The 72089-nt window shown below is 38.2% G+C and overlaps 2 protein-coding genes and 1 pseudogene across 2 annotated transcripts; 2 read left to right on the top strand and 1 right to left on the bottom strand.

Annotated features, from left to right (window-relative positions):
• Positions 1 to 6935: 6935 nt before the first annotated feature.
• LOC136230178 (subtilisin-like protease SBT5.3) lies at positions 6936 to 9851 on the bottom strand. The gene is made up of 7 exons (XM_066019153.1): positions 9730 to 9851; positions 9534 to 9661; positions 9348 to 9451; positions 9093 to 9251; positions 8916 to 9018; positions 7963 to 8832; positions 6936 to 7894 (listed from the first exon to the last, which is right to left on the bottom strand). The coding sequence occupies exons 1-7, from the start codon at positions 9814 to 9816 to the stop codon at positions 7030 to 7032; spliced, it is 2316 nt and encodes a 771-aa protein (XP_065875225.1). The 5' UTR covers positions 9817 to 9851; the 3' UTR covers positions 6936 to 7029.
• Positions 9852 to 26208: 16357 nt separating this feature from the next.
• Positions 26209 to 29763, top strand: LOC136228556 (glucan endo-1,3-beta-glucosidase 9). The gene is made up of 2 exons (XM_066016982.1): positions 26209 to 26708; positions 28465 to 29763. Exons 1-2 carry the CDS (start codon positions 26365 to 26367, stop codon positions 29570 to 29572), a joined length of 1452 nt encoding a protein of 483 aa, XP_065873054.1. The 5' UTR covers positions 26209 to 26364; the 3' UTR covers positions 29573 to 29763.
• LOC136229768 (probable carboxylesterase 2) lies at positions 29675 to 31806 on the top strand (annotated as a pseudogene).
• Positions 31807 to 72089: the final 40283 nt, after the last annotated feature.

Genomic DNA, 72089 nt, shown 5'->3' with positions numbered 1-72089 from the left:
GAGGCATCTGCCTCCATTTTGAAGAAATCTAGGTTAGCAGGATTTTATTGGCCCACAGCGGAACTTGATGCTCAAAAGTTAGTGGAGTCTTGCCATAATTGTCAGATTCATGCAAATGAGTCACACACAGCTAAACACCTTCAAAGGCCCATCATCGAAGGTTGACCCTTTGCAGTTTGGGGAATTGATATCGTTGGACCCTTTCCTCCTACCAAAAGACAGAGGAAGTATGTGGTAGTGGCAGTAGATCATTTCACCAAATGGGTAGAGGCTGAAGTTGTCTCCTCTATCAATGTTGAACGAATGGTGGAGTTCGTCAAGGATAACATCGTAGGAAGGTATGGAGTTCCCCACACAATTATCGCCTCCGTTTATTATCCTAAATCTAACGGTATGACCGAAGTTACAAATCGGACGATCGTTAAGGGAATAAAGAAAAGGCTGGGGGAGCATGACAAAAAGTGGGCGGATCAGTTAATGAGCGTCCTATGGGCGTATCGCACTACTCCCAGAACAGCCACAGGCAAAACACCATTCGCCCTTTCTCACGGTGTGGAAGCTGTAATCCCAGTCGAAATACAGGTCCCAAGTGACAGAGTTGCATTCTATTGTGAGGATGAAAATAATCAAAGGTTGAAAGAAAGTCTTGATCAAGTGGAAGAAAAGCGGGAAAAGGCATATGTACGCATGGCAGCCTACAAGCAGCGGATCGCGGCTTATCATGACAAAAATGCAAAGCTAGTCAATCTGAATGTGGGAGATCTCGTGCTCCAAAAAGCAGACAAAATCCAATCTACGGAGGGGAAAGGAAAGTTGGGGATCACCTGGACAAGTCTGTACCGAATAGTCACCAAGATTGGATTCGCCACATTTAAAATCCAAGATAAGGAGGGAAATACGATGCCGCGTACATGGAACATCCAGAACCTCCGCAAATATTTCACCGGAAAATAGAATGTAATCACGGTCTTGAGTACTCTTTTTCCTTTGATAAGTTTTTATCCCATGAGGTTTTTCTTATCAAAGGTTTTAACGAGGCTCACATATAAGACCCACCTGCTGTAATAAGGCACATCGCCATTCAATAAGAAGCAATTTTTGTCCTATCAATTCTTTTTTAAGTATTTGTTTTGTAGCAATATAAATATTCCAGATTAAAAAAGAAGGGGGGCTAACAAACGCCAATGCTATCACGACATAGCTACTTTCTTTACTTTCTCCTCAAAGGTAGGAGAACAATCTCATGGGCGGATCAATCCTTAAAGGATCACCATTAGAGATAGAGTTAAAATATTTCTCGGACGCGAGATCTTTACACTCTCTCACACCCTTTCCAAAGAAGGGTTCAAAGTCCTAAGGGCGGATCGATTCACCTCAAAAATAGGAAGCAAATCAATCACCTAAGGCAGCTTAACTTCCTCTAAAAATGAATAAAAGCTTCAAGCCTTCACAAAGGTTCACACCACGAGGTATGGCTGGCCACCTACTTCAAATCAATCCTAAAAGCCTATAAATTTACTTGCTAAAATATTATAAGGCATAAAGTAAAGTAAATGGTTATCATGAGGATTAAAAATTGTACTTAGTTTTACAACAAAAACTAAACGTCTGTAGGAGCATCCTCCTTAGCATCCTTTACACCAGATGCGCCCTCCAATGGGGTTTCCTTCTCTACAGAAACAACTCCTTCTTGAGGAATAGTACAATCAGTTATCAGCTCCTCACTCTAGTCACCCGCCTTCGCAAGCACTTTATCGGGGTCCTCTGGCTCAAGGTCAACAAGGGGTTTGCTTTCTTCGGCGGATCTGTTCATCACCTTGCGAATGTGATCGCGGATGTAGTCCTTGACTTCTGGAATTTTGTGATACTTAAGGACAACATCCACGTCAGGAACCACGAACTCCGGATCTGTAAAATCAATCTCGGGATGCGCCAGTTGGACATACGCCATGATCCACTCGCCATAGTAGTAAGCTCGCTCCCCTACCAAGATCTCTGTGTCCTCTAAAGCAGCTTCATGTTCTTTAGCATCCGCATCCATCTGCTTCTTCAATTTAAGGATCTCAGCATCCTTTAGGGAAATGGCGGACGCAGCATTCGCATTGGCAGCGGCGACCTCCTTCTCCAACCTTTCTATAGTTGCCTTATCCGCCACTCCTTGAAGGAGATCCTCTTCCATAGCACGCATACGGGTGTATACCTATCAAAGAAAAAGCCAATTCAAGCGAAAGAACAACAACAAAACTCTCCCCAAAAGAGATCACTCTTTCATCCTAAAATGCGAAAAAAGATAGAAGGAACTTACCGTAAGAAGCTCCGTTTTTCCCATCTGGACATGGGCTGATCCCGAGATCTTATTTTGGCTCTCCCGAACTTCCCCAAATTGGCCAAGAGCTTCGTCCAAGTCATTGATGACGGATTCATTTCTCAGAGATCCTTTGTCACCATACTTGGCAGACCAGTAACCTCCCAGGTCCGGCTTCACCAACTATGCAAACATTAAAAAGTAAAAAGTAAGATTCAAGTAAGAGAAGAGAAAATAATACGATCAACGTACCTCTTCAAGTCATGCCGTTAGTTTCATGGCACGCGTGGCATCCGCCATTAGCTTTCCTCCACTAGTGGATACAGATTTCTTCTTCTTTGGAAGAGGAGGATCAACCATATCGCCAGCAGGGCGCTTCTCCAAGCTCTTAGGAGGATTCGCTACCTGCCCTTCTTTCGAGCTTCATCCTCCTTCAGTTTCTTGCGTATCTCTACAAGAGCGTGACTGGCCTTAGACAAACCCCTGATAAAAGAACCATAAAATAATCAAGGTTCAAGGAAAAACAAAGTTACCTTCATCGAGTTTTGTAAACTTCACATAAGTGATCTTGTTCCCTTCCTGGCGGATTAAGGGAATATCATTCATCATGAAGTCCAAGGCGTCAGCGTATGTCCAGGCCTCCGCCTTGACACTTTTCATGATTTCCGCCACTTCCTCGTCACTGTTCGTTAGTATACGTATGTCTCCAGCCATATGCAAAGGTTTGGCGTTCCAAACCGACGGAAAGCCTAGAGACTCGCCCTCCATTATCTTTACATAGAAAAATTTCTCATCCCAGAGATGGACATTGGACATCTTGCCAGAGAAACTATCCCTAAGTTTAAAGCTAAATAACAATCCAGGGCCAGATCTAACCAGCCATTTGGATGCAGCTGGCTAACAGTGATGTCAAAGTAAGCTAAGATATCCGCCATCATCTTAGGAAGAGGAAGCCGGAACCCTCTTTCTACGTGACAACTGTACACAGACAAATATCCAGTTGGCGGACAGGCGGGTCGCTGATGAGCTTCCACCAATTTAGTCTCATATTCTTTTATCCAAGGAAAGCGATCCGCCAGATGCGCTAGATCCGTGGCGCTCATACGGGAGGAAGTGGATTCCGCACGAGGCGCCTTTTTCCTAGACGGGGCTGAAGAAGATGCCTCCATCCCCGAAAGTCGCCTAGAATCTATTGCCGGAGAAAAACAAGTAACGGCGACGGGAAAGTTCTGAATCCTACCTGAACGAGTTCGATTGCTATTACACGCCGAGTTACGCAACTCAGCTAAGTCGCAACTGACAGTACCTTCGGAAGAATCAGAATTTTCCGAAGAAGAAAAAGTCCAGCTAACTACGGTTTCGGAAGAAGTGGTCAAATTAAAAAGTTCGAATGTAGACTCGGAGGATGAAGAAGAACTCCTAAACATTCAGAGAAATAGAAAGAAAAGATTCACTTACATGGGAGTTAAGGCTTTGAGGATTCTGAACTCCGGGAAACTCTGGGCAAAAAACTCGAAGAAAGATGGAAGAGGAATGCAAATGGGGTAGAAAGAGAAAGAGAGGAAGGAAGAAGGCGTTTTCTCTTTCTTCGAGCGGCGCGCCTACGACACGTGTCACCCATCGATTGGCATCAAACAGAGTGACCATCAGTGCAAGTCATTATGACGGCACACGAAGAAGATCAAAAGCCCTAAAGGACTTTAAAGGAACTTTAGGGGGGCTTCTGATAACATTGGGATATTATCCAAAGGATCAAAGGAGATATTCGCCTAGATCGGCCGTGTATTGATCACCTGATACCGGAATGCCATGGCGTATCAAGTGAAGAGATCCGACAGGCGGATCAGCAAGACTCCGCCACGTGAGATCCACAGTCAAACCTATGTGGAGATCCGCCATAACCCCTCGGTCCGCCAGCTGAGCAGCGGAGCCGATTCCACAATAAAGGCCATTAATGAGCTATTAATAAGCTAACGGACATACCTAAAGGAAACCAGTAACCGCCATTAATAAAGCATTAATGGAGACTTTCTAGTTACTAAAGGTTACAACTTCACGACTATATATAGCTTGCATCTCAAGCTATCAAGGTACACATTCACACAATCCTAGAAACCCTACTTTGTCAATTCAGTTTACTCTTCCATACTTTATACTAACTTTGGCATCGGAGCTTCCCCCCGTCGAACCCAACGACGCCCCCATAGGGACGGAAGCTAATCGGAAATTCTCCACAAGTCATCAAAACTGAATTTCAACATTCTTGGTTCCTTGAACCTTGGAAGAGTGATGATCACCCAACAGAACTTCATGGTTTGGAGAGGAATTAATATAAGTCTTGAAGAGTTCTTTGTTGTTGCAAACATGAGTAGTTGCACCAGAATCATACCACCAAATCCAATCATTACTTATGGTAAGAGATGCCATATGCAATTCTTGGATCATATCAATCTGCAACTCAGAAACCATGGCAATAATTTCATTATTGTCAACAACATTTGCTTTGTCCTCACTCTCCTTATTCTGGTTTTTGCTATCCTTCTTCTTGGGGTTCTTACAGAATCTTTTGATGTGTCCTTTTTCACCATAATTATAACAAACAACATCAGACAAATTCTTCTTAAACTTTTTGTGTTGTTGGGGTTATTCTAATAATTTCCTTTCCTCTTTTTGCCTCTCTTCTGATTATTACTGACATAATTAACTTTAGACCTAGAAGCAACATCATGTTTCTTATCACGAATTCGAGTTTTTCTTCAATTCGTAAATGCTTTTGAACCTGTTCCAAATTAAAATCCTCAGAAGTGTGTAACAGTTTTTTCCTATAGTTATTCCAACTTGGATGTAGTTTGGCTATGATTTCCCCCACAAGTAATTTCTCTGGAATGTTTATAGTAAGATCCTTTAATTTAGAGGCCAAGATAAGAAATTCATGGACTTGAACAAGTACAGATGCAGAATCATTCGTAGTAAATTCAAAAAATTTCATAGTGATAAACTTATCCGCGCCTTGCTTTTCTGAATTATACTTTGTCTATAGAGAGATCCATATATCCTTTGCCTTTTACACATGAATGTACAAATCATAAAGACGACCAGAGAGATGGTTCAAAATATATCCTCTACATAGAGCCTCGTCTTCTTCTCGCTACATTCAGCCACGATTCCATCAGTATCTTTGTCACTCGGTGCTAGAATAGACTGCAAATCAATGTCTAGAATGTAAAAAAATTCAGAATGATCATAAAAAACTTCATAGTCTCCTTCCAACGAGTGAAATTCGTCCCATCAAACCGATCAAGTTTACCAGCATCACCAACATTCTTCGATGCGTTCTCCATAATATTTCCTTAAGATTGTTAGAAAACTTGGGATCACAAACATAAAATAGGGACATGATTAATCAGTGTTCTTAAGGAAATATTATCCCCCACTGTCAATTACTATTGGGTTTCTGACTAAGTTTCCTCTAGGATTTCCCTAACATGAAATTAATGATAGCAATTCAATTAATTTCCCTATGAACGTATATGAATAATTAAAACACAGTAATTAAAAAGATATGAAGGATTGAGGATATTTATAACCAAAAAGTTGGTTGCCAAAACAGTTATAAAACTGTTTATTCTTATCCAAAATACAGATGGCTCCAGACAATATAAAATACAGATTTCCTTCTTATTCTTTCTATTTGGAATTCCCACAACATCAATATTAATGACTAATATTCAACAGCAAGACTAGTAGTGTTACTAGAGGTGGTGAAATCAAGATCAGGAAATGAAGACCAAAGAGATCGCCAACGTTTCGATTGTTTTTTATAGGAGGATTAGGTCCGTAAGGTTACTAATTCTGTCCGATTCACACTTTTCTCCAAACAGAGTAACCAAAAACCCTAATTAGAGGGAAGGAGGGTTTGAATAAAAAAAAAACAATGACTTTCCCTACTCCTACTTCAACCACATCACATCTCCATCCCCCAAATTTGCATCAAACTTACCTACAAACTAGTTAAACTAGCCCGATAAAATTACACATACCTGTTTCTTTTTCACTTCTAATTCTTCTGTCTCCTACTGCTTTTCCACTTTATAATATAATATATTTTCACCATTTTTTTAGACATACTGAATTGATCATAAGTACAATTTTATTTATTATCAATATCAATTTTACCCATGTTAAAAGAAATTTTATACTAATTCTAGAATCTAAACGAGTTTGTTGATAAAATTGAAGTGGTTCCGTACGTATTTTTTAATGTTTATTTGTAATCATATTAGTAACACTTAAATATCTTAGATATATTGACAAAATAAAAATTGTGTTTAACTTATATGTATAATAGTTATAAACATTTTAATAGAGGTTTTTTTTTAGTTGTGCTAATAGCATATTAAATATGTTAGTTATAATTAATATTTAGAAGGTATGATGTGACCGTTAAGTAACAATAGAAGCAAAGTTTAGATAAATTTGTATGTTTTAGTGTCAAACCTAGTTATCACATGGAAGAATACTTAAAATTGCAGTAGAAGAACAAGTTTATATATTGTGAAGGAAACAATTGAAAAGCTTAAGTTGAGGTTTAGTGAAGAATAAATGAACCATGGACATCTTTCAGTTATCTCCGGACAAAAAGCTTTAATCTTATTGAAATGGTGAATATATAACAAGGTGAAGGAGTGTGATGGATCCATTTAGATTGAAAAAAAAAAGAGAAACTAAGCATGCTTGACAGTGATTATAGTTTTAACAATATGCTTGGTGTCGGACCATATTAATTCCCCAAAAACATAGTCCTTAGGTTGGCCAGGTGCTGCAGATTTCAAAGTAAGCTGAAAGGGCTTCTCTTCGCCGATGGTTGTAAAAACCAAGTCCTTAGGTTCAACGGATGCTGTAACTCCGGTGGGTAACTTGAGCTCAGAAGTGTATGTGGCAGGAGTCCCTACATTCTTTAGTTTTCTATTGACAATAATTTGGTCTTTCAGATTTGGAACTGTAATACTTGGGTAATTGAGATCAACGAGTGAGAAATTGGTTGGACATACAAAACTTTCATTTGCAAATGTTTTCATCTTAGTTGCGTTGAATCCTAATGTACATACTGCGAACAGGTAGTCATCCACTCCCATATCATATACTAGACCAGGATCTGCAGCCAAGATTGGTCTCACTTGTCCTGCACCATATGCAAACGGTGTCGTTTCTTGCCCACTTGTATCTCCTATTGTCTTCCCATCGTTGTTTAGTGAAGTTGCTGTGGTCATGATGGCAGATTTTATAGCAGCAGGGCTCCAATCACGGTGAAGGTATTTTATAAGAGCGGCAACGCCAGATATGTGAGGACAAGACATAGAAGTTCCAGACATTACCATATAAGGAGACTTTCTTTCATCAAAATCTAGTCCAGTTACTGAGGTTCCTTCTGAGTATGCAGCTAGTATATTCACACCAGGTGCTGTCACATCAGGCTTAAGAATTTCAGGCATGATTTCATTTGGTCCCCTGGATGAGAAAAATGCCATAGCTGGAGCTGGCTTAACTCCAGTTACATCCACAACAGGAGTGAGTGTTGCAGTGGGAGCTCTAAAAGAAAGAAAATGTTAGAATTGTTAAAAAGAAAGAAAATGTTAAAAAGATATACAACAACATACTTGGCTGATTTGATGTAGGCTGTAACAATGTCAGCATCAGCGTTGGTGATGCGAGAAGCAGGAAGCAGATGAGCTTCAGCTAAAAGTTCGGATGGGTTGAAGAGATTATTAGCAACAATCATACCAACAGCACCTGCTCGTAGTGCTTCTTTTCCCATTTTTAAAACCTCCCCATCCCCTTGTGAGCACACTACAATGGCACCCTTAACCTTGACTGGGTCAAGAGAATCTTCCACACAACTGACAGAGTCTTGAGTCATTGAAGGATCAGCTGGTACTGATGAACCATCAACCAAAGGAAATTGTTGTCCAGGTGGTAAGGATTTATCTGAAAAACTGACACCCTTGATTTCCTTTTTATCTCCGAGAATAACAGTTGATAAGAAGCTACGGTCCATTTTGCTAGCAGCAACAGTAATAAACCAAGGAGCAACGTTTTCAATAGAAGAAGGAGTTGGACCAGAATTACCAGCTGAGCCAACAACAACTATTCCTCTCTTAATGGCTTTAAAGGCTCCAATAGTGGTAGTATCAGTAGACATATCAGTGCCAGCATCAGCACCAAGTGATGCAGATATTATATCTACTCCATCATTAATAGCAGCATCAAATCCAGCCAAGATATCAGCGCTGTAGCACCCATCCATCCAGCATACTTTATAAGCAGCAAGACGAGCACGAGGTGCTCCTCCTTTCGCTGTTCCATTTCCGAAACCGAACGCATTCACTCCTGGAACAAAGTCCCCTCCCGCTATAGATAATGTGTGGGAACCATGCCCGTTATAGTCTCTAGCATTCATCATTGTTTCGTTCATCGTCACCCCTCCTGCTTCTGCCCCTTTGTAGAAGTACTTTGCACCTATCAGCTTCCTGATTCATTTTATTTTTATCAATTTCTTTCTACAACTTCTACTTACTACTATAACAACATAAAACAAAAGTATACCACCTACTTATTGCATTTAATATCTCCCTCACCGCTACAACTTCCTTTCCATGTTTTTGGCACAGGACCTAACCCTACATCATTAAAGCTTGCTGACTCCGGCCAAACACCTTACAAATGCAATGTTATTCAGAAAAAATAAGGGAATCTTAAACTCAACACATTGAGATCAAATCAAAGTTACCAGTATCAAGACTTCCGATAATGACATCTTCGCCAAATTTGGTACTTTGCCAAAAGGAACTAGATGCACCATTGTTTTCTAATCCAAGAAAATTCCATGATCGTGTTGTGTGTAGCTTATATTTTTTGTTTAAGAATATTGATTTAACACGTGCATTTTCTGCAACAAAATTAATAATAATAATAATAATAATAATAATAAGAATTGTTGCAAAATGATAAATAATAAGAATAAAATAAAAGATTGAATTGTTACTTCGAAGTTCTTCTACTTGATCAGTCTTAAGATATGCAGCAAATCCATTAATGCTTTTACTATATGAATAAATGAGTTGCTCCTGGGCATCAACCATGTTTTGGCTGGAAAAACCATAAAAAAATAATTCAATTTGATTACTACTATTTAGGGTAAACATTGATAGAATACATACAGTGTACCTACCTCTTGAATGCTGTTGCAAGCACATGTAAATTGTTCTGTTTAATGGCCACCGACTTTTGTTCATCAAAAATGGAATGACCACCGGCGGCAGGTGAATCATCGTCATCTTCCAAGTACACAACATAAGACTGCAATCAAATCAAATCAATTATATATATATATATATAGATCAAATTAATGTAAAATTAACATGTACCTCTTGTTGTTGTGCATACGATGGAAGATGAAGAAGAGATAAAAGAATTATAGAATAATAAACAAAAGAGGGAGTAGTGAAAAGCATCCTTTGTTTTACTTTTTCTACCTTAAACAACTTGTTTTGTGTTCTTACCCTCTTTTTATATATAGCTTTTGTTTTCCTATTTTTATTTTTAGTTCCACTTTGACTCCTTCATTTAAGCTATACGAATATTAGTTTATGGATGATCTTTCCTTAAATATTCCTTTGGCTCCTATAATTCAATATATTAACTCTATTTTATATTTCTATTGACTCATTATAGAATCCATTTGGCACTATACTATGCAATTCTGCTTCTTTATATTTAATGGAGACAATCACCCTATTTATACAACTTATATGAATGTTAAATTAATATATCTTTTGCTAACAAAAACTAGGAAACCGATATATTCATCTTGCATAGTGTGAGAATTAGTACTAATAAAATCAGGGTACAAAAATAACGTTTTTATAAAAAAAATTTATTAAGATGAAACGACAATAATCCAAACGTCAAAAATTCGCACCATAAATTCATAGCTCATGGGAGGGAGTGGCCAAAAAAAATATAAAAATATTACTTTTAGAGCATATTGATGTATAATGATTTCATCTAATGCTAGTTAAAAAATGTTTAGTACTAATAACTGGGTACTTAAAGCGAAAAAAAAAATCTTTTTTTTCATATGAAATTAGATGTTTTTATTAGACTAATTGTTAAGTGTAATAAAAAAAAAAAGTGTCATTTACAAGCAATTTTTGTTTTACATAATTGATTTTCCTACTTTATTTTTTATTTATACTAGCTGTCATTTATTAATTCGCCTATAGATGATACAGATTCGTGATGATATAGTTGAGTTTGGTCTTAAATCAAAGTTCTCACTACCTATACACTAGTTGTTGTTAATCTCAAGTATAGATTAGAAACTTTGCTTTAATCCCAAATATAGATTAGAAACCTTGTGATAAGAGCTCAACCTTCTCCCTCAGAAGCGAGACCAAACCTTTCTACTAGTAGTCATATCTATCAGGGGTAACGTATACTCAATCTAACATTAATTATCCTGTAATTACTTTATGTGATACCCAACCCTGCTCTCACACACCCAGAGTGCATCTGTAGCGGATCATGCTCGCACAGAATCAAAGCATCACACTCTATAATCCAGAATTACTAATTAATGTTTATTTGAGTCTGATGATCACTTAGACCTACTAATACCATTTGAGATGAAACATGAGACATTAGATAAATCCATCTATCTTGTTGTCTCAAGTGGAGTCCCCAATACTAAAAAACTCCTCACTGGATCCACGTAACTGTCTAGACATCTCCATATCTAAAGCCTCTGTTCACAACAGAAGACATTATTACATGCAAGTCTCAACAGTATTATGTTAATCCCATAAACACATCACTTGACTTGGGGTTGTTTTAAGTTTATTAGTTTATTATAAAGTTCCGCCTCACTTCATGCTTGTATGAACACTTTATGATTACTTAAATAACGGTCCGGCTTGTTGAAACACCTTTCCACAAGATTTTGATTTGACAAAATCATCCATGATTAAGAGGCAATTAAATTTAAATGCTTTGATTTAATTGTACTAATGTGTTTGTTCAATATTGAGTGCAAAAATATATATATATATAAAGTAAGACAGGTCAGAAGTCAGCATAAGCCAAAAGCTGAGTGGAACGGAACTCATCATGAAAGGATAGAAGCTGAGTAAAGTAGAACTCAGCATCAGAAGCTTCTTTCAAAGTTGCCAGAACGAAGCTGGCTAAATTAGAAGACTCCCTCAGAATTGAATAAACAAGAACGGAGCTGACTAAAAAGGAACTCAGCATAGAAGTTGAACATTCGAAGATAACGGATGAAGCTGAGTAACAGTCAGGACAGCATGAAAGATCCGTTCACTAAAGGACAAAGTCTGCCAATCTTCTGCACCAATAATTGAAGCCTCGAAAGCACACAGAAGACTAATTCCAAGAATCATGGGTCTGTGGATTATTGGTAAAAGACAACTGGCACAAAAAGACAAGTCTGATGCAAGAAGACAAAACCTGACGCCTGAAGAAAACAGAAGAAGGGAATGGCAGAACAGTCTGAAGCTGACTAGAAGCTGTCTCCTAAAAGAGCCGTTTTGGACACAACGGCTAAACTAATTCAAAATGATCCAATCTTCTGAAATTCATCTATAAAAGGACAATGAGAGTTCTTGGATCATTTGCTCAAGCATCAAAAGAAAAATACAAGAGAGAAAATTCTGAAAGCACTCAAATACAAAAAGATCTTACACCAATTTTTCTATTCTCTGTGTAAATGCTAGATTGATTGTTTTGTAATCATCTAAAGTGTTCTTTAGTTGAAAAAGAACAAGTGTGTGATCAATAGGAATATTGAGAGTGTTGAGCTGAGTACTTGGTTATAAGTATTCAGTAATAGAAAAATCTAAGTGTTGGGTTGTAGTACTTAGTAGGAGCTGAGTAGACGAATAGAGGACGTACTCTTGCATACTCACTGCCTTGTAAAGGGTTTGTGCTCTACCTTGAAAGAGCTCAGTATTGGATTGAAAATCCCAGGAGGTCGAACCAGGATAAGTCGTGCTGAGTAACTTCTAAACTCTCTCTCTCAATATATATATATATGTGTGTATGTGTTGCTTGTTGTATTTACTCAGCTTACAAATTGTTAAAACTGAAACTGAGTAAATCTGAGTGCTAAGTTGGAAACTGACCTTTCAAGTGTCAATTTCCAACTCTCAAGTCAAGCAGTCTTAGTCAGCATAGAACTAAAACTGTCTGACTAATCAAACACCCGTGCTAACCAACACGCTGAGTTATCAAACTCTTAAAATAACATTAAGTCAGCATAATTAAGAGCGAAAAAGTTACATTAGTTCCTAACCCCCCCCCCCCTTGGAACTAATTACTAGGGACCAACAAGTGGTATCAGAGCCTGAGCTCACTACTCAAAGATCTAACAATCTTGAGTTGATCCCAAAAAATGGGTGAGAATAACACTCGTTTCCTTCCTGGAAACCAAACAACACAGATAATCCCTGAGGGATTATCAATCACTAGACCTCCCCTATTCTTTGGATCTAATTATACATTCTGGAATAATAGGATGAAGAACTTTATTCAAGCCACAAACATTAGTGCATGGCTTGCAATAGTTCAAGGTCCACATGTACCTTATAAAACTGTTGATAATGAGAAAGTTATCAAGAGTGAAACTGAGTGGACAGAGGATGACCTCGGAAAATTACAAAATAATGCTTCGGCTATCAATATGCTTCACTGTGCTCTAGATGCTGCAGAATACAATAAGATTTCAGGTTGTGAGTCAGCACATGAGATCTGGAAAAAGCTAGAAGTAACTTATGAAGGCACCAGCAAGGTCAAGGAATCCAAAGTGAACCAACACATGCGATTGTATGAGCTGTTCGAGATGACTGGCAATGAGGACATCTCAGCAATGAATGCCAGGTTCACCAACATAATAAATGAGCTTAAAAGACTCGGTAAGAATTTCACTGAAGAAGAACAAGTGAAGAAGATCTTACGAAGTCTTCCCAAAAGCTGGCAAGCCAAGAAGACAGCTGTAGAGGAAGCTTAGGACCTGACCACATACAAATATGATGAGCTGATCGGTTCCTTGTTGACCCATGAAATCTCCATGAAAAACTTTGAAGCTAAAGAAAAATCTGAGGATAAGAAACAGAAATCACTAGTGATGAAAGCTGACTCCACAGAAGGTGAGTCAACTGATGATGAGGAAATGGCCATGTTCACTAGAAAAATGAAAAAGTTGTTCAGAAGAAATGAAAGAAATAGTAAGCGGCCATACAAGAGAGGAGACAGATATAAAGCTAAGTCCAGTGACACCAGATACAAAAAGGACAGCTCCAAGCCTGTCACATGTTATGAATGCCATCAAACTGGGCATATTAAGTCAAGATGTCCTAATCTGAAGAAAGATAAGAATGGAAGAAAAAAGGCAATGGTGGCCACGTGGAGTGACAGTGATGAGTCAACATCATCTGAAGCTGAGCAAAATGAAACAGCCAACATATGTTTCATGGCAGATGATGGAGCTGACCAATCTCAATCTGAGCAAGCCGACCTCTCTGGAGATTCTGAGCAGGAGGAAAACAACAATGAGGTAACATCCTTACTTTTGCTTAGAACGAAATGGTAAATGCCCTGAGTGACTTATATACACTAACTAAGAAGTGTAACAAAAGGATTAAGGCACTTAGCAGGCGCTGTGACGAGATTGAGGAGGTCAAGCTGAGTGACCTCCGATATCTCCTCCAGGACAACTCAGATTTACATACGAACATGCAAATCTTACATAAGTTTGTCACGGAGGTTCAAGCTGAGTCAAAGAAACTTAGAAAGGATGTCACAACTTTATAGAACCAAACAAAAGGTTCAACTAAGAATAAACCTCATGCTGAGTACTCAGGTACTGGTCAGCATAAACAGTTTACTCAATGCAGCTGTTGTGGGAAGAAAGAACACACAAAAGCTGTGTGCTGGCATAACAAACAGACTGTCCAATGTGACTTCTGTGGTAAGAAAGGTCATACTACCAAGATATGCTGGCATGCTCAGCACAACAATGCTGACCACACTCAATATCACCCTCAAAGGGTAACTATGTGTGGCTTTTGTGGTAAAAGTGGCCATAATACAAAAGTATGTCGTCACAAGTTGAAATATGACTTTGCACCTGTTTACACTAACAAGAAAGGACCCAAAAAGAATTGGGTACCAAAAGACGAATAGTGTAAAATGCAGGTCAGCTTGACATGCGTGGAGAAATCAAAACTCTGGTATATAGACAGCGCATGCTCAAGACACATGACAGGTGATGAAACTCAGTTCATCACACTAGAGCTTAAACGAGGAGGTAGTGTATGCTTTAGAGACAACAAGAAGGGCAAGATAGTTGGCTCAGGAACTATCGGAGGTAACCCTAAAATCGAGTCAGTCTCCTTAGTTAAAGGTCTCAAGTATAATCTTCTAAGCGTAGCTCAGCTTTGCAAGAGTGGAAGAAAGGTTATATTTGATGATACTAAGTGTCAAATACTCGAGGGAAAAACAAATGATTTGATTTTAACAGCCCCTCGTGTAGAGAATGTTTACATGTTGAGTTTGGAAAAGGAATTTTCAAAAAGTATATGCTTGGTGTCAAAAGAGGACAACTCCTGGCTATGGCATAGGAGACTTGGGCATGTCAGCATGGACCTCCTTACCAAACTAGCTAGAAAGCAATTAGTTGAGGGATTACCAAAATTGAAGTATGAAAAAGATCAACTTTGTAATGCTTGTCAGCAAGGTAAACAAATCAAAAAGTCATTTCATAGCAAAAAGGTTGTCTCAACCAAAAGACCATTGGAATTACTACATTTGGATCTTTTCGGACCTATCCAGCCACTCAGCATGGGAGGTAAGAAATTTTCCTTAGTTATTGTAGATGATTTCTCTAGGTATACTTGGGTCATCTTGCTAAGTAGCAAAGATGAGACATTTGAGATGTTTACCGCATTAGTCAAAAGGCTTGAAAATGACAAAGACCTAAGAGTAGCTCACATTAGAAGTGATAATGGTGGAGAATTAAAAAACCAATTGTTTGATGAATTCTGTGAAACTAATGGTATTGACCACAATTTCTCTGCCCATAGAACTCCTCAACAGAATGGAGTTGTTGAAAGGAAGAATAGGACAATAGTAGAAATTGCTAGGACAATGCTGAGTGAAAATAGGCTTCCAAAGTATTTTTGGGGAGAAGCTGTCAATACAGCATGTTATATATTGAATAGGGCATTGGTAAGACCTATATTAAAGAAAACCCCTTATGAACTTTGGAAAGGATGAAAGCCCAATATTGGATACTTTCGTGCCTTTGGGTGTAAATGTTTTATACTCAACACTAAGGATAATCTGGCAAAGTTTGATGCCAAAGCTGACGAAGCGATCTTTTTGGGATACTCAACAAACAGTAAAGCATATAGAATTTATAATAAAAGGACTCAGGTTGTAGAAGAGTCAGTCCATGTAGATTTCGATGAAACTGACCCTATAGGAAGAACAACTCAACACACAGAGGAAGAACCCAACTCAGCTCCTGCTGACCAAAATGGACATGCTGAGTCATTAGTACAAGAACTGACCAAAGGTAAAATCGAAACTGAAATTATCTTTGCTGACCAATCTGTCCATGCAGAGATTGTAGAAACACCTGTTCCAAACAACTCAACATTACCCAAGGAGATAAAAATTCCAAGAGGACATTCAGAAAAGTCCATCCTTGATGATGCAAACAACAAAGTAATGACTAGAGATCAGCTTAAGAAGTTCCTTAGCAACGTTGCTTTCGTATCAGTTCATGAACCAAAGAACTTTGCTGATGCTGAGCATGATGAGTATTGGATCAATGCTATGCAAGAAGAGCTTGACCAATTCACAAGAAATGAGGTATGAGATTTAGTACCTAAACCTAGGAATCAAAAATCCATAGGAACTAAGTGGGTTTTTAGAAACAAACTAGATGAGCATGGAAATGTAATTAGGAACAAAGCTCGACTTGTAGCCCAAGGCTATAGTCAGCAAGAGGGCATTGATTATGGTGAAACCTTTGCACCAGTTGCTAGGTTAGAAGCTATACGTATATTGTGTGCAATGCTAGTTTCATGAACTTTAAATTGTATCAAATGGATGTTAAAAGTGCATTTCTTAATGGATTTATAAACGAGGAGGTATATGTTAATCAACCTCCGGGCTTTGAAGATCCAAAATTTCCAAACCACGTTTATAAACTCAAGAAGGCCTCATATGGCCTGAAGCAAGCTCCAAGAGCTTGGTATGAAAGGTTGACCAACTTCCTGCTGACCAGGAATTATGTCAGAGGAAAAGCTGACACAACCTTGTTCATTAAGAAAAAGGGTAAACATACCCTACTTGCACAAATCTATGTAGATGACATAATATTTGGTGCTACTGACGAATCCTTGTGTCAAGAGTTTAGCAAACAGATGCAGACTGAGTTCGAAATGTCTATAATGGGAGAACTCAGCTTCTTCCTTGGACTTCAGATCAAGCAAGGTAAGAACGGCATCTTCATTAGTCAGTCCAAGTACACCAAGGAGATGTTAAAGAAATTTGATATGGAAGATTGTAAGCCCATATCAACCCCTATGGGTACTGATACTGTCCTATGCAAAGATGAGAAAAGTAAGTCAATAGATAGTAAACTTTATCGAGGTATGATAGGCTCCCTACTTTATCTCACTGCTAGTAGACCTGATATATAGTACTCAGTTTGTTATTGTGCAAGATATCAAGTTGACCCAAGGGAATCTCACTTAATTGCTGTAAAAAGAATTTTTAGATATTTGCAGAGCTCAGTTGATGCAGGTTTATGGTATCCAGCCTCAAATGACTTCACACTCATAGGATACACTGATGCTGACTATGGACGGGATAAGCTAGAACGTAAAAGTACTTCAGGAGGATGCCATTTCCTTGGAAGCTGTCTAGTATCTTGGTTCAGCAAGAAACAGTCATCAGTTGCTCTGTCTACAACTGAAGCTGAGTACGTTGGTGCTGGAAGCTGTGTAGCTCAAGTCCTATGGATAAAGCAACAGCTTGAGGATTATGGAGTAAGAACTGAGACAATAGAGATCAAATGTGACAACAAAAGTGCCATTGATCTATCCAAGAATCCTATTCAACACAGCAGGATGAAGCATGTCAGCATAAGGCATCACTTCATCAGAGATCACGTACTAAAGAGTGAGATCAAGCTGACTTATGTACCAACAAATGAACAGCTTGCAGATATCTTCACCAAGCCTTTGGCTCGTGAACAATTTAACATACTAAGGGAAGCCATCGGTATGTCTAATCCTCTTCAATAACTCTAAGTATTTGAATAAATATTGAGTGATTGTCATGCTGACTGATATTAATCTAGTAACTACTGCACATTGAGCTTAATAGTCTATGCTGAGTAGATACAAATGCTGAGTAAATAGACATATTGAGTAATCACCTTATGCTGAGTGAATGTACATGTTGTGTGATGAACGTATGTTGAGTTACTAAGAGATAGGAAATCCATCTACGTAGAATTAAATATCCAGTATCATAAACGATTCATATTCTGGCAAACTGAGTAAATGCCCACTTGCACCGATAAACAATGACACGTGTAACAAATCATACCTAGGAAAACGCAAGTAATGATGAATACCCGTGCGCCGAACCTGTCATAAATGGCAGAATCTTTGTCGATTAGAGTCCCAAGATGAAAACGGCTAGTTCATTAATGAGTAAAAACTCTATAAGTAGCGGAAGGATCCCCACTCATTTCTCTTTACGCTTACGATCCTCTGAAATCGAATTCTCCTCTCTCCTTAAATCTTAAAAACCTTCCTTGGTAACAATGGCTTCCGGCAAGAACGAAATCCCTAACCTCACCACTCAGCCTGGCCAAACCTCTGGCAAACCCACTCAAGCTGACCCCGCTGGTTCTTCGAGGCAAATCGAAAGGAATATGATCAAGGTCCATAAAAAGGTCAATAACTTGGAAGTATTGAAATGTAGATGGTTCTCTCCAGGTTTCGTCACTTCAGAGAAACCGTTCTGCGACTGGATCGAGAAGAACAAATGGACCGGTCTCTTCTCACTCGCCGGAAAAACGTACCCCAGGCTGGTCAAAGAATTTTACTCTAACATGCTTGTTGATGAGGATGATGCTGACTACTTGGAGACTACAGTCAAAGGTCAGAAAATCACCATAACCCCTGCCTATCTAGCTACTTTGCTTGATTTACCTGATGAAGGAATAGAATTTAGGACAACAAAAGAGAAAGTACCAAAGGAAAAACTTGACAAGATCAAGGGGTTCTGCAAACCCAAAGATCATAAAGGGGAAATACCCAGCACGTATATGGGGCAAGACCAGAAGATGGCTCACTACATGCTGACCAACTTCATCTTCCCCAAACTCAACTCAGCCTCATCTGCCTCCAATTTCGAACAGTGCTTCATATGGCACATGCTGACCTACACTCCACTCAACATGCCCGTCTTTCTGGTTGGGGCTCTTCAACGCAGTGGAAAGAAGCTCAGGCTGGGTTCTTTGATCACTAAGATTATTGAGGACAAACAGATTGAGACAATCAATGAAACTGACACTTTGGGAAGTGAGATCACAGCAGCTCTGTTGGTTGGACTGTTGTATAATCAACCGTTGAAGGGATATGAAGAAGTTGTTGATGATGAAGCTGAGCTAGACATTGAGCCTGAAAATGAGCCTGAGAAAGAAGTGGAGGTTCCTGCTGAGTCACCTAAGCAAAAGAAGACGAATAAGAGAAAGGCCATTGAAACATGCTCCAAAGACATCCATGTTGTCCCAAAGAAAGTGAGACTAGTGTCTCAAGAAAAGGTTAAAGCTGACAAAGCTAAGGAAAAAGCTGAGTCGGCAGAGAAGAGAAAAAGGCTAGAAGAGCCCGAGGATGAAGAAGAGGGTACTCCAGAATCCCCCTTGATGAAAAGGAAGAAGGTTAATTCCTTAAAAATAGTTGAAGCTGATCCCCTAGATTGGGTTGTATCGTCCAAAGGTCATGGAACTGACCTAGAAAAGGAAGCTGAGAAAGAAACTGAGCAACAAGCTGAGAAAACAAATGTTGAAAAAGAAAGGGAAGCTGAGAAAGAAACCCATATTGAGGAAAATGTCCATACTGAGCATGAAGAACATGCTGATATTGAGCAACCTCAGGGTGATATGGAGCAAAGAGCTGAGGAAGAAGAAAACGTTGCTGTTGAGGATCATGCTGAGTAGCATGAGCATCCAACCATGGTAGAGGAGACAGTTGATACTGATGAGGAAGACATTGATGCTGACCCTTCTCCTCCCAAGGAACAAAGGTTCAAGTGGCTTAAGAAGAAAGCCCATAAAACTCAGGTTATTGATCTTCTTGCAGATTCTCCTCTTCCAGAACAATTCACTGGCATGTCTGAGCTGCAGTTCGCATACTTTGCAAACGACCCTGAGTCTCCCTCAAAGGAAAAACAAGCCTCTGTTACTCAGGATGAGGAACAAGCCAAAACCCTTGAAGGTCCAAATCCAACTGTTCAAGAAGGAACAAATCCTGCCTCAACTTCACCCACTCAGGATGAGCAGGTCAACATGACTAACCAAAGTCCACCTCCAACTCCGCATGTTGACAACTCAGCTCCTGAAGGTAATCTGCACCAAAGCCCAGTCACCAATCAAGGTGATCAATCTGGCAAAGAGAAAACTCCTCCACCATCAAGCTCAATTCCAGCCTCTGAGACAAATGCTGGCCCATTCCAATACTTGAATGCTACTGAGTCAGGAAGACGCATCATTGCCTCTGCTCAGTCCTTGCTTCAAGATTTGAACACCTCTCAAGCTGATGCTACTAGATCGTCTCATGCTGAGTCCTCCCACCTATCTGGCATCACTCAGCTTCTCAATGAACTGAGAGGACTCAAGGATCTGGTAAGTATTATAACAACTGTTCAAACTCAGCAACCAAACCAAGATCAAATAGCAAAGCTGACTGAACTAGTTCTCTCCATGGTAAACCATCTGAACTCGATTGAAGGCAAAATCCAACAACCCTCAGAAGTCAATCCAGGGTACGCCACTTCTGCTGAACTTCAAGAATATTTTGCGAAGTTAACTGCAGACCTGACCAACTCAAGCGCACCTGGCAATGCTGAGTTTGCCACCTCTACTGAACTTCAAGAATGCTTTACCAAGCTTCATGCTGAGTTGACCAGTACGCGTGACTTAGTATCTTCCTCTTCTCAGTGTACAATTGACCAACTGAGTGAAGCAGTTAGCCTACTCAACATCAACAAAGCACAGATGGATGTTGATCCAGTCTCCAATAGTGAACTCTTGAGCTTTTCCCAAGCCATAATGAATGCAATGCGTATCAACAATGCCCAGCGCATATTTTATGACTCTGCCTTGCTCAAGATGTACCACCAATCCTTTGGTCAGCTTACCAGCTCGCTCACCTGGCTTAGCAAATCTCATGAATGCCTGCTCAGTATGATTAGCAGTTCTCTTCGAGTTCCTCGCCATGTCCATCATGACAGTGTTCCTATAATTGATGGCTTGCGAGAAAGTACTAAGAGGCTCCAGCGTTACTCAACTCACCTCTCCGCTCATGCTCGCACTGACACATTCATTTATAAACCCGATGATGGCAAAACGGGGGAGACAAGTCAAGGAGGAACTCAGCTTGCAGGAAATGCCTCAGGAAGTAAAGACAAAGGCAAAGGAATAGCTAAAGCTGACCACCAAGCTCAGAAGAAGAAGAACTAGATATAGTCTAGTAAATGTTTAGAACTTAGCATAGAAACCTTCATATATGTGTTTGCTTTATTTTCTTGTTTAATCTATAGCAAGTACTATTTTCTCAATATAGTCAATAAAATTGAACAAACAAATTAAGAAGTAAAACATACTCAGTATACATTAACACTAAAACACTTAGGTAATAAACTGAGTAACAACATACTTCTAATATTTTTGAAAGCTGACTTAAAATTCAAAAAGTTCAGATCTTGAAAAATCCAACATTAAACTAAGTCAGTATACACAAATGTCTTAAAGATAATTCAATTAAATCTTGGAAGGTTTGGAATTAAGTTAAGACAATATGTGCAACCCTTACGGGGGAGTCATTTCAAAAATATATCAATCATGGGGTAACTTATAACTGAGTTCCATAATTATGTATTTTGCCAACATCAAAATGGGGGAGTTTGTTGAAACACCTTTCCACGAGATTTTGATTTGACAAAATCATCCATGATTAAGAGGTAATTAAATTTAAATGCTTTGATTTAATTGTACTGATGTGTTTGTTCAATATTGAGTGCAAAAATATATATATAAAGTAAGACAGGTCAGAAGTCAGCATAAGCCAAAAGCTGAGTGGAACGAAACTCAGCATGAAAGGATAGAAGTTGAGTAAAGTAGAACTCAGCATCAGAAGCTTCTTTCAAAGTTGCCAGAACGAAGCTGACTAAATTAGAAGACTCCCTCAGAATTGAATAAACAAGAACGGAGCTGACTAAGAAGGAACTCAGCATAGAAGTTGAACATTCGAAGATAACGGATGAAGCTGAGTAACAGTCAGGACAGCATGAAAGATCCGTTCACTAAAGGACAAAGTCTGCCAATCTTCTGCACCAATAATTGAAGCCTCGAAAGCACACAGAAGACTAATTCCAAGAATCATGGGTCTGTGGATTATTGGTAAAAGACAACTGGCACAAAAAGACAAGTCTGATGCAAAAAGACAAAACCTGACGCCTGAAGAAAACAGAAGAAGGGAATGGCGGAACAGTCTGAAGCTGACCAGAAGCTGTCTCCTAAAAGAGCCGTTTTGGACACAACGGCTAAACTAATTCAAAATGATCCAACTTCTGAAATTCGTCTATAAAAGGACAATGAGAGTTCTTGGATCATTTGCTCAAGCATCAAAAGAAAAATATAAGAGAGAAAATTCTGAAAGCACTCAAATACAAAAAGATCTTACACCAATTTTTCTATTCTCTGTGTAAATGCTAGATTGATTGTTTTGTAATCATCTAAAGTGTTCTTTAGTTGAAAAAGAACAAGTGCGTGATCAATAGGAATATTGAGAGTGTTGAGCTGAGTACTTGGTTGTAAGTATTCAGTAGTAGAAAAATCTAAGTGCTGGGTTGTAGTACTTAGTAGGAGCTGAGTAGACGAATAGAGGGCGTACTCTTGCATACTCACTGCCTTGTAAAGAGTTTGTGCTCTACCTTGAAAGAGCTCAGTATTGGATTGAAAATCCCAGGAGGAACTGGGGACTGGACGTATGCAGAGAGGCCGGACCAGGATAAGTCGTGCTGAGTAACTTCTAAACTCTCTCTCTCAATATATATATATATATATATATGTGTGTGTGTGTGTGTGTGTGTGTGTATGTGTTGCTTGTTGTATTTACTCAGCTTATAAATTGTTAAAACTGAAACTGAGTAAATCTGAGTGCTAAGTTGGAAACTGACCTTTCAAGTGTCAATTCCCAACTCTCAAGTCAAGCAGTCTTAGTCAGCATAGAACTAAAACTGTCTGAATAATCAAACACCCGTGCTGACCAACACGTTGAGTTATCAAACTCTTAAAATAACATTAAGTCAGCATAATTAAGAGCGAAAAAGTTACCTTCCCTAGGCTAATTCGTGGGTAGTTTGTTGTTGTTCGTTTTTCTTTTCCTTTTCTACAAAAAAAAAAGAGCGAAAAAGTTACATTAGTTCCTAACCCCCCCTTGGAACTAATTACTAGGGACCAACACGGTTAACCTATGCCATAAGGCATAGGATAAGACATAACTAATATACTTTTTTTGTTCAAAAGATGTTTAGTTTTTCTAGGTAATCATATGCAATTAATAAAACATAATTAACTCACTCATTAGAATTTTAATAAAAAAACTCATGCATATATGGGTAATTAATTTATTAGTCCCTATATTTTGACAAAAACACACTATTTAGTCACTGTGTTTTAAAAAACACACTGCTTAGTCCATGTGTTTTAAAAAACACACAGTAAGGCCCCTAACCTTTTTCTCGATGACCTTAACGTTTTTCTTGGTGAACTGTTTAGTCCCTATCGTTTTCTAAACGGTAAAAAAATTTAACAAACAGACGAAAAGACTAAACAGTTCATCGAGAAAAAAGTTAGGAACCTTACCATGTGTTTTTGAAAATACGAGGACTAACTCACTCATTAGAACTTTAATAAAAAAAACTCATGCATATATGGCTAATTAATTTATTAGTCCCTATATTTTGATAAAAACATACTGTTTAGTCACTGTGTTTTAAAAAACACACTGTTTAGTCCATGTGTTTTAAAAAACACACAATAAGGTTCTTAATCTTTTTCTCGATGACCTTAACGTTTTTCTTGGTGAACTGCTTAGTCCCTACCGTTTTCTAAACGGTAAAAAAATTTAACAAACAGACGAAAAGACTAAACAGTTCATCGAGAAAAAGGTTAGGAACCTTACTGTGTGTTTTTGAAAATACGAGGACTAACTCACTCATTAGAACTTTAATAAAAAAAACTCATGCATATATGGCTAATTAATTTATTAGTCCCTATATTTTGACAAAAACACACGATTTAGTCACTGTGTTTTAAAAAACACGCAGTAAGGTTCCTAACCTTTTTCTTGATAACCTTAACGTTTTTCTTGGTGAACTGTTTAGTCCCTACCGTTTTCTAAACGGTAAAAAAATTTAACAAACAGACGGAAAGACTAAACAGTTCATCGAGAAAAATGTTAGAAATCTTACCGTGTGTTTTTGAAAATATGAGGACAAAACAGTATGTTTTTTAAAATATTAGGACTAATAAATTAATTACCCTACATATATTGATGGAATTTTGAAGGTTTACCGTAAAAAGAAAAGAAAAGTAATTAATACCTAGAAATAGCCTAATTAATACTCTAGATCTTACCTTTTTTTTCCAGCATAATTGATACATAAACATGTGCCTTACGGCACAGGTTAGATTAAGCGCTTAAATAAACTTCAGGATTTCTTTTATTTAACTTGATTAGTTATGATAAAAGATAGGGAAAAATACAAAAATAAATCTTGTGGTTACATCTGTTTTCGATCAACACCCACGTGGTTTAAAAGTTTGCAAAATGGTACCTTGAGGTTCATTCCGTTAGCAAACACATACCAAATTGACTAACGGTGTTAAAAGTTAAAAGGAAAAGAGTTAATTTGGTCCTTATATTTGTTTATTTTATAAATTAACCCCCTTATTATCTAATTATTACAAACAAACCTCAAAATAAAAAATAAAAATCAATTAAACCATTTTTTTCATCTCTTTAATTTTTTTTTTTTTTGTCTTTCTCTTCTCTCTTAATTTTTCTCTCTCTAAATCAATTGAACATGACAAAAATTAAGCCAAGATATTAAGTTTGAAGTCTAAATTAGTAGTACCAATAACTTATCCCATTCTATAATTCCGAAGTTCTTTATATAATTCTGAAGTTGTAGTAGGCATCTTCATCTTCAAACACTTATCTCTCTCGGATTCTCTGCAAACTTAAAGATGTTAACTAAAAAACATGTTGCAGTTCTTGTCTTCCCCTTCAGCAGCCATCACGACATGACACTTTTACTGAAAATGGCAACTTCTGCTCCCGACATTCTCTTTTCTTTCTTCAACACTAAAAAAATCCAATATTTCCTTGCTCGCATCTTCCGATTTTGAATTACCATCCAACATCAAAATCCACAATATTGAAGATGGTGGGTCGCCAATTCTCCGGCAGTCCTGTTGAGCCCTTTGATCTTTTCTTAAAACCCGCCGCTGAAAATCTAACGAGAGAAATGGAAGCAGTGGCTGCTGAAACCGGCATGAACTTTACTTTTATTATAACTGATGCTTTCTTATCACCGTTCGTCGGCTCCTTGGATTTTTGTGCTTTGAATCTTGAGCCATTTCTATTGAAGAAAATTTCAGTTCACTTGAAAATATATATAATCTACTTTGCCTTCCCTTGGTTATGGATCTTGTTATACCCGTCGTTGCACTTGAGATAAATACAAACCTAAAACGATGGAGAACATCAGCATTATCTAGTATAAGTTAACAAGAAGATGTATTTTATTACTCTGAAAGCAAAGATAATCTTGAAATAGCCAATAACATAGCAGCAACATGTTTACAAATATTGCTCTTTATACACATTATCTGAAGTTCATCAGAAAACGTATTTGTGAGATTTATTATACGGGTACTGATCTGTTTCTAGATGTTTGATTTTGTTATCATTAATTATAATTAAAATTAATAATAGAAGAATCGCGGCTGGAGGCGTGCTCAGAGACGTGGAGGTGCCTGGTTGTCTGAGTTCACCCATAACCTGGGTTTGGGCTCTTCCTTTTCAGCAGAGCTTTGGGGTATTTTTTCTGGAGTCAAGCTTGCCAGAAATCAGGGTATTAAAAGGCTTGCTGTGGATTCTGACAATAAAGAGGCTATTAGTATGATCTCTAATAATCATGCTATTTGTCTTAGTAGCCAGAACCCTATCAAAGCTATAAGACGTCTTGGCTCCTCCTTTGAGTCCTTAGAATTCAGCCACATCTACAGACAACAGAATCGGATTGCGGATCGTTTGGCGGCGGCTGGACACGAGGGGATGTTAGGTGTTACCACTCTATTTGATCTTCCTATCTCTCTTTTTTCTCTCTTTTTAGAGGATAAAGGTGGGGTTAGCTTTCCTAAGCTAATCCCAAGCTAGTTCTTTGATTAGTTTTTTTTTTTTTTTTTTTTTTTTTTTTGACTGTTTCTACCAAAAAAAAATATTTAAGTATAGAGAGGGAACGAGGGAGTAGTGCCATCCCCACCCGTTCATTAGGTTCTCACTTCCTCTCAGCAAATTCCATTCTTCACCGGAGTTGGGTTTCTTCGAACTCTTTGTCAGGAGTCACCGGAGTTGGCCTTCAAACATTATACTTGCACGGTCCAAAGCCAAATGCCGCAAAGTTTCCAAATATTTTTCATTTTCTTGTCCTCCGTGGGCGCCATAGTCTACACGGCTGCAGCTATCGGAGTGAATTGGGGAACCACCGCCTCTCACCCACTTCCGCCGGCTAAAGTTATGGAGCTCTTAAAATTGAACAATATGTCGAAGGTGAAGCTCTTTGATGCTGACCCACCGTTGTTACAGGCTCTTTCTGGGTCTAGCATTGGTGTTACTGTCGGAATCCCCAATTCTATGCTTAAAAGCTTGAATTCTTCCAAAAAAGCTGCAGAGATCTGGGTTCATGATAATGTCACCCGTTACTTCTCTGCTGGTAGCAGTAAAGTACGAATTGAGTAAGCTGTTTTTCTTATCACTCTACTTGCCTAATGGGTTTGCCTTTACCTTTCATGCTCTTAAAAATTCATATCCAATTTAGGCTTTTTTCTTTCCAAGTGGTCTTTGTGTTAAGATTCAAGTGTATGGGAAATGTGAGTTTTCAGGTTTCACTATACGATCCAAGAATGTCTTTTGAGTACGTTCTTGCTCATTTCATCTGGCTAAACTTATTTTTTATTCCTTTTGTTGGTCACTTTTTATCATGCAACTTGTGGCTAATCTGTCTAAGTATGATGACATTGACAATGAGATAACATTTCTTTTGCCTTTATCTATGAAATTGTTCTGGAAATAAGGAAGGACTACATGTGTACTTTTTCTTGAATGTAATCCTGTCATATGTAGTCAAGATGCATGCCACGGATGTGTGGGGATTAGAAAAATTGTTGTTCAATAATATGCCTTTGTAACACACACACACATATATATATATATATATTCTCTGATTTGCCTGTGCCTGTGCAATAATTGGTCTCTATCTTGTTGAACTTATTACATTACTCTGTTCTATTGTATGAGTTACTACTACTATTACGTGTTGATGAACCTATATTTCCTACATACATGCATGAGAAATTAGAGTGTTTGGCTTTATTCTGCAAAAACTTGAAACATCGTTTCTGTCAACTCTTTTCAGTTCTTCAAACAGTAAAATTTAATTCCGTTGTATAAAGCTATTCTTGAGCCTGACACTTCTTAAAAATATTTGTCTACTTTGTCCTAACTTCTCTTGAGTTTTCTCAATAACAAATTAAAGAGAAAAGTCAAGCTTTGTACATCTAATCCTTATGTTCGTATATAAAGTTGCATGTTCTTTTTAGACCTCCTTACAACTTGGGACATCTTTTTTTGTTTATCGAACAAATAATACTTTCAGAACTGCTACGTTTTCATCATCCAGTTATTGCAACATATGTTTTATTTTTTTGAAAAACATTATAGAAAAAACATCACTTGGATGGATGAAGCATCCACAAGTCAGCATTGTGGGTGCTAAATTTTAATTTTAAATAAGAAGGTCCTTCCTAGGTAGTGGCAAAACGGTAAATAGAACAAGTGCAGAAATGGCATAACTCGGCAGAACTTGCTGGTGTAGTCCATACGACGTGTTGCAAGAGTGACACGCCGCGTGTGACTTCATTTGGAAAGAAACAGAAACTCAGCGAAATCCCACACGCTGTGTGACATTCTTTGCCCTGTTTCCTGGCTGCTGCACTTCCTCACACGACACGACATGTTGGTGATCTCACACACCTTGTGAGCCCTGTTTCAGGGGTTCTTCACCTTCCTTCACTGATGCTCTCATCATTTCCTTTCCTCTTATATTACTATTTTATTTTTCTTTTGTACTTTTAAGTGAAGCATCATCCAATGTAATGTATTTTGGCATGCTAATTAAAAAGATGCTGGATTTATTGAATTGAATCCAAGAAGTGCGAGGATGCATATTCCGCGATTGTATCATTTTCTATAGGCAAAAGTTGGTGCATCCAAGAATGTTATCCAAAAATAAATATATCTTATATATATATTGAAAGCACGTACGTGCTATGTTCTATCTGAGCTATTACAATGTTGTGTTGACGAGTTTTCTCTAGCAATATGGCTTCTTTTACTTTTCATAACCGAAACTGTTTACATTAGCTTTTAGAATGGGCGTGAAAGACTGAATGTTGTTTCATTTCTATGTATTTGGAACTGAACAAATCACAGATATGTTGCTGTTGGAGATGATCCTTTTCAGCTAAGTAACAGTGAGCAGTTCCAGCCCTTAGTCATTGGGGCTGCAAACAACATCCAAACAGCTTTGACCAGAGCTAACTTGGCAAGCCAAGTGAAGGTCGTAGTACCATGTAGTTATGACTCGTATCAGTCACACTCTGGCTTGCCCTCCAAAGGACACTTCAGGCCTGATCTTAATAAAACCATGATTGAACTTCTCACATTACTCAGAAAGCATCAATCACCTTTCTTTGTTACCATCTCCCCTTTCAGTACCTTCCATCAGAACAAAAACATTTCCCTGGACTTTACTCTCTTCAAAGGATCCGCACGTCCCCATAATGACAGTCACAGAAGTTACAAAAACAGCTTTGACCTAACCTATGATATTCTGGTTAATGCATTATCAGCAATTGGATTTCCTGATATTAGTATCATTATTTCGAAGATTGGGTGGCCGACAGATGGTGCAGCCAATGCCACTTCATCGGTGGCAGAGACCTTCATGAAAGGCCTGATGGATCATCTTGGTAGCAAATCAGGAACCCCGCTGAGACCTCGGAATCCACCGACTGAGACATACATATATAGCCTTTTAGATGAGGATCAAAAGAGCATAGTTACGGGAAACTTTGAGAGACATTGGGGTTTGTTTACTTTTGATGGACAGGCCAAATACCGGGTTGATTTCGGGAAAGGATTAAAGAACCTAATAAATGCAGAAAACATTGAGTATCTTCCTCCCAAGTGGTGTGTTGTAAACAATAATAAAGAGTTGAGCAATGCAAGTGCAAGTGCTTTGGATGCATGTTCAGTTGCTGATTGCACAGCAATTTCACGCGGTGGATCATGTTTCAATCTCAGCTGGCCTGGGAATATATCTTATGCATTTAATAGCTATTATCAACAGCATGATCAAAGGCCAGAAAGCTGTGAATTTGGAGGCTTGGGTTTGATAACATCAGTGGATCCATCGGTTGGAAAGTGTAGATTTTCCGTTCAACTTCAAATTTCTCGTACAAATACCTTAACTGTGCCTCATTCTTCCCAATGGATGATTTTGTTAATGGTAACGGTGTCCTTTTACTTGTACTTGTGATCTTTTTTTATTTTCCTTTGCTTTTTCTGCTATTGCATTGCATGCTTGTTTCAACGGGTTCATCTTAAATGCAGGAGATGTCATTTTATCTTAGTAGTACATATGATATGGTTCATGTAATTTAAATAGCTAATAAAAAACAGTTATCAAAACGCAGTTAAACTAAATGAATGTTTAATACGTTAATGTAAGTGATTGTTTCTTTTACTCAAGTTAACAACACTGAAATCATATTATTTGGATTGAAGAAGCTTCAGTTTTTCTTTCTAAAACACCAATAAACATCTTAAAGCACTTTTGACCTTTATTTACAACCCAAACCATCTAAAACACCAACAACTCATTCTTTAAAGTTGTCTGTTCTCATCTAAAACATCTTTACTTAGTTCAAATCAAGAGTTTTTTTATATTTGACTTCATTTTCAAGTTCAAAAGTTGGGATTATCTTTTGGTAAATCCTGGACTCCAAGGAGTTTTATAATGTGGCTTATTTTCTTTAAATGTGGTTAGAATCGAATTATAAAAGGCTTGAAATATCACTTGAGATTAACCTAAAAAAACGTGGACGACTTACAATGATTTATGTATTTGTTTTCTTTGTATGCCTATATAAATGGTTGGTAATCATTGTTTTATGGATTTAATGATGTTTTTAACCTAGTTACTAAATATTGAACTAGAAAAATATATATTTTTAAGTAAGGAAAAGTACAAAAATAAACCTTGTGGTTTGGCCCATTTTCGAACTGCACCCCTGTGGTTTAAAAGTTTGCAAAATGATATATTGAGGTTCATTCCGTTAGCAAACACATACCAAATTGACTAACGGTGTTAAAAGTCAAAGGGAAAAGAGTTAATTTGGTCCTTATATTTATTTATTTTATAAATTAATCTCACTTATTATCTAATTATCATAAATAAACCCCAAAATAAAAATTAAAAATCAACTACACCATCTTCTCCATCTCTTTCCTTTCTTATTTTTATTCTTTTTTCTCTCTCTTCTTTGTTAACTTCTCTCTCTAAAATCAATTGAATTTCTCTCTCTAAAAAAGAAACAATCTCTCCAAATCAATATCAAAATAACTAAAAGGGTACTTACTTAACAATTATAATTATCCAATAATTACCATTTAAAGAACAGTACTTTGGTCCAAGCTGGAAAGAGTTCTCGGACTCATAAGAGGAAAAGAACACCAAGCAGACGGAGAAAAGAGGTTCAAATCCAGGAACGTGGGAGCCATTATACCCTCTGAAACGTTTCTACTTTTCTGATCAGGTGTATCACACATAAGCTCCCGATACAACGCGGAAAATGGAGTCTTAAACAATAATGGAGTCTTATAACTAGATTCAACAAATCAAAAGACACCATTATCACACCTCAAACCGGAGTCTCAGCCAGATTCTACCTCCCCAACTCAATCAAAACACATGAAAAAATCCCCCTTGTAATCTACCGTCACGGCGGAGGCTTTTTCTTATCCTCAACCGCCGATCCCTTCTACCACCACAGCCTAAACAAAATAGTTGCAGAAGCCAGAGTACTTCTAGTTTCAATTAATTACAGATTAGCCCCCAAGACACCACTTCCGGCTGCTTATGAAGACTTCTGGACTGCACTCAATTGGATTTTCCAACGCCAAGACTCCTGGCTGAATAATTACGCAGATTTTGATAAGGTTTTTCTCGCCAGAGATAGCTGTGGTGCAAACATGGCTCATCATTTTGGTGTAAGGCTTGGTAAAAATAATGATACTTTTGGGATCAAAATTGAAGGAATAGCTTACTTTTGGGGGAAGATCCAATAGGTGTGGAAGTAAGTGATGAAGTGAGAAAATCAATGGTGGATGATTGGTGGTTGTTTGTTTGTCCGTTAGAGAAATGGTTGGATGACCCGATGATTAATCCCTTTGTGGATGAAACGGTGGCGTTGTTGGAGCTTGAAGGATTGGGCTGTGAGAGAGTGATGGTGGTTGTTGCAGAGAAAGATATATTGAGAGATAGAGGAAGGTTTTATTATGAAAATTTGGTGAAGAGTGGATGAAGAGGGACTGCAGAGATTGTGGAAATACAAGGAGATCATATTTTTCATATATTTAATCCTAATTCTGACAAAGCTAAGTCATTGTATAAGACTCTTTGTCTTCTTTTTTTAACAAACGATAGTTTCAATTTTTTTTAGTTATTTTGATATTGATTTGGAGAGATGGTTTCTTTTTGTTAGAGAGAAATTCAATTGATTTTAGAGAGAAAAATTAACAAAGAGAAGAGAGAGAAGAGAGAGAAAGAGAACAAAAATAAGAAATGAAAGAGAGGAAGAAGATGGTGTATTTGATTTTTAATTTTTATTTTAGGGTTTATTTGTGATAATTAGATAATAAGTGAGGTTAATTTATAAAATAAATAAATATAAGGACCAAATTAACTCTTTTCCCTTTGACTTTTAACACCGTTAGTCAATTTGGTATGTGTTTGCTAACGGAATGAACCTCAATATACTATTTTACAAACTTTTAAACCACATGGGTGCAGTTCGAAAATAGGCCAAACCACAAGGTTTATTTTTGTACTTTTCCCTTTTAAGTATATAGAACCAAAAGGTTCAATTTTGGTTTTTTTAAGTGTAAATGGTGTTAGTCTGATATGATTAAATAATTATTAGAGGGGTCAATAAGATTTATTACCCTTTTAAAGAATATGCCTGATTAATAAACTTGCATTTATTATATGATGCAGAATTTAAAATTATTTTGCAAATTCATATATTAAGTGAATATATGACTATTGTGGATTTTGGTCTCTCCTGTTGGAGTGTGTCTAGTCTTTTCTATTGAGAAGAAGTCTTTCTAGGGTTTATCCCGTTATTTAACATCGCCAGCTAACCGGTGCAATTCGGCAATTTTGCGTCACTCAAAAATCCAAAACTTGAAACACCAATTCAAAACCTGAAACACCAATCAATAGCATAGTTCTACGATGGACAGAAACAAGGGCATACTCGATGCTTACGCAAGGCTGCGATTAGAGGAGGGGGAGGACGAAATCATCATCTCGACGGACGAAGTCCAAGGTTCGGAATCTCAACCTTCACTGTTTATCGTCGGACAATTCCTAATCGCAAAGACAATCCACCTAGACAGTATGAAGTGTACGTTAGCGTCAATCTGGAAACCGGTGAAGGGTGTCATGGTCACGGAGACGGATAGGGAAGGACGGTACTTATTTCAGTTCTACCACGAACTGGATGTGGTTCGAGTTCTGAATGACGGACCCTGGATATTCAACCAGAATGTTCTAATTATCAAAAGACTAGACCTAATGGAACAAGTAATGCAGGTGGAGCTAGACAGACTGATCATATGGGTACAGATAGCAGACTTACCGGTGGGATTCCAAACTGAGAAGATCTGCAAAATTCTAGGGGATTACCTAGGATCCTTCATAGAAGCAGATGAGAGGAACTTTACAGGGCTCAGACGCAGTTACTTGTGTATCAAGGTTGATATAGATGTTCGGGAACCCTTGAAGATGGGACAGAAGATGAAAATGAGCAGGGGTGAATGGTTTTGGGTCAGCTTCAGATACGAGAGGTTACCCAGTTTTTGTTTCTATTGCGGGATTATAGGCCATTCAGACAAGTTTTGCGCAAAATTCTTTTATAACCCGGCTGCACCAGCAGAAAGGCAGTATGGGAGTTTCCTTAGAGCTGCAATTCCTAAAAACAGTAGCATGGCAGGGCGAGAGTGGTTATGCGAGCCAGTAGGGGAAGGGAGCAACAGTAACAGTGAGGGTAAAACCAGTCAGAGTCCGAGAAATCAGCAGCCCAGGGGAGAGGCTAGCACAACGATTGGAAAAGTTGGATCAATAATAAGATCCTTCGGTTCCCATATCTCGGGGATAGCCATACAGCCAAACATCAGTAATATCATTCAGGGTATCACGCATGATCCAAAACGACCAAGAATGGAGGAGAGAGATATGGAGGTGGATGGCTCAGACAACTCAAAAAACGAAGATTCAGCGGGACCTGGAGGACAGGCCCGACAATACCAATGAGCCTGTTCAGCTGGAACTGTCGTGGGTTGGGCAACTCACGAACAGTTCAGGTTCTACTGGACCAAATTCAGGTCCACAACCCCATGGTAATATTCTTAATGGAAACAATGATTAGTGAGGAAAGAGTCCGGACAGTTAGTAGAAAGCTGGGATTTGGGAAAGCGTTCGTGGTGGAAAGTAGTGGTCATGGAGGAGGTCTGGCCCTTCTCTGGAAGAATCATATTGAGGTGGAAATTATCTCTTCTTCATTAAATTTTATCAATGCAATTATCTCTCTACCAAATGTAATGCCTTATCGAATTACTGGCTTCTATGGATTTCCGTAAAGAAATAGAAGGCGAGCATCCTGGGACTTGCTGCGATCCCTCAAGGAATATGATGGCTTAGCCTGGTGTTGTATAGGTGATTTCAATGATTTGATGCGATCTAGTGAGAAGAGAGGAGGTCATCCACATCCGAATGGCCTAATGGAGGGTTCAAAAAAGCAATTGAAGATTGTGAATTGTACAAAGTGGCGTTAGAGGGCTATCAGTTCACCTGGGAGGCAAGGGGCGGGACAGATAGCTGGGTAGAGGAGAAGCTCGATCGAGCTTTGGTAAATCAGAAATGGAAAAAACAGTTTGCGGATTCACGCCTTAAAAACTTGATCATCGTTGCCTCTGATCATACAGTGTTACTGTTAGAATTATAGGTCTGGGTCCGTAGGTCTGCGGGAAAGCGGGTTCGTTTTGAAAACGCATGGTTACAAGAAGAGCATTGCGAAACAATTATGGCTGCTGTTTGGGAAGCGGAAATAGATCAACTAGTAAGTACCAAATTAACAAGTTGTCGTATGGCGTTGCAAGGTTGGAGCACGAATCTAGATACCAATTTCAGGAAATCGTTAAACAACCTACGGGTGCAGCTTCAGCGCTACAAAGGTAGAAGAGATAGTTTCGGGGCAGAACAATTCATCAGAGCTTCTTGGGCTTACTCTAAAACGCTGAGACAATAAGAGGAATTCTGGAAACAAAGAGCGAAGCTATTTTGGCTTCGGGATGGCGATTCTAATACAAAGTACTTTCATGCGTATGCTACAGAGAGAAAATTCCATAATGCGATTAGTGAATTACAGAATGAGGAGGGGGAAAGTTGCACTTGGGGCGCAGGGTTAGATGAACTTCTAACCGACTATTACAGTAACATTTTCTCCAGTTCGGGTATCGAGGATGCACCGATTCTTAATTGTGTTCGTGCAAGGTATCGGAGCAGTACAAAAAAGTCCTTGCTAAATCGTTTACAGCAGTGATGTGAAGAGAACCTGCTTTAAAATGCATCTGGACAAGAGTCCGGGGCCTTACGGGTTCAACCCTGCATTTTATCAGAAGTTCTGGGGGACGATCGGGTCAGACATTAGCACAGTGTGCTTATCATATCTCAGTCAGTACAATCTCCCTCAACATATGAATGATACCCTTATTATCCTCATTCTGAAGAAGCAGAATGTGAAATTGGTTTCAGAGTTAAGACCGATAGCGCTCTGTAACGTTCTCATGAAAATTCTAACAAAGATGCTGGCTAATAGGATCAAACAAGTGCTTAAAGAGGTAATCTCAGTCAATCAGAGTGTGTTCCTTTCAGATAGACTAATTTTTGACAATATCCTTGTAGCTTATGAAATCATTCACAAGTTAAAAGGCTCAAGACATGGTCAGAAAGGATCAGCGGCACTAAAGCTCGACATGAGCAAAGCATACGATCGAGTTGAATGGGGATTCATAGAACATATGTTGCAGAAATTAGAATTCCCTACTAACTAGATACGTTGGATTATGATGTGTGTAACGACAGTATCATACAAAATCTATCAGGATGGTAGAGAATTGGGACCCATAATCCCGCAAAGGGGTCTCCGATAGGGGGATCCTCTATCACTATTTCTTTTCCTTATCTGTGCAGAAGGTTTGACAGCAAGTTTAACGGCTAGAGAAGGGGAAGGCAGGATCCATGGTATCCAAGTTGCCAGACAGGCTCCGCGAATATCACATTTGTTTTTCGTGGACGACAGCCTATTATTCTTCAGAGTTAACAAAGAGGAAGCCCAAAGTATATAGCAGCGTTTGGCCGACTATGCAAAGGCCTCGGGGCAATGCATCAATTTTGAAAAGTCATCTCTATTCTTCAGCGCAAATACTACACCCGCTGCAAGAGCAGAAGTCATAGATGTCTTACATGTGGTTGAGGTCGAATCACTTGATTCGTATTTGGGAGCTCCGATTGATATTGGTAGAAGCAAGATGAATGTTTTTAGACTTTTAAAGGACAGAATATGGAATAGAATTAATAATTGGAAAGAGAAGTTTCTGTCTAGAGCCGGAAAAAAGGTGTTGATAAAGTCAGTTCTGCAAGCCATACCAACATACTTGATGAGTTTATTCTTATTACCCAAGGAATTCTGTGAGGAAATCAACAAGTTATTTAATCAGTTCTGGTGGAGGTCTGCAGGAGCAAGTTCGACAAGTGTTCACTGGAAAAAATGGGAGAAGATGAGTGAATAGGGGGAATGGGATTTCGCGATATACATCAGTTCAATATGGCGCTTCTCGCAAAACAAGGGTGGAGATTAATGCAGAATCTGGAATCGTTAGTGGTAAGAGTCATGACGGCACGTTACTATCCAAACTCAGATTTTATCCAAGCCCCCTTGGGACATAACCCATCCTATACTTGGAGAAGTATAATGGTTAGTCGAGATTTATTGCAGCTCGGGCTTCGAAGGAAAATCGGAGATGGGTCGATAACAAACATTTGGAGGGATCCCTAGCTACCAGATGCCGCAAACCCGTATGTCAGTAGCGTGCAGTCTAGCGGAACAGCAGTCGAACTCGTAGGGGAATTAATGGATAACGAAGGACGATGGAACAGACAACAGGTCTAGCAAGCTTTCAATGCAAGAGACAGCAGGCTGATTCTATCTATCCCGCGAGGCAGACCTGGGATTAAAGATTCATGGCTGTGGCAACACAGCCCAAATGGGAAATATTCAGTGAGAAGTGGATATTTGATGGCTGTTAGATCTGCAGGAGATGAAAATGTGATGATAGAAGAGGACAATTGGAAAAAATTGTGGAAGTTAGATGTGGCTCTCAAGGTAAAAAACTTCCTTTGGCGAGTTCGCTCTCATTGTTTGCCGACTCTATCCAACCTTACTAGAAGACACGGTACTCTAATGGATAGATGTCCGATCTGTGGAGAAACGGGAGAAGATGAAAGCCGCATTTTCTTAACTTGTTTTTTCACGAAACAAGTATGGGAGAAGTTCTTCTCGGATAATAGAATGGAAGGAGTGTACGATTTCTTCAATTGGTTTACACAACAGTTGGAAGCTAATTCCCCGGAATTAGAAATCATATCTGTGACCATGTGGAGTCTGTGGAAGAATCATAACCGTACGGTTTGGGAAAAGAAGTTTAGCATAGCGGAGTCTGTGTTAACAGCAGCGCGAACAGAATTACAGAATTGGAAGGCGGGGACAAGAGCAGAATTGCAGAAATAGACAACACGGAATGCAAAGGAGGAAAGATGGAAAAAATCGCAGTAAGGTACACTCGTTTGCAACGTTGACGCGGGTATGAACACAGGAGAAAATTTCAGTTCCGCGAGGATGTTGATTGAGACCATATGGGCAATTGCTTATTTGCACGGAAACTAGGATTTGCAGACTTCATCAACCCGGCGATGGCTGAGGCAATTGCTGTGAAGGAGGCGTTAAGCTGGATCAAGTCTCTGAACTTGTCCAATGTTGAAGTTCAATCAGACTGCTACGAAGTTGTTAAAGCTATTCAACATCAAAACTTTAATCTTTCATATCTCTCGGATTTTGTAATGGATTGTTGTTTACTATTATGAGATTTGAACCGAGTTTCGATCTCATTTATTAGAAGATCAGCGAACCTAGCAGCTCATTCCTTAGCGAAGGCTGTTAGTTCTAATTCTGATTTGGGTGAGTGGGCATGTCCACCACCTATGATTACCGATGTTATTCTTTCTGATTTATATTAATTCACTCATTCTTTCAAAAAAAAAAGTGAATATATGACTAATTAGTGTTTTTTTAGAGGAGACTAATTAGTGTTTTCGTTTGCATGCAAGTATATCAATATAGCCAGGCTTAAATATTTGTAGATATTTAAATTGACAATAATTAAAGGAGTATAACGACATAAAGATTAGACTCGGGACGTTTATAAAAGTTTAGCAATTTCATCCTACGTCCTCTCCTCAAGAGCACCTCTTGAGTTTTTTTCTTTATATGATTCTTTTTCCGAGCAAGGATCAAGTTTGTGTAGTTTTTACAACTTAAAAACTAGTTAAGTGAATATTTATCTAATATTCAGTTTTCTCAAACTTATCGAGTGTTTGAGAAACCCTCCCCCCAATCGTTGCAAGCTTTTTTTTAGAAAATTACAACCTTAAGTTTCACATGTGTTTAACAATCCACACTTTTTTAGATGATCTAATGAGAACCAAAGATCAATATACGCACTATTTTTATAATTTTGAATAAATGATTAGAATTGAAACTTGTAACGCTTTTCTACTTTTGCTCGCTATGAGGAAACTTAACAATAGCAATTGATCTCTTTTTCTATTTTTATCACGTAGGTGTCATTTGGTTCACGGAATGAAATAGAATAGCATAACTATTCCAAAGGAATGGAATAGTAAAAGAATGGAATAGATATTCTTTAGAAATGACTTTTTCTATATTTGGTTGGTGGAATAAAATAGAATGGAATAGATAATCCTTTTACCTAAATGACAACATTGCCCTCAAATATAATTTTTTATTTCTTTTAAAATTTTAATTATTACTATAAATTACTAACGGGAAACATGAAACACGGAAAAAACGTTAAAAACACAAAAACCTGAAAAATCTGGAAAATAGGAAAACGTGAAAAAGCTGCAAAAAAAAGTGAAAATTGTTAAAAACACGAAAACGTGAAAACACGAAAAGTGAAAAAATATGAAAATCACGATAAGTAAAAAAATGCTAAAATCATAAAAATATGAAAAAAGTGAAAAAAATACGAAAATCACGAAAAGTAAAAAAAATGTTAAAAACAGGAAAATATGAAAAAAGCGGAAAAACACAAAAAAGTGAAAAAAAAACGAAAAACACGAAAACGTGTAAAAAACGTTAAAAACACAAAAATGTGAAAATATTTTAAATGTTAAAAAACGAAAAATGTGAAAAAATACGTTTACAACGTTTGTTCACATTTTCGTATTTTTCGCGTTTTGTCATGTTTTTGTGTTATTCACGTTTTTATGTTTTTTTTTTTTGCGTTTTTTTCGGTTTTTTCGCTTTTTCGTGTTTTTTCACGTTTATTTTACGTTTTTTTGTTTTTTTTTCAAGTTTTTGTACTTTTTATATTTTGTCGTTTTTTCATGCTTTTCGATTTTTTTTGCGTTTTTGTGTTTTTTTTGCGTTTTTTTTTTGCATTTTCATGTTTATTGCGTTTTTCACGTTTTGTCGCATTTGTATTGCCGCTTTTTTCAACATTTTTGTATTTTTATGTTATTCACGTTTTTTCGTATTTTTGGGTTTTCGTGTTTTTTGCATTTATTCACGTTTTCGTGTTATTCACATTTTTTTAATATTTTTTACGTTTTCGTGTTTTTTTTTGCGTTTTCTCACCTTTTCGCTTTTTTTTGCATTTCTCGCATTTTCATGTTTATCGTGTTTTTCATTTTTTTTCACGTTTTTGTGTTTTCCATTTTTTCGGTTTTTCGTGTTTTTTGATGTTTTTTTTGTATTTTGTCGTTTTTCATGTTTTTTTGATTTTTTCATGTTTTTGTGTGTTTTTTTTTGCGTTTTCTAACCTTTTTTTTTTGCATTTTTCATGTTTGTCACGTTTTTGTGTTATCGTGGTTTTCATATTTTTGCGTTTTTTCGGTTTCGTGTTTTTCGCGTTTTCTTGTTATTCATGTTTTTCACATTTTCGTGTTTTTGTTTTGCGTTTTCTCACCTTTTCGTTATTTTTAGTTTTTTTATTTTCATGTTTATCACATTTTTCACATTTTTTTGTTGTCGTGTTGTCGTGTTTTTTCATGTTGCTGTATTGGTCGTGTTATTCACGTTTTTGTGTTTTTGTGTTTTTGCTTTTTTTTGTTTTTGTGTTTTTCGCGTTTGTTCATGTTCTTCGCGTTTTTTATTTTGTGTTTTTTTATTTTTTAACGTTTGTGTTATTCACATTTTTTGTGTTTTCGTTTTTTTTTTTTTTGCATTTATAACATTTTCCCCATTTTTTTAAGATATAAATTATGGATTTGCGAAAAAAAAAATAGGATTTAAGAAATGGCTAGAGGGCAATTTTAGAAATAAATGATTATATTGATTAGGAATAGTCTATTCTTAGGTTAAATCAAAGAATCCCTATTCCTTAATTTATGGAATAGACATTCCACGGAATAGTTATTCTGCATAAAAAAAAGTTGAACCAAATGTTGGAATAAGAATGCCTAAGGAATAGCTATTCTATTTCCTACCTATTCTATGAACTAAACGAACCAAACGAGCCCTTAGTTTCTCACCTTCAAAGTGAGCCATAACCTAATCTTGTATATAGTGAAAATGTTGTCCTTTGGGATTTTGAAGCCTGACAATTTATTTTCTTGTTCTTCAATTTGCAAAGTGAATTAATTCTTCATAGATTACATTTTTTTAAAATTAAAGGTCGGAGGCTAATGAATGTTGAAGAATATAAAGATTCCAACTAGGTTGCACTAAAAGGAACAACAACATAAAACATTAGGTCCGAAATATTATTAAAAAAGAAAATCAAGTACAACTTAAGATCAACAAAAACAAAAATGTTCGTTAGATCATTCGAAATAAAGGAATTATAAAAAGTTGGATGAGACTACCATCGATGGAAAGAGGTGCGCTGCTGGCCAAAACAAGCTAAAGCTAAAGCATTAGCTGCACCATTAACTTCACGGGAGATATAGGAAATAAAAAAAATCATGGACGAAATCCAACTCAAGCACTGAACTCAATCCTTTGGAATAACCCAAGGAACGTCCAAAGAACGAGACCGAAACAAATTCACCATATAGATAAAATCACATTCATGCCAGAGATTGTGCCAAACAATATGAATAGCCATAATCGTAGTTCAACTGGATGAGAAAAGGTGTTGGCAATTGGAAACGGAAATGAGACACGCTAAAGAGTGAGGAATGTAGATGTGCCAAAGCTCATTAATCGAATCCAAAATCTACAAACTACATGACTCCAACGTAACTTCCAATAAACAGTTGCATTAGAGGTAGACGCAGATGAGTACCATCTTCAACAAATGGATCCGGTCCCCTCATACCTTGAAAGCACGTGAAACTGTTCCTTTAGAGATATAAGAGATGTCCTAAAAAGCCAAGAAGCCAAAAGTGTCTAAAGCTAATATCAAGTCTGCAATCCAAATCTTCCATTTGTCCAAGTGAAGAAAGCTCTAGCAGTGTCCACCTTAGTCAAGTCGAAACTATCAATAAAACCTCGGAATTCCCGAATCGAGAAGATCTCCAAAGATAATCCAACTATCCAGAACTACGACATGTAAGTCAGAAAAAAATATCTCGTGACTAAGGAGACATGACACAAGGCTGAAATAGAAACCTTGCCAAGAACCCATAAAGAGATTGAATTGTCGATATTAATTAGTAGAAAAAAGATGTAATCCCAAACTTTGCCAAAAATGAACCGGAATAGAAGCAAAATTAATCATTGGTTCCATAATATAAACCAAATCAAGCCGATGTTGTCGGGTGGTTGCATTACCGGATCCGTACAAGTTCCAATATGGGACTTGCATTGATAGCACGGAGGTATCTGACTAACTCTTCCTTTTAGGTTGAATCTCAACAACCAAGATGAAAGGTGCCCCCGAATCTTCATTATCAATTGCATCAACATGCAAGTCAACAAGTACCATGACACTACTATCCAAGTTCAGGTGGTATCAAACCTGATGAGGTATTTTTTCGTCTCCAAACAGTACGAGAGCGAGTTTGCCCTCTACATGGGGAACCAGGTCTCTTGATATTAAATTTTATTCTTTCTGCAATGATAACTGAAGCATCCTTAATAGGCTTAGATAATGATTCCTCCCTAAACTAGCCTCTTTTCCCAAGCCATTGATCGTGAAATGATGGAATTGAACTGAATCTGCCAAGCACAGGTTTGCGTTATATCCTTACTTTTTTTTATTATATATTCTTCCATGTGAATTCTGATCATCGTTTCTTTGAATGTAGGCTATATCCTCCAACTCTGAGTTTAATGGCCGTCTAAAAGCCGCCTTTCATCGAAACGAGCTTTTGGAAGCTAGGCACAAGATCTCTATCAGCCTTCAAGCTGAAATATATTTGAAGAAAGCCCGTAAGCTCTTTGCCCATCATGAAGAAGAAATTGCAACCCTTCGATAAGAATTGATGTCGAAGGATGAATCCCTTCAATTGGCGAAGGCTGAAGCTAAAAGTAGTCATGCTGTTATGAGTCATTTTGAAGCTGACTTACTAAAAGTGCGAGTGGCTCATTTGCTGAAGAATGAGCGAAGGCATATGAAGCTGCTTCTCGTAAAAGTGAGCAAGTTGTTAAGAGTTGAAGGTGGCCTTAACTACTACCAACTCTGGGTGGCGTAGTGTTGAAGAGTTAGGGGCTCAATATAAGGATGAACGAGATCAGGCTAAGTGATAGGGACGTTTTGTCCCTATCTTTTAGCGTGATTTACGGTATAAATTTGAGCTTAATAAATAAGTTTAATTACAAAAATAGTATGTTTTCGAATAAATTACAAAATAAAAATAAATTTTATGTTTTTAGTTAATTTCCTTAATTTTTGATTAATTTTAGAAAAATAAACGTCAAGCTAATTCGGTTTTCAAGGATCGTATTTTGCAGGTACAAGTTAGAAATAAACAGGTAGTAATTCATAAACACGCGGGGTGCAGAACCTGGCACGCGGGGCGTAGCACGATGTCCCTCAACACACGGCAGTCAATTGAGCGTTCCCACATGGTCAACACCAACCACGCGGGGCGTATATCACGGTACGCGGGGCGTCTAAGGTGTTAATTGAAGACAAAAGTTCTAGGAGCTCAACTACGCGGGGCATAACCCAGACCACGCGGGGCGTCCAAGGCGTATTTCAAGCAAATAAGATCCAGGAAGTCAACCACGCGGGGATACCCCAGTCTACGCGGGGCGTACCCTAGTCTACGTGGGGCATGGTTGAGTCAATAAGTCTAAATCTGGTCCATACGGAAGAAATTATCAACGGAATAGGTTAATTTTGCAAATATGCGGGGCGTACTACCTTCCACGCGGGGCGTTCGCTGCAAAAATAGTGTGAATTCTTACTTGTGACTTGTATATTTACAATTTTACCCCCAAGCTTGATGTGTATAAATAAGAGTGATTAGCACTCATTTCATTCATTCAGAATTTATGTAATAAAAACTCTACCACCTTGAGAGCTTGTACGTTTATTCCGTCACTCCGTCGAAGTTCCGTTCCATCCTCTTCCACCAAGCTCGAGAGTTCCACCTCCAAGTCCTACGACGGCCTTGAGTTCGGTTAGCTAGTTCCAAGGGCCGATTCTTCTTCCCTTTCTACTTGCTAATTAGCTTGCACTCTTCCTATGTACTAGGCTTGGTTGTATTCCGCATTTACGCATTCCACATTTATAATATATGATTTGTAATTTCTGTTTCTCTATAGTGGTGATATTTATTACTTGTTTTGATATTCGTAATTGATTATTGTGTAGGGAGATGTGATTCCCGATACCTTTTGGGAGCCATATAGGAGTTGCCTTACCGGAATTGACAACCCGAAAACCGTAGGAATTGACAAGCCGCGGAACTTACGGGCCCTAGTTTCTGATCCCTCGTATTAGACACGCCTTTAGGAGGAACCACGTAGTCTAAGCACTTCATGGGTCGGTCGGTCTACACATAGTCGTTTTTGCTAGAGTAAATTATCATTCGTATATGTTCGGAATTATTGTTTCTTATATATTATAACTTATTGTCACCCGTATCACTTCTTTAGAGTTTGAGTTATATAAATCTGTTTCACCATAATTTAGGAGTAGTTTGTAGTTGTCACCCTAACCAAACTAAAGTATTCACCGCTTAGGTAACGTGTAAAACCGAGTAGTTTAATACTTGTAGATATAAATCCCGTGGATTCGATACCCGGTCTTAACCGGATTATTACTTAATACGACGGGGTACACTTGCCCCTAAGTAGTAGCGTCTAGTAGAGCTAGAGCACTTAGAAAGATCATAACCATAATTATAGCACACTCATCATAACACATATATATCTTACCGCTCTACTCGGCGGCATATCAAGTTTTTGGCACCGTTGCCGGGGATTTATACTTTCTTGCAATATTAGACAAAAACGTTTTATTGTTAGTCTAGGCATTCTTTTTGTATAAATTGTTTATATTTTGTTTATATACTAACAACCATTCTTTTCTTGTTCATATTTTCTTTTATTTTCTTTTGATTGTTTATGCTCACCCGATCTCGGAGTGATACTCTCGTTCCTATTGATCTTGAAATTGAACGTACTCTTTGTAGGATTCGAAGAGAAAAGATGGCCAACATCAACAAATCGCAATGGAATCGTCGCCCCCACCATCCCAGCCAACACATATGAAATAAAGACTAGCATGATCCAATTGATCCAACAACTCGGTCAATTCGGAGGAGAACTTCATGAGAACCCTAATGAACACCTTGATAAATTTTTATGTGTGCCGATTCTTCTCGGCAAAACAGTGTCCCGGTTGAGGCTGTACGTCTAAAGCTTTTCCCTTTTTCTTTGACAGGACAAGCATTAGAATGGTTGCACTCGTTGGAAGCTGGAACTATAACATCATGGGACGAACTCGAGAAGGAGTTCCTCTCCTACTACTTTCCACCTTCCAAGACGGTGAAGTTGCGCAACGATATCACTTCCTTTCGGCAACTCGAGTACGAAGCCCTTCACGCGGCTTATGCAAGGTTCCGAAAATTGCTTCGAAGTTGCCCACACCACGACATCCCCAAGCACGATCTTGTAAGTACTTTCTATCATTATTTAACGCCTACTAATCGTGCTACTGTGGATTCCGCAGCAGGTGGGGACCTGTTTAGGAAATCGGCAAGCGAAGCATATGAGCTCATCAATGAGCTCGCGAGAAAAAGCGTTCAATGGCAAGAAGATCGGCTTGCCGGACCCCCGAGACATCAAGCATTCGCCATGGAAAATGAGGCTTCGAAAAGTTCTATGGTTGAGATGAACAAGAAACTTGATGCTTTAATAGCACAATTGAGCCTCAAAGATGCACAGGTCCTGATGTGCAACCGTTGTGGTGGCGATCATGACGGGCAAAATTGCCACACCTGCACCCCTTTTGTTGGTGACACTGAGAATGTAAGTTACGTAGGAGTTAACCAAAGGTATAACTCTAACCCGAACTCCTACATTAACACATACCACCACAATAACCATGATAATGGGTGGAGGCCTCGATACCAACACCCGAACTTGTCGTATGGCAATAATAATAATGTATTGAGGCGCCCACCCAATTTTCACCAAGAATATAGGGAGCACGGGCTCGGCCAATCTCAAACCACCTTCGGTGGCCAAAATGCACAACCTCCCAACAACGTGCAAGGATCGGTAACTTCCTTGTTAAAGGATATTCTAACTCGTCTTGCCGACAATGAGGTGTTTTGTAGGGATTTGAGTCACCAAGTGGCTCATCTAAACCGTCATCAACAGGAGAGGCAGCTAGGAGCTCTCCCGACAAACACCGAACAAAACCCACGAGCTAAGAATAGGGAATCCGGACAAGCAATAACTCTTCTTAACAATAAAGGTCCGGATGCATCGGGTTCTAGTTCGAACATGCAATAGCCACACCTTTGTATAAATGTATCATACGCATCTTTCAATTTATCTTTTTCGTGTTTTTGCATGTTTTCATTTTCTTTCAAGTTGGTGCTCATTTTAGTTTCCTCTTGACTTTCAACAATTTAAACCCGTTTTTTCCCCTTTTTGTGATTTTTAAACCTCCACCCATAAAAAGAAAAAAATTCATAAAATCCAAAAAAGAAAAAAAATCAAATCCCTCTTTAATCCAAACGCTCGTATAGGGCGTGTAAATAAATAAACCCCGCATGAATAAATGTTGGGGGCAAGTAAGGTGTTAAAAGCACCCCACGCGGGGCGTATCACCATTCTACGCCCCGCGTGGTTTGACCTGTAGAAGTTCCGGAATAAAATGCCACTAAAATAGGTCGTGCGGGGCGTGCCCCTACACCACGCCCCGCGTGTCCTGGGGGAGTTGCGAATTGCAACTCCCCATGGCAGCCTTCCCTTCTCTTTCTCCACCCTCACACTCCACCTCCTTCTTCCACCACTCACATCACTTCTTCCCTCTTCCCCATTAACTTCTCCGCTTCTCCAACCTCCCTCCATAATTAATTTTCCATTTAACTCCCACCTTAATTACTCATTAAAAACCCCTAAAAATTAAAAACCATTCAAAACCCCAAAAACATTTAATAACCCACAAAAAAATGGAAAAAATGGTTCAAATCCCGTCTGACACGCGGGGCGTGCTCCCTGGCAAGCCCCGCGTGCCTTCCACTCTTCCACCAATTTTTGGTCAGAGACCAAAGTACGCGTGGCGTGCTCCCATGCATGCCATGCGTGCTCCCATGCACGCCCTGCGTGCCTTGGTCTTATTGGACCAAAATTGGTTCAGGAGGTGGGATACGTGTGGCGTGGCCCCTTCACGCCCCCACGTACCCCCTTGGGAATCCAAAAATTGCTTAGATTCCCACCCCTCCCCTATATATTCCTCACTATTTCCCTCACTTCCTCCCTTACATCCACCATATCTCTCCTTATTCTCTCAACAACTGGCTCACCTCCTCACCATGACTCGCCAAAAGAGATCCGCCATTGAACATGTTCCCCGTTCTTCTCGCTCTCGCTCTTCCCAAGCCAACCGAACACCATCACCACCCCACCCGAACAAAATGAAATACCACCCCTCACCCTCCAATACCGAGCCCATTTCCACATCTACACCGAGGGAGAGGGGATAGCCTACCAAAACGTCTCCCGTTCTAAAATCATGGCAATCCCGTTCATCACCCTCGACGCCCTTGACCACCACAATGTTGGTCGTGCCTTCGAGGATCGTCTCCGTGCCCTCGGATGGCACGATCATTTCTGTGCATGCCACTGCATATACCCATCCTTGGTGACCGAATTCTTTACCACTTTAGCACCCACCGGTCTCTTCGATAGCTACGTCCTTGCCTTTCGCCTCTAAAATCGGCCGTTCTCTATCACCACGGCATGGATCTGCACTCACTTTACCAAGCAAGGTGAAGATGTTGGCCTCATCCAATGGCCCCTCGGAGTCGCTCCTCATGACTTTTGGAAGTCCATTATGGGGCGGGACGACTATGACGTCTCTAACCTCCATCTGGGTCGCATCTGCAACCCCATCCTTCAATTTCTCCACCGCTTCATCAACTACTACTTCTCGAGGAAAGCCGAGGCCAATAAGGTCAACAAACTCGAGCTCCTCGCCCTCTACTGTTGTGAGAATGGGCTCACTTTTGATCTCTCCCTCCTCGTGGAAACAATGCTTCAACAAATGAACACGAGGAGGCGTGCCGGGATAGGTTTGGGGCACTTGGTCACTATTTATGCTTCTTCCTCTCTTGGCCAAGAGGCCCTTGACCTCCTACCCCACTACGACCCCCGTCCTTTGGACAAAAACGCTTTCAAAACCGTCCACCGCAACACCTCCGGTCCGGGTGAAAGTTCGGGGGCCACTCAACAACGTGAGGGGGAGGAGTGGGACTCAGACTTTGACCTCGACTTTAGCCCACCCACCGGTCCCTCCTTCTCCACCAACCCCGACTTCCAATCGGTTTATACCCGGTTGGACATTTTGGAGGGGAATCAAAGGCAAGACCGGGCTAACATAAACGCCCGGTTCGACACCCTCGAGGCTAATCGCCTCATAGACCAAGCCACCTTTGCCACACGCTTCGACGCACTCGAAGCACAAAGGCAAGTGGACCGGGCTAGCTTCGATGCCTTCACCAACACCCTCTTCTCCCATTTCAACATCTATGGGAACCCCCCCCCCCCTCAACCATAGTTTTTGTTTCTCTTTTTTTCCATTTTTTATGTTTTTTTTAGTTTCGTGTTTTTCTTGTAATTTGTTTCCTTTCTCTAATATATATATATATATAATTTCATTATGATTTCCATTTGTGTTTTGTTCGTTTATTTTACGTCCTTATGTTTTATTTTATCCGTAAACTAACTCGCTATTTACGTTTATATGTGTGTTCGTCTTGTTTTTGTGAAGGCACACGGTTCACGCGGAGCGCCCCGCAAGGCAAGCCTCGCGTAAACCACCTTCTGAACCAAAAACGGCCTGAAATTCGGATAACGCGAAGCGTCCCTCTGGGTACGCCCCGCGTATCCGAGTCTCTGCCCAAAAGTAAACTTCTCATGCGGAGCGTACCCCTTGGTACGCCACGCATGCGAACAGACATGTAAGGTCCTTGTTGCTTTTTAATTCCGCCTTTATTTTTCGTTTTGTTTTTGTCTTCTTTTATTTTCCGACGTCTTTGGAATAAACATCATTTTATTCACGCAGAGTCGTGCAACCCCGCACTTTCAGTTTGTTTTTCACCAATAAAAACAAAAATAAAAGTAAAATAAACAAAAAATAATTAAACTAATTTATTGGCTCATAATTTTTCCGACACACTACCCTCCTTGGAAAATAATTAAAAAGTTCCGTTATTTGTCTTCAAAAGTAAACACGTGGAAACACAAAGGATCGGTCTAATTGAAAATTTTAGGTCTTGATTTCGAAACTAGGGAACTTATGCAAAGTCGAGACTCGTACTAAACAAAAGCATTGAGTCCTAACCCACGAGTTATCTCTATAATGAAATTTAAAAAGGCAATAAAGATAAGATTTTTGAAAATTTTACGAGAACTTGAAAGTATACAATTTAACCCGAAATTCATGTGAGGTATTTTTGAGCCTAAAAGAGTTCGCACGAGAACTCTATTTCTTTCACAACATTTTGAGAGATTTGACTTCACTTAACTCATAGAGTTTGCATCTAATACCGGGTTAAGTACACTTGTTTTGGTAAGAAGGGCAATAGATGATAAAACGAACCCACTTAGGCTAACTCTTTCCTAAATTATTTTTTCTCGTTTTCATAAACCTTTAGGAAGCCCCCTCGAGCCTATTAACCGACTTCTTTGCTAACACCTTTTTAACATTTAACCCTTTTTCCTCTTGTTCAAATACCAAAAACTCAATCGCATCGGAATCACCCAAAACAAACCGGAGCCTTAACAACTAAGCACAAATAAATCTTTGAAATCGTTTTTGTGCCGCTCTCAAATAAAAAGAAAAAAATAATAAATGAAGCAAAAATAGAGAGCAAAAAGGCATTCTCAAGCTCCACCCGAGCATTTTCAAGTCATATTTTACGAACTTGATAAAACCAAACAAATGAAAAAGCGATGCGATCATCAAAATGGTATTTGGACTCGAGTTTCTAAAGATTAACCACTTACCACTAAAAAGCCACCCATATTACAACCCCCATTCGGGTTCATTTTTAATATTTCCCAAACCATAATACAGGTGGAAAAACCCGGATGAATGTGCAAACTCGAGGTTGTTGGGGTTTAGTGTCCTATAGACAATTGTTCTAGGATACAAACTTAATGTACATGAATTGTTCTTTATATCATTTGTTTAATGAGATATATGTTTTATAACTATATAAAGGCAATCCCTTTTAAGCACTAAATAAAGTCTAATAAAAGGAAATCCGTAAGTTTATTTAAAGTGATTATAAAGTGTTCATACAAGCATGAAGTGAGACAAAACTTTATAGTAAACTGATAAACTTAAAACCACCCCAAGTCAAGTGATATGTTTGGGATTGACATATCACTGTTGAGACTTGTATGTAACAATGTCTTCTGTCCGACAGAAAGCTGATCTCACAAGCTTCATATATACAGATATCTGGACAGTTACATAGATCCGATGAAACGTTGTTCATTAGGATTGGGGATCCGATTTGAGATAACAGGATGGGTAGATTCATCCTTGTCACCTGTTCATCTCATTGGTATTAATAGGTATAACTAATCCTCAGACTCAAAGGAATATTAATTGGTATTCTGGATTACGGAATGTGATGCTTTGACTCTGGTGTAACACGATCCTTAACAGAGATGACTCTGGGGTGTGAACAGTAGACGTTGGGTATCACAGGAAGTAATTGCGGAGTCGTTATATATTGGATTGAGCATTTATCACTCCCGATAAATGGGAGATACATCCATGGATCGCTTGTGGAAGACTCGACTCTAAATCCTTTCAAGGTGATAGCTTAAGAGTAAGAAATACAGATTTCACTTAACCTATCTTTTTGAGTTGACTCGGCCTGTACAAGTAAAACGAACGTCTCGCTATATGTGACTTGACATCACCCATAGTCATAAGATTCAGTTCAAGGATGTAGTTGATAAAGGATCGAATTATACTGTAACTAATACGGAAAGGTTAACGACAGAATCAACTTGTCTTCTTATAGCTCTGGGGGAATGATTACGGACTTGCTAATCACATACTCTATACATCATTCCATTATGCAAAGATTAAATATAATTCTTTGAAAATTAATTTAATAACGTTGCATACGGCTAGAAGCAATAAGAACCTAATGGATCACACATAAGACTTGGAACCTAAAAGAGAGATAGATGTTAATTAATTGATAGAAGCCCAATTGAGCCCAATAAGGCTCATGGACATAAGGGGGTCGAAATTCATGTAGTGATATACATGAATAATTAATTTGATTTTGTTAATCCTAATTAGATTAGGAATATGAATTAAATTAATTAAGAGATAATTAAGTTAGGAGTTTTAATTAGATTATACTCCTATTATTATCCAATAAGGTTATTATTATTATCCTTAATATATTAGATATATAGTGAGATAATAATTAGGAATTCTATTCCGAATGAAATTTCTATTCAGTAACCTAATTCTATCTAACTAGGGATTAGATACAAGAGATTATAAATACCCCTTCCCTTGAGATTTTCGAAATCCAAGCAAGCCATACCCTACTTGTGATTTTCGAAATTCACCTAGTCCAAGAGAGAGAAAATTCGACACCCCTAGTTCGAGGACGAGATTTCTCTACGGCTTCGTTTGATCAATTGATTTTCATCTATTTCTTTTATCCTTGATCTTGTGTTGATTAGTTAGAGGCAATCTACTTTGGTTGCTATTCAACGGTTGATTCCAAATTAATCCTTCCCGTGTTTTATTTCGTGTTTGGGAACTCGAAGAACAAAAACAAACAAAAGGGAGAAATTCGTTTTACTACTCATACATCAGGTCAGTTCACGATTTCGCGGATTCCCGGAGATTGAACCGTCGGATCGTCGCGATTTTTGGACAAGAGCTTCTAGACATATTCTTCCTCGTTTCCACCGAAGGGATTGTCGTTCGGAGGTCTGGAAGCTCTGTTTCGGATAGAGAAAGTTTGGTAGACAGTTTCTATCTCTTTTGAAGTTGTGGGCACTTCGTTTGCAACGGTAGATAGAACTTCTAAAAGGTATTTCTTCTTATCCTTCTTTATATGAAATAACGATTAACGGATCTTGTGGTTAAATGGAAATAGGTTAAAAAATTTATATTTCCGCTGCTATACCTTAGCCTAATTTCCAACAGTGGTATCAGAGCCATCGTTAAATCCGTTATTTCATATATGAAAATTTAGAAGTTTTTCAATAGGATTGAATAAATATTTATAGTTAGGATTAATTAACAAATTGTTTTGATTAATTGATTCTAAAGATAAATAAGTTTTAATTAATTGTTAATTAAAATAGATTATGCGTATGTTCCTAATTATTTTGGTTGATAATCATTATAACGAAATCTATTAGTTTTATAGTTAGATTGATAAAATCAGTTTTATTAATTCTAAAGATAAAACGGAAATCTATAGTAGTTTTTCCTATTTTCTGAAAATCGTTTTAAAACCGTTTTAGAATTGATATATATATATATATATTTAAAATCGTTTTTATATTTAAATATATATGTTTCAGAAATTGATAGTTTTCTGTTTTGATTATCGAATGAAAATTTGTTTAAAAGTTTGTTTTACCAATTTGTAAATCAAAATGTTAAATGAATTAAAATCAAAATAATTGGGACGTGCATAATTAAAGTTTTATATAGTTATATTAATCTAAAGATTAATATAAAAGATACGAAACTATTAGAAGTAAAATTGGATGAAAGTTAATTTGATATGTTAATGTGATTAACATAAATATTACATAAGATAGTTATGTAATCAACCAATTAAATTTATTTAATTGAGTCTATGCATGTTTGGAGTTATGGACATATTTGGACCCTCTTTAGTCTTTTGGTATTTTTGAAATAGGGCCTGCGAGTCCTGCCTTTCTACTATCTATTGTAATTTCTCCTCTCATCTGATTCCCTTCAATTCAATTAAAGTTTTCTTTAGTAGTATAGAAATTAATATGTAATTTCAAGGCGTCATGGAGAAGACGGAGGACCTAAAGAGAAATATGTAATAGTTAGTATTTCCTTAGGTTTGCCCTTTTATTCCGTCTCTGGCTCGACGGAATAATTTAGATGATATGTCCATAACGCCAATGTATGTGAATGTATGTGTCTGATGTATGCTAAAGCAAATCAAGACTAAGTTAGATTATGAGACCTAAAATAAAATCCCTCATTAAAAAGTTAAGTAAATAAACAAGTTATTAAAATTGGTTGCCCCTCCCTAATATTATAATTCAGCCGGCAGTGCTGAGGGCCTTTGGGTTGTTGAGTAAACTCAAGCTCGGGGTCCTTTCGGTAACACCTGAATTATCGAAAATCATTTTTCATGAATATGGGGTAATACTTAAATTAGATTATGATAATTGGATGAGTAAACTCATGTTGTCATAAACTAATGGGCAAGACGGTTGGGATTAATATGAATAGCATATTAGTTACTAATGTGGTTAGTAACCCAATAACCTAGGAATCACATTAAAGATGTGATTGATTACATGAATCTACCTAATGAATGAGACTAGCTTGTTGAGTAAACTCAAGGCGAAATCTCAGGAGTTAGGATCCTAGCTCACTAAAGGATTTGTGAAATTCTTCGAATTAATATGGAGGGCTATTAATTTGGCAAAATAGTGGGAGCAATCTAAAATAAACTAAAAGGCCTATAATTTTAGATTGATATACTTTAAGCAAATGAATGACATACGTTTACTCTTTCTCACTCTCAGGTTTAAATTAAACCCACTCTTATAATCATGACTAAAACCAATCTGCAAAACATTCTTACCGATAACAAATTGAATGGTTCAAACTTCATCGACTGGTTTCGTAACCTCAAAATTGTTTTGAAGTTCGATAAAATAGGGTATGTACTTGATACATCGATACCCCCTCTCCCTGCTGATGATGCTCCTATTGAGGAAATTGATGCTTACCAGAAGCATAAGGCTGATGATGATCATGCCGGATGCATCATACTTGCATCGATGACACCGGAATTACAAAGGCAACATGAGGAAATGGATGCCTATTCCATCATCATGCACCTAAAGGAATTGTTTGGGAAACAAACCAGGTGCGAACGCTACGAGATATCCAAGTTGTTATATCATAGTAAGATGCAAGAGGGCACATATGTCATGACACATTATGTCAAGATGATTGGCTACATTACCAAACTTTCTAGTATTGGATTTGCGATGGATAATGAGTTAAGTATAGACTTAATTCTTCAATCCCTCCCAGAAAGTTATTCACAGTTCATTATGAACTATCAGATGAATGAATTGCAAACCTCTCTTGAAGAGCTTGCAAATATGCTCAAGTCAGTTGAGCCCAATATGAAGAAAGACAAAGCCATACCGGCTCTTGTCATTGAGGGATCAAAGAAACGGAAAGGGAGCTATCCCAATCCTAATTATCCCAAGAAAGGTAAGAAAGTTGTGCCCTACAAAGCTAAGGGAAAGGAAGTGAAGAAGCCCAAAGGAGAGTGCCACTTCTGTGGTAAAGATGGGCATTGGAAGAGGAACTGCAAGGAGTACCTAGCCTCCCTCAAGAAGGGAAATGGCGGTGCTTCAACATCTGGTATGTTTTATATTGAAATAAATACAGTTTCATTGTCCGAATCTTGGGTATTAGATACCGGATGTGGATCTCATATTTGTACAAATATGCAGGAGCTAAATCAGACTAGGGAACTAAAGAAAGAAAGCATAAGCTTGCGAGTAGGAAATGGAGCAAGAGTTGCCGCCCTCGCAATTGGAGATTATGTTTTAAATTTGCCCTCTGGGCTTGTAATAGAATTAAGGAATTGTTTATACGTTCCTCAAATGTCTCGCAACATTATTTCTATTAACCGTCTTGTTGACGACGGTTTTCATATTTCAATAAAAGACAAGAGTTGCAATTTTTATAAAGATTCGATCTTTTATTTTTTAGGAATTTCACAAAATGGGATTTATGTGTTAGATAACAAAATTCCTGCTTTTGCAATTGATACCAAAAGACATAAGCTAGATAATTCAACTTACTTGTGGCATTGTCGTTTAGGCCATATAAACAAGAGACGCATGCTAAAGCTACATTCAGATGGGCTTATAGATCCAATCGATCCCGAATCATTGGAAACATGCGAATCATGTTTAAAAGGTAAAATGACAAAGACACCCTTTAGCAATAAAGGTGAGCATGTATCAGACACTCTATGACTCATTCATTCAGATGTATGTGGTCCTATGTCAGTTCGAGCAAGAGGAGGATTCAGATTCTTCATAAGCTTCATAGATGACCATACCCGATATGGTTACATCTACTTGATGAAGCACAAGTTAGAAGCTTTTGAGAAATTCAAATGCTTCAAGAATGAAGTAGAAAATCAATTAGGAAAGAAAATAAAGACGCTTCGATCTGATCGAGGTGGCGAATATCTTTCAGATGATTTTCTGAATTATCTAACTGAATGTGGGATATGCTCACAATGGACACCTCCCTATACACCACAACACAATGGTATGTCCGAGAGGAGAAACCGTACCCTATTAGACATGGTACGATCCATGATGAGCATGGCCTTACTTCCAAAGACGTTCTGGGGCTATGCCTTAAAAACTGCCCTCTTCACCCTAAATCGAGTACCAACAAAATCCGCTAGTTCCACACCATATGAATTGTTCGTTGGTAGGAAACCCGTGTTTTCATTTATGAGAATATGGGGTTGTTCAGCCTTTGTCAAACGCATTGCGTCCGACAAACTAGATTCGAAATCTGATAAATGTTTCTTCATTGGATACCCTAAGGAAACTATGGGATATTACTTCTATCATCCAGATGATCAGAAAGTAATCGTATCCAAGAACGCAACCTTCTTAGAGAAAGAGTTTCTCGAAGAAACACAAAAGGGAAGCATGATTGAACTTGACGAAGTTCAAGAAGAAGAAACACCGACTGAAACAACAGAGGCGGTTGAGGTACCTGAAGGAGTCCCATTAGATGAGACTCCAGTGCCACCTATTCGTAGATCACAAAGAGTTCGTGAACTCCCAGTTAGATATGGTTTTCTAGTGGGAGATGATAATGAGGTTCCCGTGTTAGACGACGAACCCGAAAACTATGAAGAGGCTCTTACTAGTCCAGATTCTAAAGCATGGCTTGAGGCCATGGATTCTGAAATGGATTCCATGTATACTAACCAAGTGTGGACTTTGGTTGATCCACCCGAAGGGATAATACCCATTGGGTGCAGGTGGATCTTCAAAAAGAAGACAGACATGGATGGAAAGGTTAGCACCTACAAAGCTAGGTTAGTAGCGAAAGGATATCGTTAGAAGCAAGGAATTGATTATGACGAAACTTTCTCTCCTGTGGCTATGTCCAAATTAATCAGAATCATGCTTGCAATTGCCGCTCATTTCGATTATGAGATTTGGCAAATGGATGTGAAAATAGCTTTCATAAACGGAAACCTGCTTGAGGATGTATATATGATGCAGCTTGAAGGTTTCATATCGAAGGATGCAAATAAAGTTTGCAAACTTCAGAGATCCATTTATGGACTCAAGCAAGCATCTAGAAGCTGGAATAAGCGTTTTGACGAAACCATAAAACAATTTGGTTTTGAACAAAATTGCGAAGAAGCTTGCATTTACAAGAAAGCAAGTGGGAGCTCTATAGCATTTCTCATACTATATGTGGACGATATATTATTAATGGGAAATGACGTTGCTCTCTTACAGTCAGTGAAAGTATGGTTATCTGGTAACTTCTCAATGAAAGACCTTGGTGAAGCAGCTTATATACTTGGTATAAAGATCTATAGAGATAGATCGAGAAGACTGTTTGGTCTTTCACAGGCTACATACATTGAAAAGGTGCTAAATCGGTTTAGCATGCTTGAATCGAAACGAGGTAACTTACCCATGTTACATGGAATAAAGTTAAACAATCATCAATGTCCTAAAACCGATGATGATAAACGACGCATGGCTGTAGTCCCGTACGCTAGCGCAATCGGTTCGATTATGTATGCTATGCTATGCACTAGACCTGACGTAGCGTTCACGTTATCTGTAACGAGTCGTTACCAAGGGAATCCGGGAGACGAGCATTGGATTGCCGTCAAGAACATTCTTAAGTACTTGAGAAGAACTAAAGATATGTTCCTAGTGTACGGAGAAGGTGATCTGAAAATAGAAGGATTTTCAAATGCAAGTCATCTCACAGATGAGAATGATTATAAATCCCAATCAGGATACCTGTTTATCTTGAATGGGGGCGCGGTCAGTTGGAAGAGTTCCAAGCAGGGAAGCGTAGCTTTCTCTACGACCGAGTCAGAGTATATCGCAGCTGCGGAAGCGGCAAAGGAAGCGGTTTGGATTAGAAAGTTCATTACAGAACTAGGTGTGGTGCCTGACATTGTCAATCCTATTACACTGTACTGTGATAACAATGGAGCCATTGCACAAGCAAAGGAACCACGGTCTTATAATGCATCCAAGCATTACCTTAAGCGATATCACATCATTAGAGAGATTGTGGCTAGAGGAGATGTGAGAATAGAAAGAGTACCTACAGAGGACAACGTTGCAGATCCGTTGACAAAGCCTTTAACCCAGAGAATACATGATCGTCATTTAACTTCTACTGGGATAAGTTTTAGAAACAATTGGCTTTAGTCCAAGTGGGAGTATGTTGGGGTTTAGTGTCCTATAAACAATTGTTCTAGGATACAAACTTAATGTAAATGAATTGTTCTTTATATCATTTGTTTAATGAGATATATGTTTTATAACTATATAAAGGCAATCCCTTTTAAGCATTAAATAAAGTCTAATAAAAGGAAATCCGTAAGTTTATTTAAAGTGATTATAAAGTGTTCATACAAGCATGAAGTGAGACAAAACTTTATAGTAAACTGATAAACTTAAAACCACCCCAAGTCAAGTGATATGTTTGGGATTGACATATCACTGTTGAGACTTGTATGTAACAATGTCTTCTGTCCGACAGAAAGCTAATCTCACAAGCTTCATATATACAGATATCTGGACAGTTACATAGATCCGATGAAACGTTGTTCATTAGGATTAGGGATCCGATTTGAGATAACAGGATGGGTAGATTCATCCTTGTTACCTGTTCATCTCATTGGTATTAATAGGTATAACTAATCCTCAGACTCAAAGGAATATTAATTGGTATTCTGGATTTCGGAATGTGATGCTTTGACTCTCGTATAACACGATCCTTAACAGAGATGACTCTGGGGTGTGAACAGTAGACGCTGGGTATCACAGGAAGTAATTACGGAGTCGTTATATATTGGATTGAGCATTTATCACTCCCGATAAATGGGAGATACATCCATGCATCGCTTGTGGAAGACTCGACTCTAAATCCTTGCAAGGTGATAGCTTAAGAGTAAGAAATACAGATTTCACTTAACCTATCTTTTTGAGTTGACTCGGCCTGTACAAGTAAAACGAACGTCTCGCTATATGTGACTTGACATCACCCATAGTCATAAGATTCAGTTCAAGGATGTAGTTGATAAAGGATCGAATTATACTGTAACTAATACGGAAAGGTTAACGATAGAATCAACCTGTCTTCTTATAGCTCTGGGGGAATGATTACGGACTTGCTAATCACATACTCTATACATCATTCCGTTATGCAAAGATTAAATATAATTCTTTGAAAATTAATTTAATAATGTTGCATACGGCTAGAAGCAATAAGAACCTAATGGATCACACATAAGACTTGGAACCTAAAAGAGAGATAGATGTTAATTAATTGATAGAAGCCCAATTGAGCCCAATAAGGCCCATGGACATAAGGGGGTCGAAATTCATGTAGTGATATACATGAATAATTAATTTGATTTTGTTAATCCTAATTAGATTAGGAATATGAATTAAATTAATTAAGAGATAATTAAGTTAGGAGTTTTAATTAGATTAATATACTCCTATTATTATCCAATAAGGTTATTATTATTATCCTTAATATATTAGATATATAGTGAGATAATAATTAGGAATTCTATTCCGAATGGAATTCCTATTCAGTAACCTAATTCTATCTAACTAGGGATTAGATACAAGAGATTATAAATACCCCTTCCCTTGAGATTTTCGAAATCCAAGCAAGCCATACCCTACTTGTGATTTTCGAAATTCACCTAGTCCAAGAGAGAGAAAATTCGACACCCCTAGTTCGAGGACGAGATTTCTCTACGGCTTCGTTTGATCAATTGATTTTCATCTATTTCTTTTATCCTTGATCTTGTGTTGATTAGTTAGAGGCAATCTACTTTGGTTGCTATTCAACGGTTGATTCCAAATTAATCCTTCCCGTGTTTTATTTCGTGTTTGGGAACTCGAAGAAGAAAAACAAACAAAAGGGAGAAATTCGTTTTACTACTCATACATCAGGTCAGTTCACGATTTCGCGGATTCCCGGAGATTGAACCGTCGGATCGTCGCGATTTTTGGACAGGAGCTTCTAGACATATTCTTCCTCGTTTCCACTGAAGGGAGTGTCGTTCGGAGGTCTGGAAGGTCTGTTTCGGATAGGGGAAGATTGGTAGACAGTTTCTATCTCTTTTGAAGTTGTGGGCACTTCGTTTGCAACGGTAGATAGAACTTCTAAAAGGTATTTCTTCTTATCCTTCTTTATATGAAATAACGGTTAACGGATCTTGTGGTTAAATGGAAATAGGTTAAAAGTTTTATATTTTCGCTGCTATACCTTAGCCTAATTTCCAACAGAGGTGACTTTGAGTAAGTACAAAGAAGAGCGTAAAAACACCGACCCACCAAAGTTTGAGCGTAAGAGTGAAACCCCTTGGTGAGGTACAATCGGGTTCTCAAAAGATAATCAATCCCCATTAATATTACCTATTAAGTTTGATCATGGAGGTTCCGAATAAGTTTTGGTCACTCATTCGCTTGCGTAAGTACTTGTCAAAAACTTTTCGTAAAACCTTAGCTTTGAAATCACGCACTTGGTAAAACCAACCGGAGGTTTGTTTCTCAATTGTCTCAATCCCTTGTCTCTCGACTTTCTTTACTTGAGGGCAAGTAAAACTTTAAAGTCCGAGGAGGTTGATAGGGACGTTTTGTCCCTATATTTTACCGTGATTTACGGTATAAATTTGAGCTTAATAAATAAGTTTAATTACAAAAATAGTATGTTTTCGAATCAATTACAAAATAAAAATAATTTTATGTTTTTAGTTAATTTCCTTAATTTTTTATTAATTTTAGAAAAATAAACGTCAAACTAATTCGATTTTCAAGGATCGTATTTTGTAGGTACAAGTTAGAAATAAACAGGTAGTAATTCATAGACACGCGGGGCGCAAAACCTGGCACGCGGGGCGTAGCACGATGTCCCTCAACACACGGCAGTCAATTGAGCATTCCCACATGGTCAACACCAACCACGTGGGGCGTATATCACGGTACGCGGGGCGTCTAAGGTGTGAATTGAAGACAAAAGTTCTAGGAGCTCAACTACGCGGGGCGTAACCCAGACCACGCGGGGCGTTCCTTGTGAAAGCTGCAAAAATAGTGTGAATTCTTACTTGTGACTTGTATATTTACGATTTTACCCCCGAGCTTGATGTGTATAAATAAGAGTGATTAGAACCCATTTCATTCATTCAGAATTTATGTAATAAAAACTCTACCACCTTGAGAGCTTGTACGTTTATTTCGTCACTCCGTCGAAGTTCCGTTCCATCCTCTTCCACCAAGCTCGAGAGTTCCACCTCCAAGTCCTACGAGACGGCCTTGAGTCCGGTTAGCTAGTTCCAAGGGCCGATTCTTCTTCCCTTTCTACTTGCTAATTAGCTTGCACTCTTCCTATGTACTAGGCTTGGTTGTATTCCGCATTTACGCGTTCCACATTTATAATATATGATTTGCAATTTCCGTTTCTCTATAGTGGTGATATTTATTACTTGTTTTGATATTTGTAATTGATTATTGTGTAGGGGGATGCAATTCTCGATACCTTTTGGGAGCCATGTAGGAGTTGCCTTACCGGAATTGACAACCCGGAAACCATAGGAATTGACAAGCCACGGAACTTACGGGCCCTAGTTTCTGATCCCTCGTATTAGACACGCCTTTAGGAGGAACCACGTAGTCTAAGAACTTCACGGGTCGGTCGGTCTACACATAGTCGTCTTTGCAAAAGTAAATTATCATTTATATATGTTCGGAATTATTGTTTCTTATATATTATAACTTATCGTCACTCGTATCAATTCTTTAGAGTTTGAGTTATATAAATCTGTTTCGCCATAATTTAGGAGTAGTTTGTAGTTGTCACCCAAACCAAACTAAAGTATTCACCGCTTAGATAACGTGTAAAACCGAGTAGTTTAATACTTGTAGATATAAATCCCGTGGATTCGATACCCGATCTTAACCGGATTATTACTTGATACGACGGGGTACACTTGCCCCTAAGTAGTAGCGTCTAGTAGAGCTGGAGCACTTAGAAAGATCATAACCATAATTATAGCACACTCATCATAACACACATATATCTTACCGCTCTACTCGGCGGCACATCACTAAGGCTAGAGGATATGACCTAGATAGGGCTCTTTACACTAATCGGGTGAATTTTGCTGAAGCTAAAACAAACTTTTCTGCTCAGCTTGTTAAGTGTGAGGAAAAATTGAAATTGTGTGCGGATGATTTGCAAGAGGTGAAGGCTAATGGCTCGAGGCTAAGGATTTTCTCTCAAAAGCAATCTAAGTATTTATCCGCGCTTCAGCAGAAGTTGTCCGATTAGAAGGAGAGGCACAAGGTCAAAGTGAGGAGAACCCGTGAAATCGGTTTTGCGAGGCTTAACCGTTATCGGGTGAAGATGCTGAGGATAATTAGAGAGAAGTATCCTAAAGCTGATTTTCAATTTTGGGCGAATGTGAAGGTTCCTAGTGATAAGGAACCTTATCCTGAATGCGTCCCATCATTTCCTGTTCTTGAGGGTTCCCTTGATGTGGATCTTCCCCTGGAATTTGATTCTGAATTTGACGAGGAAGAAATGCCAGTCTTATGTCCTTAGACTTCTCTCTTTATTTGTCCTTTTTGTAACTTCATTTGTCATGTGTTATGGTTATTTGAGAAAGTACCTCATTTACCTTATTTTTTGAGCGAGTGTATAGCATCGAAGAATCTTTTCGGCTTAAGACCTTTGATCGAAATCCTTTAACATGCATAGGATTGACCTTTAATATGGCCGATTAAGGAATTCTCGAACAATTTACTCAATAGTATGATTGTAAAACGTCTTTATTGATTTTGCCGAAGCAAGCTGGATGAGTACATTTTTACTATGTTTTAATTATGTAACTTGGGTCATAATAAATGAAATAGTTTTGAAATTTGTTACTGATGTTATTTTTTGAGTGCTATCGCATTCCAAGTTCTTGGTACAGGCTTTCCATCCATTCTCTTTAGCCTATAAGTATGTATAGTAACTAGCTCACCTATTAGGAATTGTTTGGGTCTTACTTTTTTTTGTCATAGGCCGCCTTTATTCATTGACGACATGCTTCTATTTTTCTTCTACCATATCTAACATCGTTTCATGTTGGCCTCATTGTCAGTCTTGGAATAGAAAAGTAATATGGGGCTTTTGGCTCCAATATCTACCGGTATGAAAGCTTCTGTCTCGTAACACAAGGAAAACAATGTTTCTCATGTTGTTGTGGAAATTCATCAACCTAATCTGTATCTTTGAGCTCTAACCGTTTTTGCAAGCGAAGTACTATGGTTCTGTTCGTAACTTCCATCATACCATTTGTTTGAGGATATGCTACGGAAGTGAATCGAAGCCTTATTTGTAACTTAGAACAAGGTTTTGAAAGTTGCAGAATTTAATTGTGTGTCATTATCCATTATGATAGTGTGAGTATCCCGTACCTAGTGAGGATGAGTCTGTCAATGAAATCAATGAATGTCGCTGTCGTTTATGGAAGACACGGTTTAGCTTCGACATAATATACTGAGAATTGCTCTCCACCTCCTCTATAATCAGGAAGGTTCGATAGATTTGTCTACTACACTGATGTAAATGGATAGGGTTTCACCAGTTATTAGCTGGCTTCACTAATAGAAAAAGGAGCATTTGCATCGGTCGGTTATGGCCATTTGCATCGGTTTCTGGGCGATGCAAAAGCCCACGCAAATGGATTTGCGACGCAAATGACTCTTTTACCGATGGATTTTCTATTGGAATAAGAGTCAATTGTGTTGTGCTTTTTAAAGGCCGACACAAATGATGCATTTTTTTATTAAAAAAATAAAATAAAAATATTTGGATTGAATGAAGTTCTATATTATACCAAATAACACCTAAAGGTTTTCCTAAACTTATTTCTATGTAGCTACACAATAAATATGCAAAATCCTAAGATATAACAATATAAAATTATAAAAGTCATTTTTTTAAAAGAATAAGAAATATAATTTCCTTTTTATAATTAATATACACAAGTATAAGAATTTTAGTATGTAGATACTACTCAAACTTCATTAAAACTATTTTGATTAAATTGAGAAGTAGAAGATAAGTTCTTTTATTTGTATAGTTAGGGGTAATTTTGTACTTTCATATGTAAAATAAATAAATGGACTGAAAAGTTCATTAAGGTAAAACTTAAGGATCTTATAATAACATGACAGACCAATACTATCGAGTTAAATAAAAACACAAACACTTTATAATTATTTACCCATTTTAATATTATAAAATAAAATCATTTTATCCCTCAAAAAATCATTTTATCCCTCAAATTAATGTTACGTACTCTAAACAGTGTTAAAATAGTAAAATAATTATTTTATCCCTATCGCTATAGTAAAATATAATGATTCCCAATTATTTATAGAGTGTTTCAACCTTTATCATCGTCTATATCCTAATAGAATGATAAGTTGTGTGTTTTTGTTTTTGTTGGTTCAACTTTTTTACAATGTTATAAAACTCAAACCAGACCGGCCAGATTGAACCAGAAACCGAACAGATCGACGATTAGAGTTGAACTGTTTATTGTATTTGCAACAAATCGGAGAAAACCGGAATCAAACCGGAAACTGGCAGTTCAACCGGTAACCAGTGTGATTACGGTTCAATTAAAAAAATTCATCCGCACCAACAATTATCAGCGCATAAAGCAACCACTCACTTGTTTGCCATATTAATTCAAGGCATTTTGGGTTTCGGTGTTGAAAGTCTATATATAGACCTCCCTTGGATTTAGTTTCCCTCAAACTTCCGATGTGGGAAAAACTTTCATTTTAAATTCTAATTAGTATTTTAGTATTTAGGACCCACTATAGTATTCAAACCTCCGCTTATCATCAAATATCCTTCCTCTCATGTTTCCATCTCTAACTTCTTATAAAATTATAATTCTTTTTTCTTAAAAAAGATTCTTATTATTAAGAGTAAATTTCAAATAAAACCCTTGTGGTTTCACTAATTTTCAAATAAAGGATCGTGGTTTACTTTTTGTCAAAACGAGGATTGAGGTTTTCAACTTTAGCAAAATAAGGACTTTTTCGATTGATACTATAAAAATCACCATTCACGACTTCAAAAATGACATATTTTAAGAACTACTAATATTCTAAACTGTTGAAACACCTTTCCACAAGATTTTGATTTGACAAAATCATCCATGATTAAGAGGGAATTAAATTAAATGCTTTGATTTAATTGTACTAATGTGTTTGTTCAATATTGAGTGCAAAAATATACAATATATAAAGTAAGACAGGTCAGAAGTCAGCATAAGCCAAAGTTGAGTTAAACGGAACTCAGCATGAAAGTAGGAGAAGCTGAGTGGAGTAGAACTTAGCATCAGAAGCTTCCTTCAAAGTCGCCAAAACGAAGCTGACTAAGAAGGAACTCGGCTTGGAAGTAGAACATTCGGGGATAACGAATGAAGCTGAGTGACAGTCAGGACAGCATGGAGGATCCGTTCACTAAAGGACAAAGTCTGCCAATCTTCTGCACCAATAATTGGAACCTCGAGGACACATAAAAGACTAATTTCAAGAAACATGGGTCATTGGATTATTGGTAAAAGACAACTGGCACAAAAAGACAAGTCTGATGCATGAAGACAAAACCTGACGCCTGGAGAAAACAGAGGAAGGGAATGGCGGTACAGACTGAAGCTGGCCAGAATCTGTCCCCCAAAAGAGCCGTTTTGGTGTTAACGGTAACAACAATTCAAATGATCCAAATCTACAGTTTTCCTTCTATAAAAGGACAATGAAGAACCTTGGATAATCACTGAAGCATCAAAAGAAAAATACAAAGAGAGAAAATCTTGAAAGCACTCAAAAACAAAAAGATCTTACACCAACTTTTCATTCTCTGTGTAAATGCTAGATTGATTGTTTTGTAATCATCTAAAGTGTTCTTTAGTTGAAAAAGAACAAGTTTGTGATCAATAGGAATATTGAAAGTGTTAAGCTGAGTGCTTGGTTGTAAGCATTCAGTGGTAGAGAAATCTAGGTGCTGGGTTGTAGTACTTAGTAGGAGTTGAGTAGACGAATAGAGGAAGGTACTCTTGCATATTCAACTGCCTTGTAATTGGTTTGTACTCTACCGTTAAAGAGCTCAGTATTGGATTCAAAAAGCCCGGAGGACTCTGGGGACTGGATGTAGGCAGAGAGGCCGAACCAGGATAAGTGATACTGAGTAATCTCTAAACTCTCTCTCATATTGCATGTGTTGTTTGCTTTACTTACTCAGGATATAAATTGCCAAAGCTGACCTTGGGTAAATAAGTGGTGCTGAGTTGGAAGTTGACCTCCAAGAGTGTCAATTCCTAACTTACAAGAAAATACCTTTAGTCAATACCTGACTAAAGCTGTCTTAAAGCATATCTCACCAAGCTGACCTGAAGCTGAGATAACAAACTCCTAAAATAACTTCTAGTCAGCATAATCGAACCAGAAAAAATTATATTAGTTCCTAACCCCCCCCCCCCTTGGAACTAATTACTAGGGACCAACAAGTGGTATCAGAGCCTAAGCTCACTACTCAAAGATTTAACAATCTTGAGCTGATCCCTAAAAATGGGTGAGAATAGCACTCGGTTCCTTCCAGGAAACCAAACAACACAGATACTCCCCGAGGGATTATCAATCACTAGACCTCCCCTATTCTTTGGGTCAAATTATACATTCTGGAAAAATAGGATGAAGAACTTTATTCAAGCCACAAACATGAGTGCATGGCTTGCAATTGTTCAAGGTCCACATGTGCCATACAAAACTGTTAACAATGAGAAAATTGTTAAAAGTGAGGCTGAGTGGACAGAGGATGACCTCAGAAAATTACAAAATAATGCTTCGGCTATAAACATGCTTCACTGTGCGTTAGATGATGCAGAATACAATAAGATTTCAGGTTGTGAGTCAGCACATGAGATTTGGAAGAAGCTTGAAGTAACTTATGAAGGCACAAGCAAAGTTAAGGAGTCTAAAGTCAATCAACATATGAGACTCTACGAGCTATTTGAGATGAATGAGAATGAAGACATCTCAGAAATGAACGCAAGGTTCACAAATATTATAAACGAGCTAAAAAGGCTTGGAAAGAACTTCACTAAAGAGGAACAGGTGAAGAAAATCCTGAGAAGTCTGCCTAAGAGCTGGCAAGCAAAGAAAACAGCTGTAGAAGAAGCTCAAGACTTGACTACCTATAAATATGATGAGCTGATCGGATCCCTGCTGACCCATGAAATCTCTATGAAAAACTTTGAAGCTAAAGAGAAAGAAAAATCAGAAGATAAGAAGCAAAAGTCACTTGTCATGAAAGCTGACTCGACTGAAGCTGAGTCAACTGATGATGAGGAAATGGCCATGTTCACCAGAAAGATGAAGAAGCTGTTTAGGAGGAATGATAGAAACGGCAAAAGGTCATTTAGAAGAAATGACAAGTATAAAGCCGATTCAAGTGACAAGTACAAGAAGGACAGCTCGAAGTCTGTCACATGTTTTGAGTGTCATCAAACTGGGCACATCAAGTCAAGCTGTCCCAACCTCAAAAAGGAGAAGAAGGGAAGCAAAAAGGCTATGGTAGCCACATGGAGTGACAGTGATGTGTCAACATCATCTGAAGCTGAGCAAAATGAAACAGCCAACATATGTTTCATGGCAGATGATGGAGCTGACCAATCCCAATCTGAGCAAGCTGGCCTCTCTGAAGATTCCGAGCAGGAGGAAAACAACAATGAGGTAACATCCTTACTTTTGCTTAGAAACGAAATGGTAAATGCCCTGAGTGACTTATATACACTAACTAAGAAGTGTAACAAAAAGATTAAAGCACTCAGCAGGCGGTGTGACGAGATTGAAGAGGTCAAGCTGAGTGACCTCCGATATCTTCTCCAGGACAACTCTGACTTACATACCAACATGCAAATCATACATGAGTTTGTCACGGAGGTTCAAACTGAGTCAAAGAAACTTAGAAAGGATGTCACAACTTTACAGAACCAAATAAAAGGTTCAACTAAGAATAAACCCCATGCTGAGTACTCATGTACTGGTCAGCATAAACAGTTTACTCAATGTAGCTGTTGTGGGAAGAAAGGACACACAAAAGCTGTGTCCTGGCATAACAAATAGACTGTCCAATGTGACTTCTGTGGTAAGAAAGGTCATACTACCAAGGTATGCTGGCATGCTCAGCACAACAATGCTGACCACACTCAATATCACCTAAAAAGGGCAACTATGTGTGGCTTTTGTGGTAAAAGTGGCCATACTACAAATGTATGTCGTCACAAGTTAAAATATGACTTTGCACCTGTTTACACTAACAAGAAAGGACCCAAAAAGAATTGGGTACCTAAAAACGAATAGTTTAAAATGCAGGTCATCTTGACATGCGTGGAGAAAACAAAACTTTGGTATATAGACAGTGTTGAAACACCTTTCCACAAGATTTTGATTTGACAAAATCATCCATGATTAAGAGGCAATTAAATTTAGATGCTTTGATTTAATTGTACTAATATGTTTGTTGAATCTTGAGTGCGAAAATATATAAGGTAAAAGACAGGACAAAAGTCAGCACAAATAAAGCTAAGTAGCAAAGAACTCAGCATGACAGAATAGAAGCTGAGTGGAGTTAAAGGTCAGAAACAAAACAAAGCTGACTAAAGCTGAAGACCTCGTCAGGAGCGTTTAAACAAAACGGAGCTGACCTTGGTGGAACTCAGCATGAACCATGAACAAACGGAGCTGAGTATTCATCAGGACAGCATGAAGGATCCGTTCTACTAAAAGACAAAGTCTGCCAATCATCTGCACCAATAATTGGAACCTCGAAGATACCTAAGAAGACTGATTCCGAGAGTCATGGGACGTTGGATTATTAGAAACAGACAGCTGTCACAAACAAACAAAATAGACGCTAAAAGACAACCTGACGCCTGAAGTAAAACAGAAGCAGGGAATGGTGTACAGTCTGAAGATTTCTAGAAAATGTTCATCCAACGGTCAAGACATTTCAAACAATCAAGTCCACAGTTTTCCATCTATAAAAGGACAATCGAAGAACCAAAATACATAGAAGATAGAAGCATAAAAAGAAAAATACAAGAGAGAAAGTTTCAAAAGCACTCAAATACAAAAAGAATCTTACACCCACGTTTCTATTCTATGTGTAAATGCTAGATTGAGTTGTAATCATCTAAAGTGTTCTTTAGTTCAAAAAGGAACAAGTCTGTGATCAATAGCAATATTGAGAGAGTAAAGCTGAGTGCTAAGTTGTAAGCATTTCAGTAGTAAAGAAATCTAGGTGCTGGGTTGTAGCACTTAGTAGGAGTTGAGTAGACGAATAGAGGAAGGTACTCTTGCATATTCAACTGCCTTGTAATTGGTTTGTGCTCTACCGTTAAAGAGCTCAGTATTGGATTCAAAAAGCCCGGAGGACTCTGGGGACTGGACGTAGGCAGAAAGGCCGAACCAGGATAAGTGATACTGAGTAATCTCTGAACTCTCTCTTATATTGTATGTGTTGTTTGTTAAATTTACTCAGCATATAAATTGCCTAAGCTGACCTTGAGTAAATAAGTGGTGCTGAGTTAGAAGCTGACCTCCAAGAGTGTCAATTCTCAACTCACAAGAAGACAACTTTAGTCAACATCTGATTAAATCTGTCTTCGAACATATCTCACCAAGCTGACCAAAAGCAGAGTTAACAAACTCTCAAAAATTACTTCCAGTCAGGTTAATTAAATCTTGAAAAAGTTATATTAGTTCCTAACCCCCCCCCCCCCTTGGAACTAATTATCAGGGACCAACAAGTGGTATCAGAGCTCAAAAGCTCACTACTCAGAGATTTAACAATCTTGAGCTGATCCCTAAAATGGGTGAGAATAGCACTCGTTTCCTTCCTGGAAACCAAACAACACAGATACTCCCTGAGGGATTATCAATCACTAGACCACCCCTATTCTTTGGATCGAATTATACATTCTGGAAGAATAGGATGAAGAACTTTATTCAAGCCACAAACATGAGTGCATGGCTTGCAATTGTTCAAGGTCCACATGTGCCATACAAAACTATTAACAATGAGAAAATTGTAAAGAGTGAGGCTGAGTGGACAGAGGATGACCTCAGAAAACTACAAAATAATGCTTCGGCTATAAATATGCTTCACTGTGCGTTAGATGCTGCAGAATACAATAAGATTTCAGGTTGTGAGTCAGCACAGGAGATCTGGAAGAAGCTTGAAGTAACCTATGAAGGCACAAGCAAAGTTAAAGAGTCTAAAGTCAATCAACATATGAGACTCTACGAGTTGTTTGAGATGAAAGAAAATGAAGACATCTCAGAAATGAACGCAAGGTTCACAAACATTATAAATGAGCTAAAAAGGCTTGGAAAGAGCTTCACTAAAGAAGAACAAGTGAAGAAGATTCTGAGAAGTCTGCCCAAGAGCTGGCAAGCAAAGAAAACAGCCGTAGAGGAAGCTCAGGACTTGACTACCTACAAATATGATGAGCTGATAGGATCCTTGCTGACCCATGAAATCTCTATGAAAAACTTTGAAGCCAGAGAAAAAGAAAAATCAGAGGATAAGAAACAAAAATCCCTTGTCATGAAAGCAGACTCAACTGAAGCTGAGTCAACCGATGATGATGAATTGGCCATGTTCACCAGAAAGATGAAAAAGCTGTTCAGAAGAAATGATAGAAATGGCAAAAGAGCATTTAGAAGAAATGATAAGTACAGAGCTGAGTCAAGCGACAAGTACAAGAAGGACAGCTCGAAATCTGTCACATGTTTTGAATGTCATCAAACCGGGCACATCAAGTCAAGCTGTCCTAATCTCAAGAAAGAGAAGAAGGGAAGCAAAAAGGCTATGGTAGCCACATGGAGTGACAGTGATGAGTCAACATCATCTGAAGCTGGGCAAAATGAAACAGCCAACATATGTTTTATGGCAGATGATGGAGCTGACCAATCCCAGTCTGAGCATGCTGACCTTTCTGATGGAACTGACCAAGAGAACCACAACAATGAGGTAACATCTTTACTTTTGCTTAGAAATGAAATGGTGAATGCCCTGAGTGACTTATATACAATTACTAAGAAGTGTAACAAAAAGATTAAGGCACTCAGCAGGCGCTGTGATGAGATTGAAGAGGTCAAGCTGAGTGATCTCCGATATCTTCTCCAGGACAACTCTGACTTGCATACCAACATGCAAATCTTACATAAGTTTGTCACGGAGGTCCAATCTGAGTCAAAGAAACTTAGGAAGGATATCACACACCTACAAAGTCAAGGGAAAGGCTTAAACAAAGCCCATGCTGAGTACACAAATAATAGTCAGCATAAGCAAGTCACTCAATGTGAATGTTGTGGAAAACGTGGACACACAAAGGATGTGTGTTGGCATAACAAGCGGACTGTCCAATGTGACTTCTGCGGAAGAAAAGGGCATACCACAAAAGTATGTTGGCATGCCCAACACAATAATGCTGACTATACTCAGTTCAACCCACAAAGGGTACCTTTTTGTGACTTCTGTGGTAAACCAGGCCACACCATAAAAGTATGCCGTCATAAGCTGAAACATGATTTTGCACCTGTCTACACTAACAAGAAAGGACCCAAAAGAAATTGGGTACCTAAAAATGAATAGTTTGAACTGCAGGTCAGCTTGACATGCGTGGAGAAGTCAAAACTATGGTATATAGACAGCGCATGCTCAAGGCACATGACAGGTGATGAAACTCAGTTCATCACACTAGAGCTTAAACGAGGTGGAAGTGTAAGCTTTGGAGACAACAAGAAGGGTAAGATAGTCGGCTCAGGTACTATCGGAGGTAACCCAACCATTGAGTATGTCTCCTTAGTTAAAGGTCTAAAATACAACCTGTTGAGTGTAGCTCAGCTTTGCAAAAGCGGCAGAAGGGTTGTATTTGATGATACTAAGTGTCAAATACTCGAGGGAAATACAAATAATTGATTTTAACTGCCCCTCGTGTAGAAAATGTATATATGTTGAACTTGGAAAAACAGCTTTCTAAAAATATATGCTTAGTATCTAAAGAGGACAACTCCTGGCTATGGCATAGAAGACTTGGGCATGTCAACATGGATCTTCTTGCCAAATTAGCTAGAAAGCAATTAGTTGAGGGATTGCCCAAATTAAAGTTTGAAAAAGATCAGTTATGTAAAGCCTGTCAGCAAGGAAAACAAACTAAAAAGTCATTTCATAGTAAAACTGTCGTCTCAACCAAAAGGCCATTGGAATTACTACACTTAGATCTTTTCGGACCTATCCAGCCACTCAACTTGGGAGGTAAGAAATTTTCTTTGGTTATTGTAGATGATTTCTCTCGGTATACTTGGATCATCTTGCTTAGTAGCAAGGATGAAACCTTTGAGATGTTCACCACATTGATCAGAAAACTTGAAAATGACAAAGACCTAAAAGTAGCACACATTAGAAGCGACAATGGTGGAGAATTCAAAAACCAACAGTTTGATGAATTCTGTGAAACCTGTGGTATTGACCACAACTTCTCTGCTCCAAGAACACCTCAACAAAATGGGGTTGTTGAAAGGAAAAATAGAACCATTGTTGAAATAGCTAGGACGATGCTAAGTGAAAATAGGCTTCCAAAGTACTTCTGGGGTGAAGCTGTTCACACAGCATGTTATATACTGAACAGGGCTCTAATCAGACCGATACTTAAGAAAACCCCATATGAACTTTGGAAAGGTCGAAAGCCCAACATCGGATACTTTCGTGCCTTTGGTTGTAAGTGTTTTATACTCAATACAAAAGACAACCTTGCTAAATTTGATGCTAAAGCTGATGAGGCGATCTTTTTAGGGTACTCAACAAACAGTAAAGCATATAGAGTATTTAATAAAAGAACTCAAGTTGTAGAAGAGTCTGTACATGTTGAGTTCGATGAAACTGACCCTACAGGTAAGTCAGCTCAGCCTGAAGAAGAAGAATCAGGCTCAGCTTCCGCTGATCAACCAGAAGCCACAATGCCTAACATACAGGAGCTGACTCAAGGTAAGCAAGAAATTGAAATATCATTTGCTGACCAATCTATTCCTGTAGAGATTGTAGAAATACCTCTTCCAAACGACTCGGCACTGCCAAAGGAAATAAAGATCCCAAGAGGCCAT

This window comes from Euphorbia lathyris, chromosome 5 (assembly GCF_963576675.1).
Source record: "Euphorbia lathyris chromosome 5, ddEupLath1.1, whole genome shotgun sequence".
Classification (NCBI taxonomy): domain Eukaryota; kingdom Viridiplantae; phylum Streptophyta; class Magnoliopsida; order Malpighiales; family Euphorbiaceae; genus Euphorbia; species Euphorbia lathyris.
The sequence above is the reverse complement of the archived record's forward strand: the minus strand, read 5'-3'. Positions and strand labels throughout refer to the sequence as shown.

What these genes read in the sequence shown, in the direction of transcription:
- LOC136230178 (XM_066019153.1), bottom strand. Translation starts at nt 9,816, where the DNA reads ATGCTTTTCACTACTCCCTCTTTTGTTTATTATTCTATAATTCTTTTA. An exon ending in CTTGCAACAGCATTCAAGAG is followed by an intron (nt 9,452 to 9,533) that starts GTAGGTACACTG and finishes TGGTTTTTCCAG; the next exon opens with CCAAAACATGGTTGATGCCC. An exon ending in GCCTACATCAAATCAGCCAA is followed by an intron (nt 7,895 to 7,962) that starts GTATGTTGTTGT and finishes TCTTTCTTTTAG; the next exon opens with AGCTCCCACTGCAACACTCA.
- LOC136228556 (XM_066016982.1), top strand. Translation starts at nt 26,365, where the DNA reads ATGCCGCAAAGTTTCCAAATATTTTTCATTTTCTTGTCCTCCGTGGGC. An exon ending in AGCAGTAAAGTACGAATTGA is followed by an intron (nt 26,709 to 28,464) that starts GTAAGCTGTTTT and finishes AACAAATCACAG; the next exon opens with ATATGTTGCTGTTGGAGATG.